General features: G+C 37.9%; 1 protein-coding gene across 2 annotated transcripts; it reads left to right on the top strand.

The window, feature by feature from the left end:
* Positions 1-2,482: 2,482 nt before the first annotated feature.
* LOC103033838 (hepatocyte growth factor) lies at positions 2,483-38,272 on the top strand. 2 transcript variants are annotated; one of them, XM_049483598.1, is made up of 19 exons: positions 2,483-2,675; positions 6,913-7,069; positions 8,517-8,629; positions 11,010-11,124; positions 13,611-13,753; positions 14,792-14,912; positions 17,149-17,267; positions 20,427-20,592; positions 21,668-21,801; positions 24,015-24,108; positions 27,588-27,724; positions 28,576-28,608; positions 28,869-28,974; positions 29,331-29,405; positions 30,272-30,421; positions 30,884-30,990; positions 31,076-31,218; positions 31,479-31,535; positions 38,165-38,272. In XM_049483598.1, exons 1-19 carry the CDS (start codon positions 2,627-2,629, stop codon positions 38,231-38,233), a joined length of 2,088 nt encoding a protein of 695 aa, XP_049339555.1. In that variant the 5' UTR covers positions 2,483-2,626; the 3' UTR covers positions 38,234-38,272. The 2 variants fall into 2 exon arrangements, with proteins under 2 accessions (XP_049339555.1, XP_007251001.2); XM_007250939.4 differs by lacking the exon at positions 38,165-38,272 and having other exon boundaries at positions 2,484-2,675; positions 31,479-35,856.
* Positions 38,273-62,697: the final 24,425 nt, after the last annotated feature.

Below are 62,697 nucleotides of genomic sequence, written 5' to 3'. Positions count from 1 at the left end.
CTGATTGCGATTATTTCGTCCAGAGGGATGAGCGGGATTACCTGCCGAGGAAAAGGCTCTTATAACAGGGGGAGCTGAACTCTGATCAGACCGGCTGTATTTTTCTTTGAATATAATAAAGTTTTCTTTATTTCTATTATTCATTTTGCTTATTGTGTTTTTATTATCACTGTGCTTATTATATTTTCACATCTGAAATAGTGGGTCTGGGTAAACTTAACACTTTCATTCGCAAATAAATAAGAAATGTATGAAGCATTTTATATTTTTGTTTTATGTAACTAAAGCTAAAATTAATTCAGTGTTGTTGAAAACGATGGCTTCCGAAGCCTCATTAATGTTCTGAATCATATTTTACCCACATGTAAATATTTTAGTAAAGTGGCCATTTCAAACCTGTTTAGATATGTGAAACAGGGTGTAGCAATTAACTAAGCTACATTAAATGTTCCTTGTATAATTACACACATTTAATATTCAATCTTCAATTTTTATTGTAACTGAAATTTACCTATGGGACATTCCAGGATTTTGGTACATTTCAGGGGTGGTCACTTCTGAAAATTTGATCTTCAATTTGATCATTTTTAGTCATATATTTATTAAATACAGGTAATAGACTATCAAAAAGTTTGATTCGTCAAGCTCAGGTATCAAAGCAGTTTTTTTTTATTAGATTATGCAATATATTTGGTAACTTACAGTAACAGGGTTGCGAGTAACAGGGTTGCAAATCTAGGCTAAGTTGTGGTTTACCCCAGGAACAGATGCTAACTGTAAAATTTAGCTATGTATACAAGATCAAGGACAAACATGGTTATATAAGTAATATTGACTCTCCTCATTATTAGTCTTACAATATGAGTAACAGGGTTGCGTTCACTGAGTGACACACACAACTTGGACAAACATATTTGGAAACAAAAACTTGAAAATTGTTAGAGCACTTACTCTTGGTCTTTGCCATGTGGGCAGAACATGTCCTTGTGATGTAACTTCCTTTGTGCCAGTAGACTTTAAATATTTTTAACTCTTTCTCTGCCAGGAAAATTCCTTATGGTAACAGGGTTGCGCGCATGTTGTGGGACACAACTTAATAGCTTAAAAACTGTAACATGCAATACAATGTAGACCAAAGAAGTTGTTTTCATAAGTAGAGGAGGTGCATATCAACAATATACAAGAGGCAGTCATTTATTTAGAGCTTATTTTAATTGTTACATTTGCCAAAGGAGTTGGTCATACAAGAGAAAACGGCCAATTTTGAGGTGGTCCAAACGTATTCGGTCTTTTGAATAATATCTAAGGAGCTTATTTTTCCACCATATTTTACAGTTTGTCTTATAACAAGTACATTTTTCACAAAAAATGGTAATTTAGATATTTTGGATATGTACATTTTAAATTTAAGTGGTGGGACAGGAAATGTACCAAAATCCTGGAATGTCCCCTAAATTAATCGATTTTGGATCGAATCGGGACCTTGTGAATCGGAATCGAATCAAACAGGGAAATCAGTGACGATACCCACCCCTAGTGATAGGGGAGTCCTAATGAGTGGGTTGGGTAATTGGCTGTGTAAATTGGTGAGAAAATGGGAAAACAAAATTGGAAAAATAAAATGCATTTTAAGAAGAACAAGTGTAATTAATCGCGTTCAGTCACAGAATAAATAATAATATTTTTTTTGTATATTATAATTACTATATTATATATTATATTATATTTCCCTAAACCCTTTACTCTATCACAGGAAGGAAGGTCAGCTTCTGGTAGTGAACAAATCTGGTAGTTGCTGCAATCCACTGACATGGACATTCCCCATGCAGCACGAGGTCGTCAGACAGTCAGTCAGCAGAACAATATTGCAGTGAACTGTTCCTGCGTGTTAAGTGAACTTCCCGCTCAGCTTCAGTTCAACAACCTCAGCATTAGCAGCAGCAGCACTGCTCCGGAAATTATTCATATCATAAACACAAGCTCTGCTCCTGGATGCCGAGGAACGGAGGTTATACACAGTGTATACGTATGGCTACTAGTTTTCCCACCCGTATACCGCACCAAAGCATAAAAAAGCCCTTACCTCGCGCTTGTGATTGGCTAAAAACTCACACTTACAGCCCACACTCACATTCGACCAATGACAGCAAGGGAGGCGCGAAACTATTGACCATTCATAGATCAGAAGTGCGGTGAGGGGGCGGGATTATCGAAAAACGGGTGGGGCCTGAGTCACTATACATGTGAGATGTGCTTGCCTACAAACTCACTCACTAAAAACGTTACACATATTTCTTTGCCCACCCGTTTACCGCTAAACTTTTTGCGATTGGCTAAAAACTCACACTCACCTCCAATCTACCAATCCTAGAACAGGGGACCCGATACTATTGGCCTTTCATTCCCTGGGAGGGAGGGGTTAGCAGAATACGGGTGGTTTTTTGAAAAACATAAGCCAGCGCGGCGCGCGCCAGATTTCCTTCAGTATTTAAACGGCTCTCAGTGCGCGAGGAGTAGCAGAGGGAGGCATTTGCTTATTAGCTTATTAGACGCGAATAAAGTCGTGTTTGGACGCTTTAATAGCTTATTTTCTGCGTTTTTGGAAGATATTAGACACTTTTTAACCATGTGGATTTACAAAATTCTGCTTTGTGTGGCTGTGCTGGTGTACTCAGGTAAGTTTTGACTTCTCGTCTGACTAACGGCTGTTTAGATAATGATGTGTTATCTCCAGTATGTAACTTAGCTTGGTTATTTAAGTTACTAGATTTTATACATTTTTTATTCATTTTGGGTACAAAATGTTAATTCTGTTCATGTAAAAATCACGTGTAATCCATTTAATTTCGACTTTATATTTTATTTGCCAAAAAACGTTAAAAATGTCCTGTCCTGTCCTCACCTGAAATGTAGCTAATTACAAGAGCTTAGCTAATATAACGTAAACTAAGCTAACTAACGTTACCATTTAATATCATGTATCTGATGGGTCCAATATAACAGCATAACTCAAGACCTGCTGTACATGTGTTTCAGCACAGCAGGGACACTGTTGGCTATAAAAACTCTGTGAATGATGGAGTCCATGTAACGTTACTCCATATGCTGGAACACTTGTTTTCAGATTAAATGGAGTTTCGTAAACAAGGGGGGGGGAAGTATTGTAGTGAAAGTGTTTTTTTTTCCTATTGCCAGAACATCTGGATGAATGAGTCACCAAGTTGGGAAGGAGAGTGAGAGAGAGAAAGAGGGACAGAAAGATAGAGTGAGAGAGAGAGAGAGAATGAAAGAGAGAAACAGAGAGAGAAAGAGAGTAAGCGAGAGAGGGACAGAAAGATTGACAGAGAGTGAGAGAGAGTGGGTGTGCAGAGAGAGTGTGTGTGTGTGTGTGTGTGTGTGAGAGAGAGAGAGAGAGAGAGAGAGAGAGAGATAGACGGGGAGAGAGATGGACAGCCAGAGAGAGAGAGAGATGGAGAGAGATGAGAGTGAGAAGAAGAGAGCGAGAGAGATGGAGAGAGAGAGGGAGAGAGATGCAGATATATCTAGGTTACAGCTGTGTGATTCTTAGCTAAGAAAGCAATAAGCTCTAAAACAACATTGACACCTTCCATAAAAACTCAAACTTGTGTAGTTTCTTTCTGATGGTAGATGCAGAAGCCCCCAACAATCCTAAAATGTCATCATGGGACCTACAGCAGCTCTTACTGTCACAGTAGATGTGAAAGTGTATCATCTATCATCAGAAAGAGGCCAAGCTAGTTTGATTATCTTGGTAGGTGTGAAAAAAACAAAAAACAAAACAAAAAGCAAACAATATTAGGTCAAGACCAAAGACTCCTCTGTCCAAAGCACATTGTTCTGGCCCTGGTGTTCTCTGGCAAAATGTGGACTTTCTAGTGATTTTAGCAATGTTGGGTGCATCGTGTGGTCTGCACTTGGGCTGAACTTTCTAGAATGTCCTGACATGGCCATGTTGGAATCCACATCGGCTTCTTCCTAAAGGCTTCAGATAGTTCTTTGGATCTGGCCATGAAGATACCACTCATTTCAAGAATCAAGATCAAGCTAAACTAAATGTCTGAGGTTTAAATAAGACAGGCTCCTCCAATAACCTATCTAACCATTTTTTAAACTAAAAAATATTGCTTTAGTTTTATGTGTTTAGTTACATTACATCTTATTACATCTGTCAATACAGTTAAAATAAAGATCAAATGTCTGTGTGTTCAAATATATTAAATAAAACATGATTGTAGCTCTTGTACCACTAAGGGGAGAAGGTGAACTTCTTGGGATGGTTTAATAGAGACGGCTTATTTCAGTTTACAAATATTTTGTTGGTTAATAAAACAATCCATGCTGGTAAAGGAAGCTCCAGCCATAGATCTGAATTTCAGGAGTTTTTTAAGTGGACAGAGGTTCAAGCTTGGTACCAGGGGAGCTACTGCTGTGAATGAGGATGCAGATGTGATTTTTTTCTCTTTCCTCCTTCTACTTGTTCTATGCTGCACTTAATATGCATGCCTGTTTTCTGGCTACAGGCTTGCTCTGCTTATCTCCCCTCTCTTCTTTCCATTAAGACCTTATACTGTGACCATATCCAATAGTTTTGGACAGTGAGATGGCAGCTCATTCATGCATGTTGAAGTTTGTCTATGGTTCAATATACGAGGAGTTTGGTTACTTGGCACGGTTCCGTTAAGGCCCTCACAATGAACCCACTCGGCCTGAGTCACCATGCTTAATCAGACAATGATGGATGTCCTTGCATCTTATTACACACTCTAGATTACTCTTACACACAGTGAAACACACTGAACTGGCTCATTTTCCACTCCACTACTCCACTGCTTCAGTGTTCATTTGTCTCATGGTGCTGATGCCAGATCTACTTAGTGAGTTAGTCTTACAGTCTGCTGGTTATACTCTACGTTAGGGCTCAAATTGGCCCAAATGATATTCCATTCATATTTATTATTTCTATCAAAGTTATACAAATCTGATATTGAAATTACCTAGGAATGCACCAGATATTTGCACAATCAAACACAGTTTAAGCTAAAAAAAAGGAAAAAAATAAGTTTCAGTGCAAAATAAGTGGAAAAAAACTATTAATTTATACAGAACAATTCTGTGCTCTGTTGGTACCAAAGTCGTTCTGTTTTTTTGAATACTTTGTTATCCTCCTTTCGCCCTGTTCTTCAATGATCAGGTCCTAACAGGACTGTCACACTATGGGTGAGAATCACAGGGCCCACGATAACGATATCACAATACCAAACTGAGATATGTCAGTATATCACTAGACAATTCTCTACTACACTTTATGGCATAAAATAGGAGGATAAAATACTCCTAATTGAACAAATACCAGCAATTACAGGTTTATTGGTGTCAGTTTTACCAGTTGTCAGAATTTGACAATCAAAATTCTTTAGTGCAGGATTTCAATTGATTGGCACAACCACTTAAAGTAATGAAGCAGTAATTTTAGTAAATCTAATATGTTTCAATAAAAATAATGACATTTGATGCAGTATATTGATACAATACAATCGAAACAATATGATATATCACAATATAGATATATAATCCCACCCCTTCACCACATAGCATGTATTAGGCTATTTGGGTGGTGGGTCACTCTTAACACTGTAGTGTCATTGGCATGGTGGTGGTGTTATCATGTGCTGTGCTCTTTATTGCGTGGAGTTTTTAAACACCTTAGTGCTGTTGCTGGACTGAGAACAGTCCATTAACAGTGTTTTGGGCAGTATTGTCCTCTAGGCATTATCTAGGCAGTATTGTCCTGATGAAGGACTCGAGGAAGTCCAACACAAACACTGCCACAACAGATGAGTTTCTGTTTCTGACTTTAGATCTACAAGGTGGAGCAGCTAGGTAAGAGTGTTTAATAGAGTGGACACTGATTGGACATTGTAAAAAAACCTCAGCACAACACACACTAACACACCATCACCATGCCTGTGTCACAGCAGTGCTGTGAATGGTCCACCACCTAAATAATACCTGCTCTGTTGTGATGTTCCTACATGATCAGTGGAACTGAAAAATAGATAGTGGATAGTGTGTGTAGAAACGAGGACAATAGTCATAATTATTTGCCTGATCAGTGTGAAAGCCAAAATATTAGATTAAAACTTAAACAAAATGTTTATAACGTCATTACATATTTTAGCTTTGGGATAATATGTAGAGGAAGACAAGAAGATAGAAGATAATTAAATTATGCAAATCAATGTTTATTTGCAATCAATGATGCCGCCCAAGCCCTACTCACTACCATCTCTAAATTTGACCTTATCCCAAAATAGTAACTTTACGGGATAAAGACTTTCTTACATTTCAGTGGAAGTCAGTGTAAAAATATAAAAGAAGTTATTTTGAATTTCTATTGGTCTATTCACCATGAAATTTCAATACAATGCAAAGAACAGCTTTTAGATGCACATGATTTCAAAATGTGAGGTTTTTGTGTGAGACTGGTTTTATGTTTTCTTTTAATAAAATATAATATACACTATATGTCTAAATGTTGGCTCTAATGAATGCATTCAGATACTTTTAATTGTGCCTGTTGCTGACAGATGTGCAAATAAAATCGCACAGCTTGTCTCACCTCTGAAAATATGTACTGTCAATGGAGTAGGACTCAGCAGATAAACAAGAGCCTATTGGCACGAATTCAATACTTTTTGTGTTGAGTTGTGCAGTTAAAAATGATGTGGTGTAGTGATAATCGAACATCCTGTCCACACAGATAATTTTTTTAATGCCCTGAATTTCAAAAGAAACCGGTAGTGAGCAGTTGTCCTAATACTTTTATCAGTATCTCAACCAATGTATTTTTGATGTTCGTAACAAAATCTTTTTTTTTTTTTTTAATGACAGAAAGTAAAAGACATGCTCTGCAGGACTACCAGAAGACCGATGGGGTTCGCCTGGTTGCACCACCTGACTCCTCCTTCATGACTAAAAGCAGGAAGATGAGTGTAGGAAAGTGTGCCCGCCGCTGCAGTCGCAACAGGAAACCATCCTTCACCTGCAGGTACTGAAGCCTATTAAGGTTACAATGCATGCAACCTGTCTGCATGTGTTCTGTTCTTTGGACATTTCCAGACTACCAGTTGACCTGAATAACACAGAATTAAACCCTTTGCTAGACAGCTATCATGCCAGCAATTCTGCATTATGAATCTCCTTTTTTGTGCTGTCTTTGATCTTCCAAGTCATTGTCAGGATCCTTTATACAAACGTCCACATCATCTTCCTATTCTGATAGTCTATTCTGCACTACTTATTCAAGTATTGTAGTGAATTCACACATACATTGTTCAAATGAGACAAAAAGTAGTTCATTTGAAACTAAAATTGGTGTGCCAAATGGGTAATTTTGTTCCATTTTGATTAATAACACGGTTACTAAAGAGAACTGCATAGTGCCTCTTTTATTTAAAAATGAAATGCAGCAATAACACCATCTTATATTTTTAAGTGAAAAATGCTGGGGCACCTTGGGAAATAGTGTCTGGTGAATTTGAAGTTTGTTATAATGTTTGCCCTGAGTAGCTTTAAGCATGTAAGCCTTAAAGGGGAAACTCTTTAGCTTATGTATTTAGAATTTTTTGATATGCCCCAGAAAATCAAGCCTAGTGGCATTCCTGTTTTTTTTCATAAAAAAAAAATATATGTATATTTATATATATATATATATATATATATATATATATATATATATATATATATATATATATATATCACGGTGAATTTAATCTTTAAATTGGCAGGAATCCCCAGTGAAGCATTGGATAGTGGAGAAATGTCTAGCCTGTGCCCTCAAGCATTTCGCTTTCCATAGTTCCTCAGGGTTTAAATAGCAGAGCACTGGCCTAAGGCACACTGCGCAGTGTGCTCAGAGGAAGCAGCTGGAAGCTACACTACAAGTGAAAATATGGATTCAGCAGATCAACTACTTCCTATTTCATGTTTTGACTAACAGCATTTTTGCACTTTGGAAGGAAGGGAAGCAACACCCATGCTTTTTAGTGACAAAGAGATTTGAGAGGATTTGTTGGCTTATGTCACCTGCATGTCTTTATTCTTTATTTTCTCTTTAGGACTGAAATCCATGCTGACTACTGTACAAACACTGACTTTACTATCCCACTGAATTTGCTGCTAATACATTTTTAATTTGCCTGCCAGGGTGCTGTGGTAATGATGGCCCACAGGTCACTTTGTTTTTCTCCTGAACCTTTATATACCATATGTTCAGTAAAGGCAGTAAGCTAATTCTAAAGCTACATTTCTGAAAGCTTTAAGTGGAAATGCCATCAATATACTGAGACAGACAGAATACTGTATGTAGCAGCTGTTGTCAGTAGCAAGTTGTCATTTCCTACTCTGATCTTTATCATAGTTTACCTATTATGTCATCCATTATGCCAAGATTGACTAAATTAAGTAACTAATTTGCACACAATCTTTCTCTCTAGAGCGTTCAGCTTTGATCAGAATGGCACAAAGTGTCATTTACTCTCCTATGATAACTTCACACGGGGAGTCCGCATAGAGAATGACTTCAACTTTGACCTCTACCAGAAAAAAGGTAAAAACATTACTTTAACCTGCACTTCTGATGCTTTCATTTCAATAACAGTGTTTGATTATAAAGGCATTCATCTGGATGTCTGGATCTGAATATAATAGAAAGACACCTATTTATCTGCTTATTATCTGCTCACAGTTTCTTTATGAAAGACTTACAATTATGGACTTACAGTTTACGTATCTTGCTATGATGATATTACCTACTGTCATTAGAAACCTCAGATATCATACTTAAAGTAAATGAATTAAATCTACTGTACAGTTAGGAGAGTTAGGACTTTCTGAGCTCCTTGGAATTTTCTGCATGTTTGCAGAAATCAGTAACAAATACTTACTGGAACATATGATGTTTAATAAACATTTGGAATTTCTAGATATTAACTGAACAAAGTTATAAAATGTTTCTATCAATAAAAACTTGTACAGCTTAATTTACTTGTAAAGTTAGATTTATTTTATTTGGACTGTATTATGCTAACATAAAAATGATGGAGTAAACATTAAGTACATAGAACTCTAATGTACAAGTGTAATAATTTATCCAATTGCTAATCTCATCAAAATGCTTCTGTAATTGCTGTCCAGTCTCGCTGTAAACCTACTTCAGTTAATCCTTCAGATCACATTACACCGCTCTTATTTGGTTAGTCTAAAATGTGGGAATTATTTGGTTTGTGCTGTTCTGTTGCTGATTTCCTTCTGAGTTTTGCATCAGTTTTAGATCATATGACCCAACCACTTTCGAAGTTGGATTACAGACAGATGTCCTGACATTTTGTTGAAGAATTTCCTGATAACATTTAGGAATACACTGGTACATTTAGGAATACACAGGCAGCAAGAGAGCTCCTGTGGTCTTGTACTTCCTCAATGTTTTTTTTAGTGTTGTTATGTAGTGTATGTTTTTTGCAAAAAGAATAGATTGCATTTACTAGAAAGTAAAATTTGTCCAGAGAAACCTCCATAATGAACAGAACTTTTGTGAACAATTAATCCGATATACTGTCTGATTTTGGCGTTTAATTTTTGACAATCTTTCATCAACACTAAATTTGTCCAGTACTTTTCTGATGGCAGACTCATTAACACAGATGGCATTTTGTGTAGCAGATGCTTATTTTGCCTTTGCACTACAAAATGGTTCAGTGTATTATTGAATAATAAAAAATATATATTATTTGTAAAGTATCAATAGTAAAACCACCTTCTGATTCTATGCCTAGTAATATCTTCTACAGGATTCATTTAGATTGTTTTGATCATCTTGATTTTATCCCTGATGATTTTTAAGCCTATATTTAGAAGAGGCAAATCATCCTTTTCTTGGCTCTGGTTTACTTGCTGGCTCTGTGGCTGAACTTCTGAAAGATGTGATCTCAGAGCTTGCAGAGTGATTACTGATGCCCTGTAAAACTCAAATAGATATCTACCAGGTTTAATATCTTGATCTGATGGCAACTCTAAATCTGAAAGTGTGACAAGTGTTGGGGCTGGAAGAAAAGTACAAAATGAACATGAATCTATTTTCTCATCCATATTCTTTCCTTTTTCCTGAGTGTTTATTTCTTATTTATTTAATAAACTAAATGGGATTACATTTATGTAAGTTAGTGGATTTTAGCAGTTTTATTAAGCTGAATGATTCATGTATAGTTAATGACAGGTGAAGGATACCACTGGCCAGGCAGTTCTTGCTGTTTGCTGTGATAAGTGTATCATGTCTGGATTGCTTGCTTGTAGTGGATGGCAGCTTCACTGGTTAGATATTGCAAATATGGGGTAAACCTTGCTGTTTGTTATCATATGTGTCTGTGGCATATATGTAGGTTACTCTGAAACCTAGAGAATCTTCATTCAGTTGCCGTGCAATGGTGTATTGGTCCTTTGCATTGATCTAATTATCCAATAGCTGATCCAGCTAAATTTGTTAAGATTAATATTGGATTGGTGCATCCCTAGAAAAGCACAGGTGTCAGACCTCATAGCATTAGGATAGGATGAGTCATCGCATTGCTCATCATTTTGTTAGCAAGGCCTTTAGGTGTTGAATTAGGTGTTAAACCCTACATAGAATGGATTATTTAATTCGTGGGATGTTTGTAATAATATAGAAATCCAACTTATTCCAAAGAGTTCCCTGTAGCTATATATAGCCATTGCTGACCTATATGTTCAGAGTTCATCTTTACAGTAAAAGGATGATGCATAAGAAGCCTGTGTCATGATCACATTGTGTCATATGCTGTGTCAGCATAGCTTGATTTTCCATAATGCACTATTTTTAAGTATATTTCTCTTAAGGTTACTGTAGAAAAAATGTAGAGTTAATTGTTCACATTGTGATTTAACTAATCATTTTTGATGTGTTGTCTTTGCAGACTTTGTAAAGGAGTGCATCATTGGCACTGGGCTGAATTACAAAGGGAAGATTTCGAAGACTGAGACAGGTGAAGAATGCCAGAAATGGGACTTGAACACCCCACATGAACACCAGTAAGATTCTCTAAGTTTTGCTTGTGCTATTTCATGTTGAAGGACAAATCAGTAGAAAATTCCCAATACATGTGCCCATCTATGAATGAGCTTTTTTATATATAAAAGTCCTCTTCTGCCTAGAACTTCTCTTTTTCATGGCCCAGTTTTTTGGGAATTGAATAGCAAATAAAATAAAATAACATTTACATTAAAACAGATGAATGTCACACCTCTCACCTCTCTGCTTTGATGATTTAATCTACCGATAAAATGTTTTCTGTGATTTATTTGGCATGCTATTAAAGCTGATTTCTTTGGCCTCTCTCGCTGTTTGGAACCTCCCTTGTCCAGCTCTGACAGTGAGCTCAGCTTTCTAGAACTCAGCTAATAATGCAATAGAGTCAGAGGTCAACATGCCTGTGAGTATCCGGCTAAAGGAACACATTGCATTTCTGCTCATGCTGCGTTAATAATGAACATGGTTGGAGTACAATAATGCCTATAAATAGCCAGTTGTGAATTGCTGCAGGTTTGTATACAGAAAAGCTCTAAAAATAACGGCACAGAAACTGTGTAGTGTTGGAAAAGATGTTGTGTTTACAAGGTCATTGTGGAGGGTCAGTGTAGCAGGACAAAGCTAAGATAAGATAGCTAATGTGAAGGACTTATTTGCCAAGAGTTCATTATAACTGCAAGGGTTCATTAGGGATGCTGTCAGTTTATTGCCTTGCTTTTAGTAGTGATAGAAAGAGAGAGAGTAGTGAGAACCTGTCTCTCTGCCAAAAGAGCTCAAGATCTCCTGACTTCTGAAAGCTGCCGACGCATGAAAAGAATATTACCTTGAACAGACCTTGAGTCTTTTTTAAGTCTTTTTCCCTCCCCTACAACTTATTATCTTTTCTAATGGACATTTGTACAGTAAATATTTGTATAGTCATGCATGGAATACTCCCCTCCACTTTAATGGGTCTTTTCCTGTGTGCTTCTGAACATACTAATGGGACTCATGGGCCATTACTAGGAATATAATGAATATGTGTATTCACCCTGAATCCTCCTGGTACTGATGTTTGATTTAGATGAATGCAGTGATACTAACAACATATTGTCCATGTATGAAGAATATCATACAAAGCCAAATTGAGTTACTAAGCTTAGCTCAATCTGATTGGTGTCTGACTTTTCTTTGAGAGGGTTGGACTTTTACCAGGATTTATTGGAAAACTCAGGTCTTAAAAGAGATTTTAAGCAATGCAGTTTTTTTTTACACATAATCAAATGTAGATAAATGAGCTGATATTGTGTCTATATTGCTGTGTGCTATTTAATAACATATTGTCACAGTTCTTCCACATGTGTAATGAGGTTTATCCCCTTTTACTCAAAGTCAAACAGAAGGTCAGAGGTATATTTCCAGTTTCAAGAGTTATGTGGCGTGTGAAAGATGTTCTGCGGTCAGAGAGTCTGTTACTTAAAAAAACCTCAAGGAATTCAAGAGGCTCTTGTCTCTTTTGATCTGAACCTGTGTCGTGGTTTTGTGATTTACTCTTTTGAGTGGGAGTGTGGAGAGGAGGATATGCCACAGGCAGTTTCACAATCTGCAGTGATCATCTGGCTTTCTGTTGGACAAAAGTATTGGGACACCTGCCCATTCATTGTTTTCTCTAAAAAATCAAGGGTATTAACAAAGAGTATCCTGCTTTTTTGAATTAACTATCTGAGGGTACTGTCCAGGGAAGGCTTTCTACTACATTTTAAAAGCATTTTGTATAAAAATTAATTGCATAGAGTGACAAGGGTGTTAGCAAGGTCAGGGGGGTGGGTATAGGGCTGGACAATATGACTAAAAACTCATATTTTGAAATGCTTCAGAGCAGTTGCAATATCCAATACGACATAATGAAAACTTAAAAAAATATATAATTGTAAAGTAGTAACATGCTGTATATTGAAATTGTAAATATCAAACTGTGTATCTGAGTAATCTATGTTTTTATATAAGAAACATAAGACAGTTGCCATCTTCATGGCATTTAAACCAAACAGTTTGAATGCAGTGAATGCAGTTTATAAAGCTGCCATCCTGCTCCTTTAATTGTGATGTTTGATGTTTCTGCTGCATAATTTGCACAGGATTGTACTTTGTTGGTCATCCCTTTGGAAACCAAACAACTGCAACACAAACACATTTTAAAGATTATAATGTGGCCTTTTTTATATCTAGCCTATGTCAAGAACTATGCATATTACCAAAATGTGCTCCTGGGAGTCCTATTATTTGCACACCTGTGTCAGCAATAGGTGCATTTTAAAGTAGCTGAAATACTTTATTAGAAGGGTTGTGCACAGGTATTTGTATGTGTATTTGAAAGTGCATGTGAATGACTTTATGAGAAGAGAATTTTTTTTTTATGTTAATAATAATTTTAATGTTATGTCCTGAATTTACAATTAAAAAGAATACATTCTTTAAGCTCACCCTGATTATTATCTTTTTCAAACAGTTTCTTACCTCGGCGACACAAGAAGAAGGACCTTCGAGACAATTTGTGTCGGAATCCAGACAACAGTACCACAGGACCGTGGTGTTTTACAAAGAATCCCAACATACGCTACCAAAACTGCAACATTCCCCAGTGCTCAGAGGGTAAGAAAGTGAGAGAATTCTCCTGTGTTTACTGATTTCTTTCTTTGAAGTGAAACAAACACTATGTTTAATTTCCATTCTCTATAGTACACTCATTAGTATCATCATTTTGAGAAAGCCTTGTTTTGGGGTACACTGGGAGAATTTCTCACCATGATATCATGTCCAGATAGGAGTCTTATTGCATGCATGTACTTTGCAGTTCACTTAATCAGGATATGGGAGAATGTGGACTGAGTATGCTGAGAGTGGATGTTGAGGGTTTTTCTTTTTCTTTTTTTCCTTTTTTTTGCTGGAGAGATAGCGATCAGGCAAACAGAGACAGGCTCTTGTCTATTCTCAGAGCGCTGTGGTAAAATACGACTGGGAGGAGGGTTTGTTAATGAATTAGTTTCCCATAATCCGAAACACACACAGAGGGATGTAAAATCAAGGTTTTATGAAAATGGCCAGCATAAACATCTGTTTCCAATATGCTGCTCCAGTCTTTATAGCAAAGAACAAGTCATAACAGGCTTTAGAGAGTGTACTGATACTTATGTGACCTCTTTCCATTGCGACGTCCAGTTCACTCCAACAGTGGGCCGTTATTACTAAGCTCCTGCACTAACCTTTGATCGTATGAAATGTGTTTGAGACCACGGTGTGACTCTGAAATCATATTGACAGCTTAATAGGTGGGATTTCAGGTTATTAAGGTAAGGTGTTACCTGATTTAGCATGTTATAAGAAGGCTGCAGTTTGAGACATAATGGCAATTTCAGTTACTAGTGAAATTGCTGAACGAGACAGATGTAAAAGATAAATTACAATTAACATCAACCTAAGCCACGATTAGGCAAAACGTGCATGTGCAATTGTGTGTTTAACATTCCATCATCGTCTCCTTTTTTTCCTTTGTCTATTTAATATGCTGGCCAGGTTAAAGTAAATTTCTCCTCCCTGAGCATGCTAATGTACCTCAGCTGTGTGTATAAGTATTCCTCAGGGTCTAGTCCTCCAGACTGAGATTCTTACCAGCCGTGTTCCTCTCAACAGTGGAATGTATGACGTGTAATGGAGAAAGCTACCGAGGACCCATGGACCACACGGAGAGTGGCAGAGAATGCCAGCGCTGGGACCTGGACGAACCTCACAAACACCTTTTCCACCCCAAAAGGTAGTAATGAATCTTTTGCCCTGGTATTTATTCTCATGAGAAAGCATCAATCACCAACACCAACCCTGCTGGGAATTGTGCAACCCTGCAAGAATGATTAGCACCGCTAATAAGCGGACAGCAGTCACACTGTGTCCACAATATGAGAAGACTCTGCTGATTAGGCAAACAGAAAGAACTGTATACACACTTCTCACACTATTATATAAATCTTCTGGGCACTTTATGTTTTTACAAATCGTTTAATTTAAGCCTCTCGCTAAATATTTGCATTAGCCATTATACTGTGTAAATCCTTCATAGCCAGGGTATTGTAAGATATGATGAGAGAACATTGAGGGCACAGTACCAAGACCCAAACAATGCTTAATCTGTGTTCGCCATAACAAGAGGAGGTATGTGAATGTTATACTTTACACATACAGTGGCAAAAGGGCAGAAGTGCAAATGTTTGGGCACCCCAGGTCTGTTATTTCTGATTGTGTGAATAGTTAAGTGAGTAGATAATGAACTAGTCTCTAAAAAAGCATATGGGTAAATAAAGCAACGTTCTTATTAACATTTCAAGAAAGATTAGATTACAGTACTGTACTGCACTGTTCAGCACCAAGCAAATGTTAAGTTTGGGAGCTGATCTCTCAGGTATCTTTTACCAAGGTCTCAGACCTTCATTAACTTGTTAGAATAATGGTTTGTTCATTGTCATTGTTTAGTCAGGTACATTATGGTGATGCACCCTTTTTTACAGCATGTCTCTGAATTCACAATGGACTACCTTAACCTGCAGGGGCAAGCTGAAGGTTTTACCTTAGCTCTGACAGTTGGTCACAAACTAAATCTCATTAAAAATCTGAGGATGAACCCTTAAAAAATCAGTGCATCCAAGAAGGCCCAAAATTCATACACAAATTTATGTCCTAATCACGAGAGAATTTAGTAAAATATGTGCATATATGATAAAAAAAAAAAAAAATTAGCATTTGTACAATGCGTGCTAAATATAGATGAACCCTCATGCATGTGTTTAAATTACTGAAACAATCCAGACAAGCAAAAATCTAATAATTTGAGCGATAATATAAAGAAAAAAGACTATAATATTTTACCTGAAACTATACCTTAAAATAAACCTAAATTAAACATACACATAAACCTCAACCAAAACTTAACCTCAACCTGAACCTAAACTTTTCTTACATCTTAACCTAAACTTAAACTTTCCTTACATCTTAAACTAAACGTTATAAAAGTTATTTTTAGTTAATTCCTTTTCAGAATCATAAACGCAGCTATAGACACTGTTTTCTTAATTCTTCTTTGAGTACATTGCCCAAATGTGCTTATTTGGCCGTGCTGACAGGGAACAAGAGCTGTAGTGCTAACTATACAGTGTGTAAGAGTATCCAGTGGATGGGTGATGCTTTTGTGAATTGTAAAACATGTACAAATATTTTCTTGCAAATGTTTTACATTTATTTGGGTACACATGTAGTTATACTGCTATAAATCATACACAGTGTTGTTAAGCCTTTAGCAGGGATACACAGGGGCAATAATCATCTTTGACATTTTGAGGAGTGTTATATTTGTTATTTGTGCGCTGCAGAGAAAATACATCTCCCCATTGCATGTTGTACACAGATTAAATATTGAGCAATAATTGCTGCTTAAACTAACATCAATGTCTTCAATGTTTTACATTATCTGCACACTAGCCTAATGTACTTCTTAACTTAGATCCAGGCAGTCTTGGGAAACAACAGTGGCATGGCATTAGAAAGAAATGTCAGTTTGTTTAGCTGCTCTCCCATAAGAGTTGCTAAACTCACAAGAACCGAGGCTCTTTAATCTCACAAAGAACTACTCGTACTACATTTACCTCATGAGGAATGGCATTTGCCAACAACTTTTGAAAACATTTGAAAAATCAATAAAACATATTCCCAGCACTTGCCAGTGTGGGAACTGTGTCATGTCCCTGTTTAGCATAAATCAGCAGAAAAGACGCTTTTGTGTGAACCTGCCAAAAGGCAAGTTTAGTCATGTTGTTTTAGACTTTTAAGGGTTCATCCAAGCAGTTCAGAGGGACCCCACTGACTTCAATAGTAGCTCTGAATGGGTTGCTCTTCTTGGCTGCAGGTTCTTGTTGGTTCTCTGTGTTGTAAATCAGCCTGGCTGTGTATGTGGGCCAGCAGGAGTGTGGTGTGTTGAGTTAGCTCTGCCCTTCCTCTGACAGGTATCCAGATAACGGCCTGAAGGATAACTACTGCAGAAACCCAGATGGGCGCCAGCGACCCTGGTGCTTCACCACTGACCCTGACGTTCCTTGGGAGTACTGCAGCATCAAACAGTGTGGTGAGTGTCTTTCTTTGTGTATGTGTAATAGGAGTTTTGTGTGATAGGCAGATCGAAAGAAGAAAGGAACCGAGGAAAAAAGAGGGAAAGAAGAAGCTTGTGAAATTTATAGCTTCCTCTTCTGGTAGCTCCCTTCTCATTTGGGACCCTCACAGGAATGTTGTTTGCAGCAGAGAGAGGAGTGAAGGGTTCACCCATAAAACTCTTCGTACTCCGCTACGCTTCCTGCCTCCTCGAGCTCGCTAACGTCTCCGAGTATTTGTTTTGCCTCATCAGCGCGGCGGTGCGTGGCCTTATCTGCATGAGAGCTGAGCGCTGTGGTTTGGATTGCTATGTAAAGCCTCCATCCACCCTAAAGGCATAACACGTGTGTGGGTCTCCCCCTCACACCACCACTGCATTCTCAGACAGGCTGTACATACAGCAGCCTCATCTCAGCGGCACTAACCTGTTATTATAATGACTCTCCTACACCCCTCCTTCTCCTCCTCCCACTGCTGCTGCTCGCTCTGCCGGGGGTTATTTTCATTAGCAGGACAACAACGTGGTGGTTCAGGGAGCAGCGATGCGGGAAGCTTTAATGGCTTTTTGAGATTTGCTTGAGTGTCAACACTGCAAACTCCTCTGAAATTAATGAACACATCTAATATTTCTCATTATGAGATTATTACAGCAATATTAATTAACTAGTTTCTAAATTATTTTACTTACTTATAAGGCAAGGCAAGACAACAAGGCATGACAACAATATTAACCATACTTGTGCTGGGCACAGCTGGAATGTGACCTCCACCTTTAACTCATGCCTGCACATATTATACTATACATACTATACATACACTAGTTAGCAGACACACCCACACAAACACACAAACTGCCCAACGGTGAGCACACGTGCCCACAGCGGTGAGCAGCCATCACTGTGGTGCCCGGGGAGCAGAGATGGTTAAGAACCTTCCTCAAGGACCCAACAATTGTAGGCCTTTGACTTTAGGAGACCTTGTCATTGAATTCACAACCTTGCTATTTATTACCCATTTTTCTTAACACAAAAGAAACACAGAAATCTATTTATTATTGCCACATAAATTTACTAAATTCAAGAAATAACAGATACACTATATGGACAAATGTACAAGGACACCTGCTCATTTATTGTTCTTCTGAAATAAAGCATTTAAAAAAGAATGCCTCTACTGTCCAGGGAATGCTTTCTGCTTGATACTAGATATATTAAATATATTTACATCACTGTGAGGAATTGATTGCATATAGCATTACGAGCTTTGGTGTTAGATGATTACCACCACATCCCATCCCCAACTCCCCCACATAATTTATCCTAATAAGATTAGGTTGGAGCACCATCATACTAATGATCACATTTTCACTGCTTCACAAATTATTGGCAATTGGTTAATTTTATTTGCTCCCTGTAAAAAAACTATCAGCACTAAAATATATGCCACTGGAATAAGACATATAGTTAAACAGGTATTTAAGTTAAACAGGTATATAATCAGGTATTAAAGTTAAAATAAGTAATTAATACTCAAATATTCTTACAGCAGCTTTAAATTGAGAACAAATCTGATATTTAGACTAGATTTAGAACAATTTAATTTGCTCAGATATATACTTGTTTCAGTGAACAACATTTGTATGCCAGAAAATAGCAGAACAAAATGTCCATATATCACAGAACTGTGAATCTGCCCTGCTTTTAAGCACTTATTTTTTTAGCACTGAAATCCCTGCACAGATATTACCCGTACACTGTATGTCAGCGCTGTTTGGATGTTGATGCACCAGGCCTGTATAAACGATCATCCCCTCTGTGTGAGTTTAGATGGCCTTGGTCCATTTGGAAATTGTGCGTCCTCTGTATATCATATTCCCTTTCTTAAGGCCAGAACACACTCTTAAAACCCTTAAAAACAACCCTGCTGCTCTGCAGTAAACACAGTAAAGCGTAAAGCACAAAGGATCCTATTGTTTCTACAGCTGTACCTTGCTACTAATGAGGATGAGGACTATACGCCACAGCCTGAGCATGCGGCACTCCAATTTAGCTAAACTGTGTTAGCATGGCATTACAAAGGTCTGTGTAATCGGAGTATACACAGGAGAATATACTGTTATTTTTTTATATAAAGTGACTTTTAATTTGACTTTAAGATAAGATAAGATAAGATACTTTTATTGTCATTGCACAGTGTACAACGAAATTTAGCAGCAATCCTTACGGTGCCTGAACAAAAATAAAATAATAACAGCTCTATGTACAGATACACAAAATGTACAGTGGATGTATGAAAATATAAACAATATAGTAACACGTTTACCCAATAATAAATAAATACAGAAAGTGCACAGTGCGTTATAAGTCCGGTTATTAAGGTTGTTAGTTTTTATTTTTCAGTTCCTTGGTAGTGGTCTGAGAGTGTGCGTGTGTTTTGCAGTGTTCAGTTCTCGTACAGTACAGGGGTAAAAACTGTTTTTCAGTCTGTTTGTCATGGAAGTGATTGACCTGAAGCGTTTTCCAGAGGGCAGCTGTTGGAAAAGATGATGTCCAGGGTGGGAGGAGTCTTTCAGGATGTTGGTTGCTCTGCTGAGACAGCGAGAGCTAAACAGGTCCTCCAGACTGGGTAGCGGGCAGCCGGTGATCTTCTGGGCCACGTTGATCACTCTCTGTAGTGCTCTCCTTTCTGCCACTGTGCAGCTACTGTACCAGGTTGAGATGCAGTAGGTTAGCACACTCACAATGGCACAGCGATAGTAAGACACCAGCAGCTTCTCTCGAATGTTGTTTTTCTTGAGAATTCTCAGGAAATAGAGTGATCTGATATATGAAGGAGAAAGTTGCAGATTTAAAGGGAATGTCTAAGAAAGATTGAATTACATTTTACCAGAAATCTGCTGTCTCCTGTTTTTATCAGTTGTACTAAGCAACTGCTTTGACTCACTGGGGAGGCATTGCTTTCCCTTAAGAAAAACAGAGCTGTTATTATTGCATTCTGAACTACCCTAGTTGTAGAGTGAGTGTGATGTGTGATTCACTATTTATCATGCTGACGGAGTGTTTGTGTTTATCTCTGTCTTTCTGTCTCTCGCTCTCACTCTCTTTCTCTTTCTCTCCATCCTTCTTCTCTTTTTCAGACTCTGACAACCAAAGCAACATTGAAACTACTACTACATGTTTCCGTGATAACGGAGCAGGATATCGAGGGACAGTGGCGGTGCCTCGTGAAGGTTTAACCTGTCAGAGATGGGATGCCCAGTTTCCTCATTCACACTCTTATATGCCTCAAAAGTACAGATGCAAGTAAGTGCTTAAATGTAAACATCTTAACCCTTTAACATCAACATCACGGAAAATTTATATTTATATTTATCAAATGTTTGAGATAACAGATGATAAATCATTACACTAACTATAAATACAAAATAAAAATAATAAAGTGAATGATGTATGAAATTGCATAATGAAAGCATCATCTAAACCTCCGAAATTGTAATTTGCTAAAAATTAAATCCCTACTATCAAAAATTCCACTAAAAACAATGCACATTTGTGAAGTGATCTTTGGATAAGAACTGTAAACACATATTAGTGAAAAACACAGCAACATACAGGGTTCCTACGGTCATAAAACCTGGAAACCTGGAATTTGAAAAAAGCAATTTCCAGGCCTGGATAAGTTTTGGAAAAATAAAAATACCCAGAAAGTTTTGGAAAAGTCATAGAAAATTTGGTCTACACATCTTTGTGTTTCCGTTTATCGATGGAGAATATATATCGGCTCAGAGTTAATTCAGTAATTTAGCCCTACACAGTGGAGCTCTCAGGATCTGACACACATTTTATTATTACAAATTGTGTGTCAGATTCATAATCAATTTCAATTATAGTTGATTTTGGTTGTATTTTCCATGTTTGCACTGTTTTAAAAATCGTATGATCATGAAAATTTGCCTTGAAGGCATGGAAAATCATGAAGAAATCATGGAAATGTATTGAATTTATAGAGATGGCACTATTATGTTAGTTCATTTCACCACCTTTTCAATAAGATATAGGGATTCAAATATAAAGCAGAGCAGAATTTAAAGGACTAAACAGAAATTGTCTAAAAGAGCATTAATTACATGTGAGGAGTAGATTTATGTGGTTCCCACAGTAACCGTTGAATTTAATTTAGCAGGTGTAGAATGTAGAAGTAATGTGGGATGTAAAAATGCAAGATTGTCAATTCCAGAGTTCCCACTCTAAATATGTGCTTATCTGTGGTCAGGACTGGGTCATGTTGTTAGTAAAATACAGAATTCTATAAAAACAGTTCTCATTCTCACATAATGTTATTTATGTGTGTGTGTGTGTGTGTGTTTTCACAATGCAGGGACCTTAGTGAGAACTTCTGCAGGAATCCTGATGGCCGTGATGCCCCGTGGTGCTTCACCACTGACCCAAACATCCCTTGGGCCTTTTGCAAGAACATCCCACGCTGTGGAGCCGCAGCGACTGAACCTGAGGGTGAGGTCCATTCACTTGGCATTCAGCATTCACATACTGTATCGACTGCTAGGCCTTGTGTATCTTAGGTTGTAAGTACAGTGCTTGTGTTATTGGAAAAAATAACCTCTCAGTCTCAGTCAGTCTCAGTATTTGAGCCCTTGTAGTTTTATGACTCCCACATTTCTAATAGGCTCGGCCAACTACTACTACAGATCTGCACTGCCTTACTGGGCCACTGAAACATACAGAGGTTTAATGGGTTCACTGTATGTCATTCCTCATTCCTCATGAGGTATAGCTCATCCAGCACTGGCTGCAGTCGGAGCCTCTTCTCTTTTGGGAAGGCTTTACATTAGATACTGGAATCCTGCTGTGAGGAACTAACAGAAGAACATATGTGTGTTCAGGTGCTGATGGTGGATGATTCATTATGGATTTATGCTTTATATTCCTGTAGCAAACACATAGAATGTGCAGCTGCCCCAAAGTATGTCATTGTATTAAGTTGGGGTGTGCTGATTCAATACTGACATCTAATCATATTGGTATCGGTCTGATACCAAAATCACTTATAGCCTACACTATCACATAAATGCTTAACCCTACATATGTCAAAACTACATGTGTTCAAACCTAAATGGCAGTGTGTTAAAATGCCTTGCTACTGGGTAAATACATGCCGGTATTCAAGCTCAGAATATGTGGTATCCATTGTGGTATCATCAACCTCAACTATCAGTGAGTATTTTAGCTTGTATTTTAGTATATTTAACCCACAGCTAACCCCCCTCAGTGCTGCTGAGACCAGCTACTGTCTGTTAGCATTGCGGATAACTAATCATATGCTTATTTTGGCTTTCTTACTTGGGTTCAGAGCAAGCCTCAGACAAGACATATACTGTATATTATATTAAACAACAAAACATACCTCAGCTAACCAGCACCATCAACCTGTTGTCAAGTATCAGCAAATAATCCAGCTCAGAAATGGCTAAAAAAAAAAAAAAATCATTTAAATAAATCTTATACACAGAGTAAAGCCAGTGGAAGGGGCCGAGTCATCCAGATCTGATGCAAGTTTAAAGTTGAGTCAGAGTCAGATTTTACTCACAGCATCAGTCGTGTCTCAAAGTCACAACTGATTACACAATCTGTTATATTACACAAAATACCAGCTCATATTGTGCTTGTCTACATGGCTATTTAAAATGTTCATTGTTTATTAAATATTTATATAATAACTAACCCATATTGGAGCATCCCTAGAGATTATACAGTATAAAATGCATTTGCACAACAGAACATATCTGCTAAACAATTATATCACAAGTATTTATGGATGTGTATTTCTTCAGAATAATATCATTTGCAGTGTAAAATACCAATATCTGAGAATTGCAAGGCTGCTGAGACAAATGTTTTGCATAAGTCTTGCATTGAAGTCTTCATGAACAACATAAGTAAACGTGTAAAAGATGTTGTTTTAGTATTGTGTAACAAAAACAAGGCATAAAGAACTGTATTCTCATCCGTGCTCTTAATCAGCCCCTTACTTGTTTTAAACTGCATAGCGATTGCTGCTCTCCAAGAATGTTGCACAGCCTCTGCTAACGATTCAAAGAAGGATTTTTCCATTTGATTTTTTTCTGTTTTGCATATCAGAACAACCTAAAATATTTATTGTTTGGATTTTTTGTTCTTTGTAATGTGAACTTTGATTTTCTTTGGTCTTACAAAAACTTAAGATCTATAGAATTTCTCTTTTATTGCATCAGTTAGAAAAAGATACCGCTATTGCTCCCTTTCTTCTACTTCTGCTTTTTGGCACTGGTTCTGACTGGTCCCTGTAGTCCGAGCTCCTTGAAAGCAGCAGTGCGGGAGACAGAGTGACTCAAACATTAATCACCATTGACAGCTCTCTGTGACTGGCAGGGCCCAGGGGAGCCTGCATAGGAGGACGTACAGAGGAGCTGATGCTGAAATCGATTTAGCTGCAGTTCTGATTGAGGCCACTGGGATAAGAGGCTCAGGGAGCACTGAGACACAGGAGCTGTGATGTGGTGTTGCTGTGAGCACCGTCAGCTTCTCGTAAACCTGACAAGCTTTTTGGTTGCATATGCAATAAAATATGAGTGGAAACATCAGCACATCTGCAGCGCATCTCTTACACTTTGTAATCTGTTCCCCTCTGACCATGTTCCTCTATTTTGTGCTGTCATGTGCTGTTCCAGAGTGTTACAAAGGCAGTGAAGAGACGTACAGAGGCAAGCAGATGAAGACTCGTTCAGGCATTCTCTGTGCACCATGGAGAGATCACAGTGAGAGGTGAGACCATGTCCAGAGATTTCAAAGAAACCGTTTGTTTTTTTAAATTGAAAGAAACAGTAGTTTTCCTCTAATTGAATTAATTGGATCAGTGTCCCAGCACGAACATGACTGCAAAGCATGTCTAATATATTAATTCTCAAAACAGAGTGGTCTGGTAGGTTTATTGAATGTATTTGCTCTACACATTTACATTATTTACTTGCTTTAAAAGTACTCTTCCCCATGCCCTGTGCAGTTAAACATTCTCACCAGGGTGGTCTCTAAATCCTCAAATCCCCAAAACTCTCAGACTGTTTCTTGAAAGTAGGGGTGTCCAAACTTTTTTCAACAGGGCCCGATAAAAATACACTCTCTTTATCCAAACACATTATTTATACTCTGTATTCAAAAACTCAACCATACATATGTTTCACCCAGTTTTCGTCTTTACATTTTTTTGCAATGACTGTCCACAGGCCACATTTGCCCCAAGGCCAGGCTTTGGTCATCCCTGCTTTAACCATACAGTAGAACTAATTTTATTCTGAGTAACCCTTAGAACTGGCCAAAGAAGTGAGATCATTTGGAGCGAATTATTAGTGATCTCACAATCTTTCAACTCTATCTACATGCAACAGGACAATAAACATTTACGCTCTTTCAGCAAATCTTTTAAGCCACTGACATTCACTTTGTTTCCATGGAAACAGAACTAGGTCCATTTCTTACACTTTATTCATTGCAGCATCTCAAGGACAGCCTCATAATGCCTCTCTGCTGCTTAGGAGATGAATGATCTATTTGCTTCTTTGGTTCAAGGGTACAGCTCAGTAATAAAATTAATGGGGCAGCCAAGATGGCATATGGCATATGCTCTGTATTAGACTTACTATATGATCATGCACTTTTGCCTTGAGCATATCATTGAAATGATACTGATTAAAATATCAGTTATACTGATTGCTGAAGTGTGGATTTTTTAAAAACTATAGACACACCATATGGTATTTTTTAGGAATGGCACAGTACCAATTTTTGTTCATGTCCAGATCTAATACTCTTTAGTTTTACTAATACTCTTTATAACTCTAGTGTTTTTTGATATTTAACTTGCCTAAACTTACTATACTAAAATACTATTGAAACTATTAATTAAAAGTGCATATATATAACAGTCATAGAAGGCAGATGTTATGTGTGATGCTACTTTTTTATGCTTATAAAGACTATAAGTAGTGCAGAAACTACATAAACTAGAGTGTATTTGAGCTAAAGAGTTTTTGTATTACTTTAAATTATGTGGATGAAGGTTCTTTACAATACTTGACAATAGTCAAAGCTTAACAAAGAGTTAAAGGTTGAACTATGTTAATATTGTTGTTTATTTGTTATTTACTTGTTATTTCCCAATTTATGGAAATAGAATTATTATATTTAAAAAATGATCTACAGACATTTCTTGTCAAGTAAACTGCATTTATTAACTGCGTTTTTCTTTGATACAAGCTGCTTGATTTTCACAGCTGAGTTATCCTCAATTGTTTTTAAGGGAACAATACCTTAAACTCCCTAATTGATTTGTGTATGATTACAGCTGCATTTCACATGAAATACAGTAATTTAAAATAAGTTACGCTATACCTACATCATATAAACAGATGTTTTATATTTTTGAGATTTTCTTTTTTTTTGAAAAACCTTTTGATGTATTTAGGGTGGCATCCGTTTGTGTGTGTGTTTCCTGATATCAGTGATATCCCAGTTGTCCGCAATGACCTGAAATGTGTGGCGTTAAATAACTTCCCTGTTTTATAAACAAGTCACAGGTCAAAGTTCACGCTCCTCCATCTCCACAGAAACCCACCGGGGCAGTGAAACAAAGCGCGGGGGTCTCCGGATTGTCGGGGTGTATTTGTCTTGCTTGAGAAAATAAGCCCCTTGCAGATTTTTGAGGAAGAAAAACACATTTTAGTGGAGGACCCTGGTTTTAGAGAGCTCTAATTGATGTTAAAGTGTGGCAGTTGGAGTGACTTAATTCCCCAAGAATTACACACTGTCTACCCCAGCTGGAGCAGCGTGCTTTACCACTGACCTCTGACCTCCCTACACCCACTCCCCGCACAGAACTCTCACCACGAACACATCAAAGCTGATCAGGTTCTCTGTTTGGCTTACACCCCAAAAGACATCACGGTCAGGTCAGGGGTCGCTCACAGGAAAGGCTGGGGCTGAAATGTGGTAGGTTCATTATTTATTATAGAGACTGGTTGAAAATTGGATTGAAGTGTTCAGTCTATCAGGTTTATTTCTATATTTTTAGCAGAGTTTGAGTTACTTTGCACATATGGAATTCCTGTTGGAAATTTGTAGTGTTTTGACAGTGGTGTTCCCTGAATGTGGAAGATTTCTGGCTGTTAATGTGGGAGAGCTGAGTGTAAAAGGGTCAGGTCATGATTAACGCCAAAGCCAAATATTTCTCCATTCCTCCAGAGAGGAACAACTGCACAGCTAGACAGCACAGGGCTTGTGTTAACAGAGAGTTAAACCAGAATTAGGGAATCCTTTACATAAACATCCTGATTAGACAACTTATCAAATTAGTTTTGTTTCTCAGTAGTACCTACAAACACATGTCACATTCTCACTGACTCCCATGAGCTCTCCTTATAACAGTCTAGTTTTATTAATAGTTATCATCCAACATCTGGCCTGGAAAATCAATAAATCATTGTTTAATGATCTTAAATCAGATGAGCTGATGATGCACCTGAACACACCCACATACTGACAGGTCACATCTAGGAGAAAACAAGCTGTGTTCTTCAAACTAGTGTGTTCTTCAAACTACAATCAGGAGTTCTAACAGTAAAACCTCTTTTATTGCTGAGATAAAATAAGTTAAATATTGTTCTTAGGCTGTTAAAACTATACAGGGAAGCAAAATCTACATTTAGACTGAAATATAGCGTCTAGCAGCAGAAGAAATATTAAAATAAAATAAAAAATCAATATCTTATACATTAACATTTAATTTAATTTCAATTATTTAAAAAAAAATATTTATGAGAACACCCTGTTTCAAATAAACTCCCAGCAATATATTTTATAAAAAATGAAATGTAGCCTTCTTTACCTTAGAGATCTTTTAAAATATTAGTGATATATACCTAAATTAAAAGTATACATGACTCCTCTATGGTCACAATTTTCAGACAGCTTTCAGTGTATGTGAACACACAGCCACATCTCATTATGTAGTTATCTGATTGGTTTAAATTTGCAGGAAGTATGTACTTATAAAAACTTACAAACACTTTATTTGTGTAAGATATCAAATAAGATAATACACCATTATTCTGTTTTCTCCTGCAAGTGATTCTGGAGTTTGTATTGTGTGATAAATGTGCAGTGATTTATGTAATTATGTAAGCGCATGCCATCTTATCATTTCTCTATTATGTCATTATACTAACATGTTCTAAAATTTCTATTATCAGGAATAAGCGAGAGGTGGTGACACTGAGTGAAGAACTGGAAGGGAATTTCTGCAGGAATCCAGACAAGGACAAGCATGGGCCATGGTGCTACACCAACAGCTCCCTCGTCCCCTGGGATTACTGCACAGTCAAGCTCTGTAAGTTATGCATACATACATAAATGCAAAGCTGTATCCACCCAACAGCTGTCCCATAGCCTTTGGGTAGATATTAGCACCTAGAATTGTTTGACTTTTGACTGTTACGTTCATACACACAATATCAAATGTGTGAGAAGTTTGTTTGAAGAGATTAAAGTGATAACACATGGGCCTCTTTAATTTGATAAAAGTTGGCGTTATTATGTTAACCCTGCCTCCCTGTGTTTTGATAGTGGTTACTTTTTTTAAGTTATATAACTTTAATACCTTTTCTTGTTGTTGTTTGTTTAAACATTAAATTCCCACAATTAAATAAAATTAATGCACCTGGGGAGTCATTAACCCCTTGGTCACTCACATGCACTGCACATTTAACATTGAAAGTCTCAGCACTTGCATAGTGAGGTTACACACTGCATTTTGCAGTTACACACACCCGTCCACCCATCTACATACTTTCCACAAAGTCTTAGTTTAATTAAAGAGAGTCCTCCTAGTTTTGGATGTCCGCACCTCCTCTGTCTCTGTCTCTCTCCCATACACACACATACACACACACACACACACACGCACACACACACACACACACACATTACAACCTGAGTTGATGTGGGTGCTTCACAATCATAGATCATGCTCGCTGAATGCGAAACCTAAGCAGTCCCACATGCTGTCCCAGACCCAGTTAATACAAAGGACCTCACACACATTTTCACAGACTGAGACTACACTACAACCTGGGAATATGCTTATTGTTTTAGTTGGCTGCTGATTAATAATGAAATCTGAGGTGTAGGTGTGGACGTATAATAATTTGTTCATATAAATGTTCCTTACATGTTTTGCAGGTGACCCCTTACCGAATGCTCTTCCACAAAAAGGTAAATACACCTAAAAATACTTGCACATTGTGTTTGATTGACATTATTTTTCATCTATTGTGTTTATTTGTATGTTTGTTCACATATATAACAGTATGTTAGCCAGTCATGCAATGACCCAATGACCAATGCTTTAATAAATGTGACTCTGTAAGAAAAAAGTATATATTCACAAAATATGAATAATTACATTCTCGTCGTCTTTAGAAGGGTATAATTGCCTTGCTAAAAAAAAGGACTTTGTTTTTGTCGCTCTGTAGCTGAGGTCTCTCAAGCCTCCTGTTTTGTTCATAAGCAAGTGAGGATAGTGGGTGGAGGCCCAGTACCGATTAAAGAGGGCAGCTGGATGGTCAGCATACAGAAAGGGTGAGTATCTTGACAATAACTCCATGAAGTTTATTTTTTAATTATTCAGACGTTTATAGCCGGTCGCAGTAAATATTATGGGAATAAATATATTCTAATGATACTCTTGGCTGCACTTTGCAGGACCTTTTTCTAAATCTTGTTTTTACACAGTGTGCCATTTGTATTTGTAGCATGGCAACATACCGATGTGAATTCCCTGGAAATTCCCTGCTGAAAATGCTTAGTGATCTATGTTGTATTATATGTGAGATGCCTGTAAACGTCTGCCTGCCGCCTGCTGTTTTATAACGTGCGAAAACCACGTTTGCCATGTATGAACGGCTCCCGGCCTCATGTCCCGCTGATCTTTTCAGGGCCACTCACTGGTGCGGAGGCTCTCTGGTCCGTGAGGAGTGGGTGCTGACAGACAGAGAGTGCTTCTCCTCATGGTAATTATCTGCAGCCTGTTACACAAGCCCATCATGTCCTGTGTTTGACCTCTAGATTCTCAGGGCAAAAGGGCTCCCTCTCCAGATCTCTCATCATTTGTCTTACATATCTGACTGAACAAATCAAAGCCACTGATGCTTTGGGACCAAAGATATTAAACCACCACCATATATGTAGATTCTCGCCGAATGCCAGTGTAAGAAGATACAAGCCAGTGAATCACTGAGGGAGTTGTGCTTGATTTGTTGAGATATTTGTACGTATTTCTTATCCAAACACAGATCTAATTTACAGTACTTTCATAATGACAGATCTAAAAAAAAAAAAAAAAGATACTGCTGAACTACTTTGCTATGTTTAACTACTTTGCTATGTTTTAAGCTCTTTTAAGTTATAGTTGCAATGCACTGACATGCCAAAAGTGATGGGACAGAAATTAGCATCATGTCCCATGATCTTTTTCCATGTCCCATTAATGCTTAAGAATATTGTGCTCACTGGGTTTGAATGTAAATTGTCATTGTCACATTCGTCAGTGAATTCTCCCGATATTGCATTTGTCAGTGCATTTCAAGCTAGACACTGTGGGTGGTAATACCTTCTATGACGTATTTTTGGTTCACACATGACACTTTGGATCGAAGCAATGTTAAATTCCAGCAAAAATTGTCCCAATATCAAGCCTTATCATATAGTTATTCCCAAGCTAGAGGTAATAATTCATGGTGAATGTACATACTGATACATGAATGGCTTGTCAGTGTATCTTCCATACCTGTATTTAAAGAATTATACACACTAAAACATGTTCAAATAAGCCAATACTCTTCAGTAATGGTGGACATTGTTATTTTCTCTTTCTCAGTGTTCCCGACCTATCAGAGTATAGAGTGTGGCTCGGCTCTGCACACCTGAATGAGTCCGGTGAGAATATCTGGAACAGACAGGAAAGGAGAATTGCTCACGTCGTCTGTGGCCCAGAGGGTTCAGGACTCGCCCTGCTGCAACTGGCACAGTAAGACTTCTTGACAAATAATCTGGGAATTTCTTTAAAACGTCCTATGGTAATCTTCTGGTGGTGTAATAATTTTTGAAGTAGTATCACTAAATAATTGATTTATATTTGACATATTTATTAAAATTGGCTAAATAAATGTTTTACGTGCATTGTCAAAGAAGTACAAAAAGAAAAAATAGTTGCTATTTGGAAGGTAGATAAGGATTACCAGGAACATTAAATAATTACAAATGTAGACTGATGTTATCATGCAAAATTGCACCCCAAACCGTGACACCAGTCCTTTTGGATGTGTCTTCTTCATCAAGACAAAAGTAGGACTCATCACTAAAGATGACCTTCTGCCATTCTGAGTCACTCCATGACAGATGGTAGATTCCTTCTGGTGCAGTGGTTGATGATGCAATTACTAAATAGGTGAAAACTGTGTTTTCATTGCATCTTGTCTATGTCTTTCAGAGCTGCTCTCATAACTGAACACGTGAGGATCATCCAGCTCCCCGTAGCTGGCTGCAGAATTCAGGAGGGCATTGTGTGTTCTACATATGGCTGGGGAGAAACTAAAGGTGACAATTAGTGATTATTGTGTGAACATAGCTCATAATAATAACTTAAAAATAATAATCGAATTATTTTAACCAAATCTTTTAGATACTGGACATGAAGGCACGTTAAAGAGTGTTCATCTGCCCATTGTCAGCAACGAGCGTTGTGAGCAGCTGCATCGAGGAAGTCTTCAGATCACAAATGCTAAAGTATGTGCTGGTGGAAAGAGAGACGAAGGAGTGTGTGAGGTAAGGTTATATTCACATATCCACCAAATGTTTGTAAATACTGTATGTTCAGATGTTTGTCTAGTGCTTGATGAAAATAGCTGACAATAGAATAGCATCCTGTAGTGCAGATTAATATGCATTTCCTTTCCTGAAAAGTCAAGACAAAACCAGTATAGAAATAATGAGTGTCCAATACAGTGTATATGAACAAAATATTTAACATGTTAATTGGACTGTTAATTGTTAATTACACTGCATATCTTTTATACTTCCAACAGAAAGACTACGGTGGCCCACTGGTGTGTCAAGAAAAGGGAAGTAAAGTCATAGTGGGAGTAAGTATCCACGGGAGAGGATGTGCTCGACACAATCGACCAGGCATCTTTGTCAACGTAGCCCACTATACTGGCTGGATTCATAAAGTGTTCAAAACCTACCCCTACTCAGACTTTAATTACTGAAGCAGACTGTTGGATGACCTAAAACTGGACTATTTAGAGGAACCAAACCAAACATCTTAAACAAAACCAACAAAACTGACCTGACCCACAAAGTTTTAATAAGGAAAAACCTGGCTAACATATGGATTGATTGATTTAGAACTATTCCAGCCTGGGAATGCTTCACATAGGCATTACTGGAGCTCTACACAAAGAAAACAATGGAGAAACAACTTGAGTCTCTAAAGGCTTGTTTATAATATAAGCAAAGAGCAAGAAGGACTACTGGTGAGTACTGCCAGATCCTGCACCTAAGGACGCTAGCAATACCTGAACTCTTACCAAAAACCTCAGCTTCTGGAGGAGAATATTGTTGGCTCTATCCACAAATAATCAAACATATTCTCTTTTCTTCCCGTTATCGGCTTACTCATGGCCCATCATACTAAAAGCTGGACCAAGAAAATGAGGATTTATGGACTGAGGAATTGACCTGAGCTAGAATCTGAAAGATGGATTCATACCTAGACCTTCATACTCGGAACTACTTCTCAGAAAATACTAACACATGTACAGTATATTTAAACTAAACCCTTATGGAGGTAACCAATTAAGTCCTTCTTAGGGCTCAGCTTTATTATAAAATAGGAATAAAAAATACCCCACAGTATTAGCTGTATTACAGAATGGTGTGTGTGTATATAGTATACATGTAGAATATCTTGTGGATAGTATAGTTAGTACAGAGTATTCATAGAAGGCTTTTAATGTTAATGCTCCTGATAATACTTGAATACACACACGTACAACAATGTACAACACTGTCTGTTCTAATGGCACTTCCTCATTTCAGGTATCAGAAGGTTTTTGAAGGCTTTGCAGGCAGGTGTTTTATTTCTTGACCAGAGAGCAGTGTTGTTTGTGTGTTTCCCAATCCACACAATGTTTTTTTTGTCATCTTTTCTTCTTCTTTTTTTTTTCTTCGTTTTTGTTTTTGTTTCAGAAGCCATAGAAGGATGAGGTGTTGTAAATAGTGCAGTCATTTGAGTGTTACAAACACTACTGATGCTTGGGTAGGTCTTATAGACCTTTTAAGTAGAGGCTTTAAGATGTTTTTCCTTCATCTTCAGTGTTGTTCTGTTGTTCGTTCTCGACCAAAACTAGACAAAACCACTATATTTGCCACTATAAAGAATAAAAGACAACCTGAAATGAAATAGAGAGGGTGTAAACATACAAAGTAAATGCAAAGTATGCTTTAAGTGTACACCGACTGATTGGTGCATTAAAACCGCCTTTTTGTTTTTACGTTCACTGGCCATCTTATCAGCTCCACTAAGCATATATGAACACTTTGTAGTTGCGTAGACTGTAACTATATTTCATATGTTTCTCTGCATAAAACCTCAATTTCCCCCTGTTTTTTAATTATACAGAGCAGGTATTGTTCGGGTTGTGACTCATTCTCAGCATAGTGTGTGTGTGTTGTGCTGTTACGAGTGAATCAGATACAGCAGTGCTGCTGGAGTTTTTAAACACCTCACTGCTGGATTGAAAATGATGAAGAACTAGAGGATAACCAACACACACTGTGCAGCAACAGAGGAGTGAACACAGTGTTTAAAAACTCCAGCAGCACTGCTGTGTCTCCACTCTTACCAGCACAACACGCACTAACACCTCAAACACCACCACCCAAATAATGAGACTGATATAGTGTGCAGAAAAACAGAACTACAGGACTACAGTGTGTAATTATAGAAGTGCTTAGTATTCCTATATGGTTAGTGAAGTTAAGTGTAGGAAAAAGAAGGTGGTTTTAATGAAGTAACCATGTGGTGTATGATATACTTTTGAACGTGATGTAAGGGACTTTGTGTATATGTGTGTATGTAAGTGTGTGTATGTATGTATGTGTGTAAAATGTAGTTAATGTTGCTCAGTGATGTTCGTTATGTTCAAATTTCCACTGGCAGGTTGTTGCAGCTCTGCAGGACAGAGGGAGAGAGAGTGTGAGAGTGTGTGTGTGTGTGTGTGTTTATGTAGAACAAATACCTGTTACTTTTTCTTCTACAGGCCCAGAAGAAGCAGGTCTAGTTAGGGAAAGATTCATTTGAATGTTTTAGATCCAGGATAAGTTGTAAGACAAATCCCCATCCATCAGAGTAATATCTCCTGTGTGGTCGTGGTCGTGGATTACTCTGAATATACGAGTTTCTCATTCCTGACCTCTTACTCTGGACGGCCTCCAAAAACAATCGACTTGGGAAATTACCTCCAAAACTATGTCAGCTAAAACAAATACCGCACTGAAAGATGGCTCCTAAGTGTTTGCATTCTGAGCACTCCTGACGCTCATTACGTGAGTTTAATTTGTACGTACGTCCTCTGGCACGGGCCTCAGAGTTAAACAATCCCTGAAAAAGGATTAGTAATCAGTAAATGCTGATAAATTACAATACAAATACAACAAATAAAAACATTCTAAATTGTAATAAGCTTTTCTTCCAGATGTATGTTTAAGGACATTTTTATTGGTCCGTTTATCAAGAAATTGTGATACATTGCATAGATTCAAATTATGTCATTAAGCACATAAAACATAAAATGTCTGGAGACAGCAACACTGAACAGCACTGTTAAACTGAAAACTGATAATATTATAGGCATGCACAAAGATTTTGGATTCATAGATGTGTAGATTTTGCCAATATGTTTTAGTTTTTTGACAAATTAAATCTAGCAGTTGTTCTTTCATGATACTTTATAAATGTTGAAAATTTCATAAAATGCTCAATGACTTAGTTCCTTAGATTTCATGATATGGGTTGAGTGTTGAGAGTGGCAGCAGTGTGTGGGTGAGCATTGTCCTACTGGAATCGTTCACCACGTGTGCATTCAGAAAAGGCCACTGGTTGCAGGACCCCATTAAAATGCCTGTTATAAAAACCAGAGGTGATCTGGCATACAACCTTTGTATTAAAACCTTGTCAAAACCTTTTATTCAAATGTTTAGTTTTGCTTTTTTTAGTCACTTTTTGACAGTTTAAATTTGGCAGTTGTTCTAATATAGTATAAATAAAAAAATGGTCCAAAATAATTCAAATTAAATTATTTTACATTGACTTTCTTTTGAAATTCAAAGTGTTTTTATTTTTTTCCTGTGAAAATGCTGTTAAAGAGATTTTTGCCTGACAGCGACGATTTGTTGATGTGTTTCAAAATAACAGTGAAATATGTTGTGTGTTTCAATAAGAATTAGATACTTAGGTGACAATGGGTTACTGTGCCTTTGTATCCCATTGCAAATAATATGTCAATTTTTAATATGGCAATTTATATCTGGCAGTTTTGTTTTGTGAACATGTATGAAAAAAAAAATTATTTTGTTAATTTAACTTTATTTGAACCCCATTACAAATAATCTGTCACACAAATGTTTTTCATTTGTTGAAAAAATGTGAGTCTGTCTGTTGATCTCTGCATTGTATCACAATTACATAATTGTCAATAGATGGAAATATTTGGAAAATTGATTTTTTTTCCCCATTGATTCCATTGAAACTTAGCAACATAACACTGTATCTAATCTAATTATATGTAGCTCTGGCAGGATACATTTACATGAAGAATGTAGGCCTACATTTCCCATATCGGTGCTCCCTAGATATAGCACTGTGATCAGTGCTGTATAGTGTTTTAGGAATCAGATAAGAAAAGCAAAGACAGGAAGTGCTTGGCTTTGGAGATTAAGGTGGTTAATTCCATACTATCAGTAAATCACAGAGCTAAAGATTGTAAGATATATCCTCCGAAACAGCTGAGCTTAGGTGTGTACAGGTAGTATTATCAGATTAATCTACACACAGCCATCCAATTCATCTTTGAACTGTTTTTTTAACAGTTTTATCACAACCTTTGTGTAAATGCTCTTTGTTTTGTGGGTGTGAATGTGTGACACTCACTTACTGAATGTACAGTGCTGCTATCTATTACAGAGAGGTTGTAAATGTTGTCTATGTACAGTGTTTGTTTTTATTTTCTTCACTCATTCATATTCAGTATATTATTCACCTGTATTGTACGGTCATGTTGAATTACACTGATGGCTGTATTTATCCGCTCCCCCTGTGACTGTGTTCATTAGAATTCCTCTACGTGCCTTTACTCCAGATTGTTATTTTACCATGTCTGAAATAAAAATAAAATAAGCCTCGCTGTGCGTTTCTGCCAGGCTGAATTCATGAGAACTGTATATTTTGCCACACGGGTGGCAGAGTGAAGGTGGTCTGTCTGCGTTATATGGGTTTATTTCTACAGTCTCCCAGTTTCTCTCTTTCCCTGGAGTCTTTCTGCTTGTTTCCCCAGAAGAGACGCTCGCTATCAGGAGAGACGTGTGTGTGACAAATTACGTTATGTCTCCCTCTTCTGGTGATTTCTTCTTTTTTACTCTAGTGCATCCTCTTTACTTTTGTCATTTTAGATGCATGATGACCATAATCTTCTTAGAGGATCTTCTTAAAGGACAATTTAAAAAGTACACTATATGAACAAAAACGTACTGGCACACCTTAACATTACACCTACATTTCCTTTTATGGATGCCCCTTTAGAAGTCTCAGTCTTGAAGCTGTAAATGGTGTCAAATCGAATTTGATGGCATTCCAGTCAAATATTCTAATAATTGTACACTATTTCAAAACAATTCATTTTTAAAAGTTATCTAAAGACTTTGGAATTTACCTTTTCTCCAACCAACCAAAATATGTCCCACTTTTTAAGTCCCAGTTTATCATTGTTAGCAATTCCAGCTTTTAACATTTTAACACTTCTCAATAACTCACAGCTAATGATGGAATATCAAGGAGCAGACATTTCACCAGCTTACTTGTTTTAGTGGTGGCATCCTAACTACATTTTAACAGTGTAACTTAGTAAGCTTTTTAGATGAGCCCCCATTTTTCCCATAATGTTTGTAAAGGCAGACTGCATGGCTAGATGGATGATTTTATACAAGTTTGGCAATGAGACTGAAAAAAAATCCTGAATTCACTGATTAAGATTGAAATAAGAGACATGTGTCCTATTACTGTCCCAATGTCCATATGTTGTTGCTTCTCCTTATTTTGTATACAGAAGGAAAATTTGGAGACTGAACTCCAACAGAGCTTAGTATTTAAACTACATCACACTGGCAGTGTAAAAAAAAACTTTAAAAAATTGTCCTGTGTGGTCTTCATATTTGTTTTGTATGTTTTTTTGTACTATTGACATGACCTAATCAGTAGAGATACTGTTGAACTACTGAACATCTAGCTTTGATTCTAGTAATACTGCTTTTTGATTAAACGCTTAGGTAAGTAGATTGGGCACTAGTGTCCAGAACACTGTAACAACACGATGTCCTTTTCAATCTTTGAGCAAAACATAATTGCATTATTGTTTGTGCAAGTTAGTTTATGATTGTTTGAAATAGTGGAATACAGGAATCACAAGCTTACAGTAAAGCCAGTAAACGTAATATTGATATTTTGTGATTTTTGCCATTTTGTTATTGTGAAAGTAGTCTTCATTTTGTTTTTGTATGGTATTAAAAAGTATTACATTTAATTTCCCCATGCCTGCAGATACCCTGTATAATGTGTGTCACACAGTCTCTGTGACTATTGAAGAGCAGGGTTGCACTCTAAGGGTGCATACATGAAATTGCTTTTGGAAACATACCAGACTATGGAATTTGGTGCAACATCCCTGAATTCGGAAGCTTTTAGCTCAAACCTGTCAAGTACACTGGATAGATCGGTCCAATTTAAAATGTTGTTTTTGTCCACATCCAAGTGGGATTTCTGTGTTTACAACTGTCCAAACAAATCACACTGTGTGAAAATGAACCAGGTCGGATTTCACACCTTGTCTAAGACATCCAGATGTGAAAACAACCTAAAATAGCCCAAAGCAAACATAAAACACTTATTCTGCTTAAAATGTTGAAAAGGATGTATGATCTTTATCTTACACTCACTTTTCTATTCCCAGTGAGAGTTACTGTATTTTCACTAGTTACTTTTAGCACTAGGAGGGTGAATACAGTGTTTTTCAATCCTGGTACTGGTGTCCCCCTGCCCATTTCATTTTATATAGTATTGCCAGCTTTAACATACACACTACAGCCCTTGCAGTTAAAAGAGCTGATTAGTTCCATCAGGTGTATTAAGAAGATTAAAAGCCATAAGCCAGACTCTTACAGGGCAAGGCGTTTGAGGAATGAGAGCTAGAACCAGGAATAAAAAACACACTTTGTGCTAAAACATGCTAACGTAATCTGCTGTCAGTGCCAACAGAGGAGCAGACTGCTGTCACAGCTGTTTACTACCTCACGAAAAAAGGTGTGACAGAAATATAAAACAGAATTTTTAATTCTAATTCAATTACAACTTCTCCTTAATTTGAAAGGCCAATTACCCAATCCACTCATTAGGAGTCTGCCTATCACTATTAATGCTCCACCTTCTCTTTCCCGACAGATGATGCAGATGATGCAGCATCACTGGGTAACCAGGACTTTTGTAGGAAGTGCAGCAGACCAGCTCTGATACATCAGCAAACAGGTGCCTGTGCAGACGACTATCACACTGGTAGTCAGGTGAGGAGAGAGTGCCTAAACCTGGCAAAACCCCTATGAGCTTTGAGTTTTGCATCTCGTAATTCACATGTAACCGTGAGGCTCAAAACAGTGTCCTCAGATTCCTATTTCCATACGCATTGCCATTTGTCCTGCTTCCAATCCCTCAACTTCATCTGGGACTGCTGACTTGGTGATTATGTTTACTGATTATGTAGATGCCCCCTCCCCATGACAGGTGCCATTGGAACCAGATAATCAATGCTATTTGATTCACTTCACCTGTCTATTGCTGTCCACCTTTCTGCTTCACCATTTGTGAAGGTAATTCATTTTCTTTCAAGGCCAATTTCAATGCCAATAAGAGGTGAAATTTGCTTCTCTCTCTCTACAGTGAGTAGATATAGTAATGTAGATATTTCTTTCAGTGGTGGCTAACAGTTTGGAGCAGTAGATGTTTTCCTCCTTCCCCTTTCTTTCCTTCGCTTTACTACTCCCCTGATGGATAAAAACTACTTTGCTGTGTGTGTGTGTGTGTGTGTGTGCTGGAATTGACTTAACTCTAGAGGGAGGCAGGCAGTGGTAGGAGAAGCTTGGTAATTTTTTTTTTCATTGGTCTTTAAGAGGCCTGGCCCTGTGGGGAGTCTGTTGGTCTATCGTCGGTCGGACAACGAAAGGCCTGTTTTCATTCGCTGCTTCTTCTGTGCTTATTCTCTTGTGCATTTTGCATGCTCCCTGTGTTGTCAGCACTTGTGCAGCCAAGAGTTAATGAGTTTAATTGTTTGATGTTTATCTTTGGATAAAGAAGAGCTTTAGCGATAATCCAATCCACCAATAACATAATCGGCGTGGTGCGCATCAGTCTTGCTGGACTGTACATCTAAGCACGGTGCGTTGTGAGGTAGGCTATTTGGACTGGGGTTACCAGCCAATTTCTTCAGAACCAAAGAAGATTAGCTTGTGATCCCAGAGGCTCGATGTTGAGGAGAAACAGTCTCAGTGTGTTATATAGCGGGAGGCTATTTTGTGGGTTATTTTGGGGTGCTGAATGCACCGTTTCCTGAAAGCTACAGCCGACAGCTCCCAGGGGCTGAATAAAAACCACTTTTAAAAAGCGCTGACCTGTTTCTCCAGCGTGTTTGCTCATAAAGTAGAGGTGTTAAGCTGTGCTTTTATGGTGGGTTGAGTGAGAGAAGAGGCTGATTTTGCGCGAGCGTGGCCGCCGTCTCTTTTGGGGGCTGGTATGGATTAAAGTCCTGGTCCGTTCCTCTGTGTTCAGCACATCCCCACTGTGTGGTGGAGTGGCTGGAGGGTTTTAGTGGCCTTTAGGGCCAGACGATGCGGCGAGCATGGCCAAGCTAATTAGCTGAGCTGTGCCATGGAAGACATGTTGGGATCTGGTGGCCAGTAAAGGAGTAAAGCCATGCTTGTGCCACTGGGTGGTGCTACTGGTACAGCGACCAGAAGGTCTGGAAGAGAGAGTCTTCTGAGTCTAGTGCAGGGAGAAGGTCTGAATGATCAGTCTCCCTCTCTTTTTCACTCTCTCTGTCTCTCTCTCTCTCTCTCTCTCGCTCTTCCCGTCCTCTGCCTGGAGCCGTAAACGTATCTAATCAGTGGTGGATGGGAGTGATGAACCTACTTTCATCTTTCTCTTCACCGCTCAGTCATGAAGCTGTGCAGCTTGTTTTTTTTGGGGGGCCGAGCATGCCGTGCTGGCACTGGCTGCGTTTTAATCAGTGGGTTGAGCAAAGGGAACTGCAGGCAGTGAGGAGGGCACTGCAGAAGAAGCAGCAGTAGCAGCAGCAGCATTAAAGCAGAGGGAGGACAGATGTGTTAAATACAGGATACTGAGCCTAACAGGAAGAGAGATATCGCTAGCAACAGCTCTTTAAACTGAAGGCAAGTAGTTAGTTAACCTGAGAGCCCACCAACATGTGGCAACCATCTGCATCAACCTTCCTGCATGCATTACATTTTACTTTGATTTCTACAATAAAGCGAAAAGATACTAGCCATTTTTTATGGGTGGATGCCGTGATTTGGCAACAAGAAGCAAGCAGCATAAGACGAATTCTGAGAACGAAACAGAGATTTTTGACACAGTGAATCGACATTTAAAACCGACTGGCTCTAAGAATTCTTCTGACCAATCACAGACACTAGAGTCCCAGTTTCCCAAGCACTGCCCTCTTAAATTTTGGTATTGTTCTCAACACTGTGATTTTAAACAAGAAATAGAAGCAAATAACTGCTGATTCGTATTTTCCTGTGTGTTATGATTATAATCTCTGCTTATATCAAGGGAAAATTCTAAGAAAAATGAAACGTGGAAAAAGTAAAGGATGGCTTAATAGTGAGCGTACTAGATTAGCCAGCATGCTAACCAGCCAAGTCTATACACACAATATTGGCCCGCAAGCATGAAACATCTGGGCCGTGAAAGATAATAATAATAAAAAAAAAAATGCTTCTCTGGCAAGCTTTTATTTATATTCCTCCCCTCTCTCTGTCGCGCTCAGCGTGACTTTAGTTTCCATCCGCTCTCGTTTTTCTGCCCATTCTTGCGCTAACTATCTCCTTATAAGGGCATTTTTTCACGGGTGTGTCCTAATTCAATAGCCAGGGCAGTGGCTGTATTGCAGTGTTTATTTATTATTTTTTTTTCCTTTCTTCTTGGGTTTACCAGCTTTAAATTCAACTGTTCTTCAATTAAGTTCAACTATCCTCTGGACTGGAGAGCTATTAGTCTGTAGCACTCCATCCCATTACTTTTAATTTTTCAAAACAGAGTTTTTTTTTTGTGGCCCGCCACGTAATGGCTTGGAAAATATCTAGCCAGTGGTCAAACTTAACTGCCGACCCCTGGTGTACGCCTCTAGTGCCCGCAAACACACCTAGAAGAGACAAAATTTGGGCGACACAAGCAATGCCATCTGCCAGTGTTAATGCAGGGTTAGGTAACATACTAAAGGAGTTGTGCCAAAGAGAGAAAAGGTGAGAAAGAAAGGAGGTGTGATTTTACAGTCAGAAATGTTAAAAGACCAGAGCTTTGGTCAGTAATCGCGACCATGTGTGAAAAGCAATGAAAAGGAAACATTATGAACATCATCGTCATCATCGCTGACAGTTAATTCCTTCATAATCGCCAACTCTAAGATCATTATCATTGCCATCACCATTGAAGCTGAATTGGGCACTCCTGGTCTATATAATGTTCCAGCAGTACTTTAGAAAAGGTGGATGGAGGGATTTTATTGCAAGCTAACAAAGAGTTGCTGGCCAAATGCTTTTAGATTATGGATAATCAATCTGTTTTTCATATGTCCACTGTGCTACTGAAGGTTCATAATATTCCATTTTAAATTTTTGTTAAAATCATCCCTTTGTGTCTATTGAACACATTTTTAGAACAATTTAAAGGACCGTTATGTAATATATTTAAGGTACTAACTAAGTTGAAACACTGGCATCTCTTGAAAGCAGTGCTTCAGCCAGTGTGTTCTTCTTTGAATTAATTGTTCATTATGGAGTGAATCTCACCCATTGCCCATTCTCAAGTCCTATTTCCACACCACGGGTGGCCAACAATGGAATTCGATAGCCGGCAAACATAATGTGCTGCAGCCTTAGATCCCAGAAGAGCTACAAGACAGGCTCTGGGTTGGTCACTGAACTTTATCTATAGAGTGCTAACATCAGTTAGTAAGCACTGGCTCTTATGTAATTTCAACTTTTGAGTGCTTTGAATTCATAGTCAATGATCTGCATACACCTGGAGCTAAGGCTAAGGCAGTGAGGAGCTATTTAAGACTGGTAAAGTGATACAGACTAGCGCTGGCTAACATAGTCATGCTACAAACATGCCAGCTAACATTAACTGCTATCAGTCACAATAGAGAAGCAGACTGACCAGGTCTGTGTACAACCTTAGTAACAACCAGCATGACAGAAATATACAACATATACCAATATAAACATGATTCTATAACTCTATATTCAATCATTTATGTTTGTATGTTTGTATGTTCAGTGTTCTCTACCTGGCAACCCTCATGAGCTTCGAGTCTTAAGAAGGAAGGGTGGGGCATAAAAAAAAACTCTCTTTAGTGCTTTGCACTACAGTAGGCATTTTACCCTGCAGTATCCATTTATTCTCATTAAAGGAACATATTGTTGCTTTAATGAAAATAGCTGCTGTGTGTTTATTGTTAGTCATTTTTTAGAACCACTGTTCCTTGTGCAATGCACCTGCTGTTTTCAGAAGGCATTATGCATGCAGTCCCAGATATTCATTATCTGTTTCTGATTGGATGACAAATGCCTGATGCCAGAAAGAGTGCTGATATGAGAAAATATTCAGTGTATTCTGCTGTTACGCAACAGATTCACAACGCTAACAATGGGCTTCGTAATTAGTTCACGATAAGATCAAACTGTGTTCCAGTGGAGAAAATACAAATGGCACTATACTGCAAATGAACGCACACACATTGACAAGGAAATGGCACTAAAAAAAAATGGTGAGACGGTTACCCCTTCAGATCTCCCACCTGCCACTGTTGATTACTTGTACCACACAACCAAGAAAACAAAAAACTTAATAAGAAAGTTTAACATAGCCAGATATGCCAGATATATTGTCCTTTTGTTTTCTTTTTATTTCCAATTAACAGAGTCAAAAGCCCTATCTGGATGGGATTTTATTCCCGTCCACCGGGTCCACCAGTAATATTTTAGTCACCTCACGCTTAATAAAATAGCTATTTTTCCACTGATACACACTGGCGTCCATTCCAAAGAAGATCCAAGTGAACTCAACAGCGAGTGGAAATGGAGGAGCTACTGAACGTGATGTCATGTGACCGAGAAAGCCTAAAAACTCACTGGTCCTCCTGTTTTTTCAATTGCAATCCAGATGCAAGAGTTTTATCACTGAGTAGAAGTGTGAACAAATTTTCACAAACATCCCCCTGAGAAACTAAACCCATCCGGATATGGCTAAACCTGAGTATGAACACCAGACAGCGAACTGTAAGGAAACATGCACTGAATTTTACTGAAAGTGAAATGCACCCAAATCGTATGCAAGTCCTTTAAATGCGCAAATGGAACTTTAATTGGAATATTATCACTGTAAATCAAGAACAGACGCTTGGTTTTAGTAGTACTTTCCTTTGGTAGTTGGAGTAAAAAGCTGTTGGCTAACTGACACTCAGCAGCAGCAGATTTATCGTGGTCTTTATTACTCATATTCTGCCTGCAAACACATGGCAGCAGCGTTTGGCAGTGAACACATTCATTTGAGACAGGAATATGTAAATAGCAGCTTACAGATAATTGGTCTATTCTAATAAGGATTTAGGCTACATCACAATTGAACCCGTGTCTTGAAGCTCTTGTAAACCAGGTCATGATTATTATTTTTTTTACAATTAAATGCAGGAAAGCAGTGCATTGCTCTCACTTTTGACACTATATGTATGATTCATGTGTTTTTCTGCATTTGTTTCTTTATGGACATACTTCACTGGTAACTCTTTACTTGGATTGTCCAATAGATGGCCCTGTTGATGCTCAACTAACATTCAACTAACAATCAACTGATGTCTAACAAATGCAACTTTTGAATGTAAATGACTCAAAATAGAATCAACCCCTTCACATAACCTTAGAATAATGTATTTTTACATTTTTGTTCAATTGCATTTCATATACATGCAGTTGAATGTAAATTGAATGTCAGTCGAGCAATAATGAAGCCATCAATGGACCATCCAAGAAAAAAGTTTCATCCTTCATTTAATGCACTTTTACAAAATAGCAATACTTACAGTCAGATCTTGCATATTGCTAATGCTGGAATTTTTTTATTTATTTTTATTTTTTTTGTTGTTGTTGCTGCTATTGTTGTTCTTTTAAAATATATGCTGCTACCACCACCAGGCTTTATAGTTAACACAGTAGTTGAATCTTTTATATTGACTTTTACAGTCTCTTCTGGGACAAACAGACAGACTTAACAGACTTAAAAGACAGATTCTAAAATATACTAAGATGTTTTGAAGCACATTACTTTACTTTACTTTAGTTCCCTTCATGCATAAAAAGCTCTGGACAAAATTAAGAGACCACTTTAGTTTACGAATCATTTTCTTTGATGTTGCTATGTATAGGTATAGGTTTGAGTAAAATGAGCATTGTTGTTTTATTCTATAAACTACAGACAACATTTCTCCCAAATTCCAAATAGAAATATTGTCATTTAGAGCATTTATTTGCAGAAAATGAGAAATGACTAAAATAGCAAAAAAGATGCAGAGCTTTCAGACCTCAAGAAATACAAAGAAAACAAGTTCATATTCATAAAGTTTTAAGAGTTCAAAAATCAATAATTGGTGGAATAACCCTGGTTCTAAATCACAGTTTTCATGCACCTTGGCATGTTTTCCTCCACCAGTCTTACACACTGCTTTTGCATACCTTTTTTTTCAATTTGGTAAAATAAAACAAGCTCATCATTTTAGGTGGTCTTTTCCGGAGCTGTATATTAGATATGATTTGCATATGATCTACAACTTTTCACAGTCCACTGTCTTAAAGTAGACTCTCACACAGTATGATCTCACACAATATGAGAGTGTGTAATTTAAGACTTGTTTTTAGCCTTTAGAATTAATTCATTGTTTTTTTCCTCAGAAATCTGTCCTGTTACCCATCAATACTGAAGTGCCATCTCTAGTGTTTAATGTATTTACCTTTTAGGCATGTGCTTTATTGCAGTCATCCTAAATTGTAGCCTTCAGCAAGTGTCCATTTGAAACCAGGTCTATTGATCTACTGATTCTTGGAACGTTCCGGGGGACACAGCTGTGGTGTGGCCATTTATATTGACACAGAGTAGATCATGAGGACTTCTGACAAGTCTAAACATGTGGCACAGAGAATGTCTGACACATCGTAGAGCATCTGGCTTCCATTAGCTTTCGCCCCTGTTTTCTGATATTGCTTCTTTTGTTTCTGGCATTTTTTTATAATTTTGCAAGAACTACACTATGGAGCAGTTTAGTTTCAACAACAGGGATTAAGCTTTGTCTTAGACTACACTGCATTTTGAATAAAACAAATCCATTGACAAGAACACAAGGTTAATCCCTGTCAGGGAAACTAAACATTTATATAATTTTTTTTGTGGGCACCCTTTCTAATGAATTAATTGTTAGTTAGTTCGGTTTATTGTCCCTCACAGGGGAAATTTGGTTTGCAGCATAAACAACTGAGCAATACACACAACATTTACACATACAACATGAACACAAAATAATTGCACAATCCCACATGAAACTGTACTGTACCCCAACCCCCAGGATTAATGAATAAAATAGAATCAAGTCAAATCAAACATGTCATTGTACAGAAAAGTAGTTTTTGAGTTCAACAGGCTAATGGCTGTGGAAGTAAAGAAGACCCTACTTCGTTTAGTCCTGCCAGCCTGTGCTCTAAACCTCCTGCCAGACGGAAGCATTTCAAACTCCACTAGCAGGGGATGGTCTGGACAGGACAATATAGCTTCAGCTTTCCTCAGAGTCTGCTTTTGATAGAGCTCACAGAGCTGAATCTGTTGTGCTCCAGTAATTTTACCGGCTATCTTAACCAAGCTATTTAGTCTATTTCTATTCATCATGCTCAGATTGCCATACCAGGCCACAATACAGAAGGTTAAGATAGATTCAATAAAACTCCGGTAAAAAAGTGTCATCATATAAGTACATACATTAAAAGAATTCATTTTCCTTAGGAAAAACAAACGCTGTTGAACCTTCTTAACAATAAAATCTGCATTTCTATCAAAACACAATTTGTCATCTATAAACATACCAAGATATTTATAGCTTCCTACCAATTCAATTTCGCAGCCTTTAATTAAGATTTTCTTGGGGCTATGTTGGGCTTTTCTAAAATCAATAGCCATGTCCTTTGTTTTCTTTACATTCAGGTGTAAGTTAGACTGTTCACACCATGTCACAAAGTCCTGAACAATAGCCCCATGATCATTCTCCTGGCTCCCTAGAAGACTTACGATTACTGTGTCATCCGCAAACTTTAAAATGTGTCTATTCTCATATTTACTCTGACACTCATTGGTGTACATAATATAGAGGAGAGGAGACAGACAGCATCCTTGAGGAGAACCTGTTGAAGAACGCAGCCGTTTTGAAAAAACATCATTGACCTTTACACATTGTGACCTACAGGTTAAGAAATCTAATATCCAGCCAACAATATTTTGATCCAAATTAAAAAAGGACGTTAATTTCCGTGCTAAGATATGAGGCTGAATTGTATTAAAAGCTGAAGAGAAGTCAATAAATAAAAGTCTTGCATGAGATCCAGGTACCTCAAGGTGTTTATACAGAAGGTTAAGTAGTGTTAAGGAGGCATCTTCTACACCTCTACCAGCCCTGTATGCAAACTGTAGGGGATCTAACTTATCCTCGACCTGTGCCAAAATTTCATTCTTAACCAGCTTTTCAAAACATTTCATGATTAAAGAGGTCAATGCAATTGGTCTAAAATCATTAAGTACTTTTGGAGTGTTAATTTTTGCTAATGGGACGATTATAGAGTGTTTCCAGGTATCTGGGACCTTTTGCAAGCGCAAAGACTGCGAAAAAATGTAATGAAATATACCACACAATTGGTCTGCACATGTTTTTAGCAACCTTCCACACACCTTGTCTGGGCCAGGGCTTTTCCTAACATTTACTTGCTGGAAAACTTTTCTGACATGTGCCACATTGAGGCCCACTGCCTTGCTGGACCTTGTCCTTTCCATTGCAGTACTTATCTCAGAAATAAAATCATTGGTGTCAAATCGTGTATAAAAATCATTCAGTGCATCTGCTAGACCAATATCAGAATTAAAACCTTCCAGTGTCACTGCCCTCACTTTTGTCTCATTTTGTCCAATGATTTTTTTCATCCCCTGCCAGGCTGTCTTCAAATTGTTACCAGAGAGCTCCCCCTCAATCTTACTCTTATATCTCAACTTATCTTTCTTCATTTGTGATCTTACTGCATTTTTTAATTCCCTTACTTCATCTATCCTTCCTTCTCTGAATGCCTCTTTCTTCCTATTTAAAAGAACCTTTGAGTCACGAGAAATCCATGGCTTATTATTAGGGAATACCCTTACTTCCTTAGTAGGGATTATACAGTTCGTACAGAAGGTAACATAATCACAAACCACATCAGTGAGTTCATTAATGCAGTCCGTAGACTCCTGAAAGGCAGTCCAATCTGTACAATCGAAACATCCTTGCAAGGTTAAAATACTGTCCTCAGTCCAGACCTGAACACACCTTTTTTGCATCTTCTCCCTCCTCAGCACAGATTTGTACTTAGGGAGAAGATATACTGTGTTATGGTCAGAAGACCCCAACGGTGGATAAGCAATCGATTTAAAAGCGTCTTTGATAGATCCATAACAGAGGTCCAAGATTTTGTTTTGACGGGTACAACAGGTTACATACTGATAGAAGCTACTCATTGTCTTCTTTAGACTACAGTGATTAAAATCCCCTAAGATTATATTTGGAGCGTCAGGAGATATTGACTGTAGTCTGTGAAGAACTCTGGCCATATTTTCAGTTGCAATCTGGACATTAGCTTGAGGATGTATATAAACAACGCTAACAAATATCTGTGGGAATTCCCTAGGCAGATATAGGGGTCTTAACGACACAGAAAGCAGTTCAATATCAGGTGAACAAAGCCGCTCCCGTACTGTAATGTTACTACACCATCTGCGGTTCACGTACAAACATACTCCACCTCCCCGCGCCTTCCCTGTTACCTCACTGTCCCGATCCATTCGTACAGGAGCTCCAAATCCATTTATATCCAAGGATGCATCCGAGTCGGAAGAGGTGAGCCAGGTCTCTGTGAATGCCATCAGACATGCATTCTTGTACTCGGAGAGATGACTAACGTTAGCTTGCAATTCATCCAACTTATTCCTTAACGACTGAACATTCGCAAAAATTACAGTGGGTAAGGGCAAGCGTTTTTTCCGCTGTAATGTTTTCACGCGTTGGCGCACGCCGCCCTTCCTTCCCCGCTTCCTAATCGGCCTAGAAGGCCCACGGTGTGATCTCTGATCCTGAAGATCCTTAAGGGCAGCGTGAATGTCCGTCTGGTTCCTCACAGTTGAAGGAGATGTTTTTTCAGAGGCTGAGGTGTCCAGATGAGTATCCACCGTAACTTTAGCCCATTGTAATCCAATAAGAAACTCCCTCGTGTACTTCAGTCTGTTTGTTTGGGGTTGAGCATGATTGCAGAGAAATAGATTAATAAAAGCTGCCACAAATACTAGATAAAAGAACTCCATCGTGTGCAGCCCAGTCAGATTACGCTAGGCGTGTTTATAAAACAAACAAGACCATTTAAAAAACAAAACAATACATAAAACACGAGACAAGACACTGCACAGACATCAGCTGCCGGTCGCCGAGAGAACAGCGCCCCCTATCTCTATTTGATCTACTTAAATTTGATCTACTTAAATTTGCACCTACTGCTAACACAGATGTACAAATGAACATAGATACACAGCTTGCAATGTTGACAGAAAAGTTTGCCAATAGAATAAAACAGTCTGGAACAGAAAAATATGAAACTATTGGCATCACCATTCCAAATGTCAGATGTGGGTTACACAGAAGTATAAAGCCCCTCTGGAATGATGCTCCATTACTCCAATACTTTTAAGAAAGGGATGGATGGGGAGTTGGTGATGAGGTGGGGTGGTGATTATCCAACATTCTTGCTTAAACAAAATAGAATAAATCCTTCTGTGGACACTAAAGACTGAAGAAGTAACAATCTGTAATGGTTGGGCGCTGGTAGATACAGGGGAAGAAATGCTAGAGTTGGATGTCAAAACTCCAACTCCCAGAATCCCGGGAGGTGAGTTATTAGTATCGGACCAGCTGCACCTGTGCAGCACTCTATATAAACCCTAGTCAAACCAGCCTTCTCTGTCGCACCTTTGTAGTGGGATGACTGGTAACATTAGGTAGAGGAGAAGAAAAGAAAAAGAAAAAAAAATCAATGTTGTTGTTTCCTTTGCTCTGTTTCCTGCCTTTTTTTTTTACACCTCTTCTGAGGTCTTTTTTATTCCACCCATTCTCCAGTCTCCTTTGTGGAGAATTATTTAGGTTGCATAAGCATTTTGTTTTTTTTTACACCACTATTTCAGAACTATTAATGGAAGTGACAAATGCTGTAAAAAAATAGACCATATCCATATATTCATACCTGAAGTTTATTCATATTTTACAGTCTGCTATGTACTTTAATCTAACACCTACCATAATACTTCTGATTTCAGAAGAAACAAACAAACAAATAAGAAACAGGCATTCCAGTACTTGTGTCCATATCGTGTCTATATCCAGAGGGTAAACTAACTCCTCATTGTTCGTCTGAGAAGATGATGAAATTCTATTGACCGAAATGTTGAAAACATCCACATCCCCGTTTCCATCGACCTTCGGCTAATCAATGTATGTTGAGCGAAATCGCTCCAACCAGAGACCACCGGGCCAGGCGGGCACGGCTGTCAGTCAGAGCCTGGTCGTCATGGAGACAAGAGGGCCAGGTGGCAGGTGTCCTGAGGTCATCTCGCAGCAAATCAGAGCTTAATGATGTGTGAATGAGAATGACCAACTCATCACTCCGTTGCCACTGAGAAAGAGAGAGAGAGAGAGAGATGGGAGAGTGGGAGATGGCTCCAGTCATCAACATGTGGGGGTTAGCAATGGGCCATAGAATTTAATGTTCCAGCAAAATATAGGCAACTTGAGTCATGTGTCCTTTTAAAGAGCAGTTGGAGGCATGTTTTCCAGTGATGAGGGGAGGGGAGGGCAGGGCTGGGCAGAGAGAAAGTCTGCAGTGATGAATCGGGATGTAAAGCAGTTGCAGCGTTCATTTATCTGAGCCAGGTTATCAACGGAGATAACCTGCAGAGGGGAAAATAACAGCAATGGCAGCGGCGAAATCGGCCTATGAAATGATAAATGAATATTTTGTCACACACAAAGGTGATATTTTTCAAACCACGGTTGCTCTCGTTCTTATCTCTCAGCACTAATAATGCTGTCAGAGGGCTTTAGTGAGGGGAACTGCTGATCCTGGAAAAGCTGAGGAACACAGATGTACAGCAAGACAGTGTAATTACAAAGGAAACATCCTTGCGCTGAGACTGTCAGCACACATTAAAGCTATCTGTGACAACAGAGAGGAATATATATATAGAAAAATTGCTTGGCTATGGATAGAGTGCGCATATTAAACAGTTAAGCTGACATAATGCACTCGCATGCCTGAAATGTATAGTTGCATGCAGGCCAACTTTAAACTTCTATTTAAGACATTGATGCTTAATCAAGATACAGCTCCGGAAAAAAAAAAAAAACAAGAGACCACTTAAAATGAATTGAAAACCTCTGGAATATAATCAAGAGGAAGATGGGTGATCACAAGCCATTAAAACAAGCTGAACTGCTTGAATGTTGGCACCAGGAGTGGCATAAAGTTATCCAAAATCAGTGTGTTAGACTGGTGGAGGAGAACATGCCAATATTCATAAAAAACTGTAATTAAAAACCAAGGTTATGGTTGTTATAACTTGTTTTCTTTGCATTATTTGAGGTCTGAAAACTATATTAAAAATATTCAGAAACTGAGTGGTCTCTTATTTTTTTCCAGAGCTATAAATCCAAATGAACTGCACAGTGTTGAAATGCAATAAGGTTGTCCTCTGCATCTATATAAAGCTTGTATTTAAATATAAAGGGGTTTCCAATGACTATTTAAGGGACTGTTTATCAAATGTTAATTTTGGTGGAAGAGTGGAGAGACACACAGTCCAAGCTGCTCGAGGTCTAGTGTCTAGTTGTTTCGTTTCACTGTGTACTCTGTATATAGCTGAAATGACAATAAAAACCACTTTGACTTTGACCTTTGACTAACATTTAACATTTACGTATGAGGTAGGCATGGACGTAAGTGCAGAATATAATTATATTTCATTAAATAAACAAATGAAACAAACTAACACACAAACAACCAAACATGTTAAACCAAATTTACACTGAATACAAAACTAAAGAAGAAAACCGGAACCTAACAAACAGCATAAGACAAGAAACAAACCTAAAAAGACTACGGACGGCAGGCAGACAAACAAAAGACTAGACAAGGAAGACTTGAAACAAAGGGGCTTATATACACGAGGAGGGAACAGGAAACTGGAGGGGGCGGGGTTACAAAAAGCAGAAGCACAACACAACAGAAGCACATTGCTGGGAAACACATGACAGGTAAACAGAGGGCAGGAGCACAAGGGACCAAAATTTTTACAAAAGCATAAACATAACAGTCAGACTTTAAAAAGTTATATTTTAGGGGCCAAATCAAGAGATTAAAATAAAAAAGTTAAAAACTCTGGAATTGAAGATTCTGAACTCCGACACCTCGAGACTCTTATTACATAAATCCCTCTCGCGTCATGCAGCATAACATCCCTGACCTCACTGAGCTGACTCTGAGATCTCAGACAGGCCTGGTCTGTTCACTAACAGCTAAAACACAAACTCCAAAGTCAGTGACCTCCTCTTCCTCTTCCTCCTTGTTTTACACTTCCTCCTCTTGTTTCCCCCCAACGCTGACCCTCCTCTCTCGGCTCAACGGCCAACACTTACTTCCTCAACAGTAATTATGGTAAGAGTCGTACAGCAGTGCACGCTGCCACACTAACCTTCCTGCCTGGCAGGGGAAAGGGCTCGCGGGCACGCTGACCTCAGATACTACGGCAGCCAGCGAGGCCAGGGTGCGGCGCGGCAGAATTCCCGCCCGGGCCGCGAGCGAGACGCTAACGAGGTCTGACAGCGCCGGGGTCAGCTCTGAGGCCCGGCCGTCATACTGCGGCAAACCTAATGCAACCTGAACACTATGGGAACTGGAGACTAGTGTCCTCTCTCTCTCACTCTCCGGCTGCACCATCGTCTCCATGTCCTTTACGACACGTGGACAGTCTGTTTACTCATGGATGTCAGCGTGCGTTGAGTATTCTTTGTGTATAGAATGCATGCAGCTGTTGTCTGAGTGCATCACTCTGTACGACGTGGCCGTGATTGCGAGTGTTTGTGGGCTGCTGAGGAGCCGGTTGATTCTCTAGTCATTGACCTAATGTGGCAGCATGGATGGCTGGAAGCATTTTGGGATTCCACCAGTGGATCCATTCTTCACTCTACTCTACATTAGTTTCCTCTTCCTGCCTTATAGTCACTGCTCTGTACTGCTAAACCTCATCAGAAGTTTTAATGTGATAATTTGACAAAATAATTGTAATTTTGACTAAATAAAATCTAATCACTAAGAGCGTATTCACATCAGCACTATTTGGTCCGGTTAAAACTAACTCTGGTCCGTTTATAACTTTAGTGCGGTTCGATTGAACAGGTGTGAAAACAGTATTCGCGCTCGGGTGCGGATCAAAAGATCCGGACCGAGACCACCTAGAGGAGGTGGTCTCGGTCCGGTCCCAAACAAACTTTGGAGCAGTTTGCTTGTGGTGAGAAAGTAATCCGGTCTCTCTCCGACCTAGCTATTAAATATACTTCATTAATTTTACTTAAACTGACGCAGATAAGACGCAGTTTAAACTGATATATTAGCCAGATAATGCTAATTACCACAGCTATGAACAAAAGCTGTGTCTACGCACGCACAGTCTGTGCTTATAGCCGCGTGACTTGGTTCACTATGTGTACATCTGAGCTGCACATCCAAAAACTATGTTTGAAAGCACAGCGTTTCAGCATTCAGTGTTAAAGCACAGATATTTGCGCTATATATATATAGCTTGAGCTGCACTATTTTCTTAATTCTTCTTTAAGTACAGAGCATTTAGGCTTTATTTATGTGGAAAACTTCATCACCAGTGGATTGAAGCTTTTTGTGAACTTTATTCTGCTTTTTAGATCTTATTGGTTGTTTGACCTTTGGCCTTCACAAATCTAAGGTCAGGGAAAGTGGGTAAATACTGTATAATCAAACAGTTCACCTCTAGCACTGCACAATACTAATGCAAATAGTAAAATCAGTCACATTGTGATGTTAAAGAATTTAATATAAATAAATGCTAATATATACTTTAAAATATACTTTTATGCTGTCTATTCATTATTTTTTCACTTTGTTTGACCGTGGCAGGGAACTATTTCTCTGCTTTGTGTCAAAGGCATGTGGGAAAATGAAAATCGTTCCTACTTCAGACACACTGTTCAACATGCAATCAAGGTTATGACAGAACTGTTGAGTTTTTCATTCCCCTGCAGATGTGCTGGCCTTCACATTTTTAACCACACTGAACATTTTCTCCTTGCTTTACAATGTGTCAGTAAAATTCTCTCTCCAGCACTTTACAGCTGCAGCATAAAACCAATGCTCCATGTGTTCATTCAGTTTATTACAGTGTGAGCTGAAGTATTCACATACTAACGGGTTCTGTAGAACACAAAGGGTTTTTTTTTCATAACAGTTTATTATAGTGGGATGTTTGTTAACACTTGATATGAAATAATCTTGTATTATGAATACATAATATGTATTGTTTTATGCATTACATAATGCCTTATAATGGCTGTCACTTACATGCATTTTATGTATTTATGCCAAAATACTGTCTATAACACATTATAAAGGATATATAACATCTTATAACAAACGTAGCCGATGATGCATTATATCAATTCATAACTCATATTAAACATAACTATAAATTGTTTTTTATAAACATGCCTTTTTTATAAACATGCCTTGCAAGCATGAAGGAAACTTGACTGAGCTACATAATGTCTAATAGAGCAGCATACATGAAACAAAATGACAAAGCACACTTAACTTGAAATACTTTCATAAAAGTGTAATTTAAGAAATTAAAGTTCTATGTTATACAGCATTATAACATGTAATACAAAGAATACCAGACCTGTGTTATAGTGCATTACAACACCAGTATGTACAATGTTCTTATAAACAGATACAAAGGTATTATAAGGCATTATATAACATGTGTTTATGAAGTCACATACTTGTACTTAATAACATGTTATTTATCCCACCATAGGACCTTGTGAGTTTTAAACAAGGGTACGACAATCATTATAAGGTATGAAGTATACCATATATAGTAATACAATGTGTGTATAAATGTGTTTCTAATGCATTATAAATACAGGATTCATAGCAAGTTCTACCAATAGCCTTATTTGAGTAATGTTCGAATCCATATTATTGCATGAACTACTCAACTAAGTTAAGAAAAAATATATACTTTTTTAAGAAATGAAGGTCAATTAATCTGAAAAACTTCCAGAGCTTTGAATGTAACCCCATGTGCAGTCGCAAAGACCATCAAAAGTGTTATGATGAAACTGGCTCTCATCTGGCTCATCCCATGGAAGGAGGATGGTCAAAGGATAAGTTCATCACAGTTACCAGCCTCAGAAACAAAAAATTAACAGCTTCACCCCAGATAAGAGCCACCTAAATTCCTTATGTGTTCCTTATGTGCCTGGATGACTTCAGTATTCGTTTACAGTGTAGGAAAAAAAGTTAAATAACAAATTAAAAAATGAGAATGAGAAGGTGTGTCCAAACTTTTGACTGGTACTGTATAACATAACAAAAACCCAGCTCATTGTATGATATGATCATGGGTTATAATGCATAATAAACATGGCTATAAGGTGTTATGCCCTTTTCATACATGTTTCATACATGTTTATGAAGCCTTATGAATGTGGACTTAATATACATATATTGTGTTTTAAATGTAATAATAGATATAATAGAGCATCTTATAGACATATCATTAATAAAAACTGTTACCCAGTTGGTCCATAGATACCTATATATAACTGTTGCTTTCATGAAAAAAAAAAAAAAAAAACTCTTAAACAAGCATTTTTTAAGGGCATAGTTTTTTAAGTTAATGGAGTCACTGTAAGTTCAGGGTACACTCCTCAGGTTCAGGATCTCATCCCACCCAGGTCTTTCTTTTTAACTAAATAAAGTTGCAGACTGTGCTTCTGGAGTCTTATTTATTTAATTATTTACACATAACATTAGTTAATTATTTACTGCTATGAATAAATAATAATCATCATTTTAGTCATTTCCAGTTTCAGTAGCTCTGACTCCCTCAGCACACTACCAGGCTACCAGTGCAGGGAGGGTGAAGGTTAGCGTTTGCTTCTTCTGAGTCATGAAAATCTACCTCCACCACATCTCCTCAAACTGCTGATAATGCAAAACACCACTGGACAGCTGAACACGCTTGAAGGAGAACACTATGTGCCAGTTCTGTTACATCAGATGACAAACAGGGACATTCGCACTGTTTTCACACTATAAGGTCCACTTAAAATCCTTTCATTTTTCCAAAAATCAACAGTGTGCTTTATAATCTGGTGCACCTTATGCATGAATTTTACCAGTCAGGTTGTAAGGAGCAGCAACACCACTCTGTTGAAGTACAGTGTTATAAAGGAGTTTCAGTAAAGTTTCTCCAGCACTGAGACTGGAGCAGTATTGACTGCACTAAGCAGTAGCTCTTTTGCCATTCAAAGTTGAGTATACACTGCAAAAAAATCCACTGGCAAAAACTAGATTAAATCTATTTATAAAGGCTTAAATTGAGCAAAAAAAATATTTTATTTTGTAGCTTAAATTTCTACACAAGTATCAGAATAACTTGACTGGTGACTTTTTTGTGTTTATTTTGAATTCAAATGACTTAAAATAAGGTGAACATTCTAAGTAAGATTTTACAAGATAATTATTTCTAAAACCATCTTACATTTACAATGCTTAGTAAGACTAGATATTCTTATCAGAGCAAGAAATAAGATCTTGTTTTTTGCAGTGTATTATTGGCCAGTAGACTGCTGCTAACCCTGGCTAGAACAGTATTAGCATTTAGCTGCTAACTGCATTGAGTACTAGCTCTTTTGCCATTCAAAGTTGAGTATACTATTGTCCTGTAGCCTGCTGCTCACCGCGGCTAGCACTTCCGAAGCACTATTAGCATTATCCGCTACCTATGCTAAACACTAACTCTTTTGCCATTCAAAGTTGAGTATATTATTGGCCCGTTGCCTGCTGCTAACTCCATCTAGCACTTTTGGAGCAGCATTAGCATTACCTGATAACCGTGTTAAGCGCTAGCTCTTTCATTATTCAGAGGTGATCAAGATATATCAGACTGTAGTCTGCGTGTTTACCATGTTAAAATAAGGGATGAACCGTTAGCTAATATTGCCCTAGCTTACCAAAACACTAAGGGTTCCTCAGCGAATCACAGGTCGTGCAGCATTTACCGCTAACACTAGCTAGCACTAGTGGTTAGCTGCTAATGCTATTGTTGCTGCACCCAGCCTTAGTAGAAAAAACAGACCAGAAAAAAGACCAGAAAGTCGTTTATTGATAGTGCGCCTTATAATCCGGTGCAAAAAGTACTGTAAATTGGTTCCAGGCATCTTATCAAGGAGTTGTAGAGTTTCCTTATGTTGTCCTGTGACAATTCAACCCATGTAGCTTGAATATGCATGAATTTTCTGCAGATTGTGCAGTAGGGGGTCTATGGATGTGGGTGTCTATGGCATAGTATATGCTCTTCTTCAAGGCAAACGCTTAAGATGGGAGCAGCATGTGGACGAACTTTGTCCTGTTGGAATAGCACAACAAAATATGCATTTAGCAAAAATCTGCAAACATTTTTATTAGTGTGTGTGTGTGTGTGTTTATGATTAATTAATTTGCATCAGCAGAAGACAAATTTGTTCAAATAGCTGAAATTACCTTACATACTAATTTTTTTTTTTTTGTTGCCGAAAACAAGAATGTATGCTATTTTGTTTTTTTTTTAAGCTATGGAATCTGAATCATTGGTGAGCATTTCCATTGCTTGGCAGTGCTTCTAGCCCTCTTGTGAATGACTGTTATGTCAGTAAACCTATGGCTGCAGTCCTACTCCTCCTCCCGCTGCCTTTGTCTCCAGCAGGGCCGCAGACATCCACAATCCAGATGCAAATGGCTCAGATATGTAATGCGCTTATCGAGAGGGGAAAGAAAGGCTTAAGCCTCCTCGTTCACCGCAGCTCCAGTGGTGGCAGCCAACGATGCTGTTCGACAAGCGTAATGACAGATCTCTGAAAATGTGACTTGTTATTTGTTATTGTTACTAGCTTATGAAGATGAGCGTTCTTGGGGCATTGAGGCGTTCTGTAACTGAAATTTCTCACACAGAAAATGAGATTGGCTGATTGGAGATTAGGGTGAGGCCTGGGGCTGTGTTCAGAGTATTGATGCGAAAGTAAAACATGGCTAAATTTGTGGAAATACTTACACTGATGAGCCAGACCATTAAAACCACCTGCAAGCCCCTTAACAGTCCAGAATTTTTGTACATTGTGTGCCTAACATTACACCCCTAAATCTTGAGGATTTCTATTCAAGCATTAAATAAAAAGGGTTAATGTTTGATAAGAAACGTTGCTGAAAAGCATAACTGTAATTGTATTAAAAAAATACGGTACCACTTTAAAATAAGACTACCTTTATAAAGGGTTTATAAATGGCTTACAATTAGTTTATAAATGATTACTAATTAGGTTATACATGCCTTAAAATATTTAATAATCAGTTATAACACATACATAGAAAGGGCAACAATACAGATGGCTGTGGGTTCACTATCTGGCAAACAACAGGTCATTGTTGCCCTTTCTACGTATGTGCTATAACTGATTATTAATGATTTTTAAGGCATTTACAACCTAATTAGTAACCATTAATAAACTAATTGTAAACCATTTATAAAGTCTTATTTTAAAGTGGTACCAAAAATACTGAAAAATAGTCTATTAAATCTACAAGTGTCAAAATATAATGAATAAAATCATAAAATTGGCTCTTTCCTGAGCCAACAGTTCATGTCCTCCAAACCTTTAGTTTCATTGTGTTTGTCTAGTTTTTACGTCTATTTTCAAACCTGCAGAATTTGGGTTGATTCCTGTTACTGATCTGAAATTATTATTAAGTGGAGTAGAGAGAAAACAGTCACAAGTTTTCTGTAGGAGATTTCAAAGGCCTTAAATATTCAGAATGTAAATAAGTTATAAGGGTTTTGTATCACCTAAACCTGTAGCCCGTATACGTGTCAAGACATGTTAATAGGTTAATAATAATGTGTTTGCCCCCTTGTGCTGCTAAAACAAATCTGAAAAGAAAATGCATGAGCTCCACAAGACCTCTGAAGGTTTCCTCTTGTATTTGGCACCTAAATCTAAACCTAAACCATGATTGTCAATGAGCCTTGAGCACCCATGACCCAGTAACAGCATGACCTGTTCACTAGCTGCCCTTTCTTGGAATATTTTTGTATGTAGGTACTCACCATTGTAGTTTAGGAACTCTCACAAGACCTGCTTCATGTTTTGTAGATGTTCTAACCCAGCTCTCCAGCCATCAAAGTTGGTTTCTGGTTCCTGTCGAAGTGTCTCAAATTCTAATGCTTGTTTTTTTTTCCTGTTTCTCATTGCTATGTTCTGACTGGTTCCTCACAGTGAACCCGATTTAATATGGTCCATAGGAGCTCCTGCAGCACTGTTCATGAATTATTATGGTTGTGTATTGTGAAACCGGATATTGTTATCTGACTGTTATTTTCTTCTTGACTTTTTTTGCCAGATTTTGCCACATAACTCATTCCAATCGTGATTCAAGGTATCATCATTCATCAACTCCAAGTCCAGATTTCTCTAATTTCTTTTTTTTTTTTACAGTTTTGTTATTTAATGCACGGTTCTGATCTAAATGATGCTAAATTTTAAATTTGTGTCTGTTAAAAAAAAAGAAAAGCATGGGGAGTAAAAGCTCATTTAGAGCTGCACTCATTTACTTATAGTTGTATTTTCATCCTTTTTAAATCCCTATTACTGCATTATTTTCACCCCTACTACATTTTAACCTCCCCTTTGTTCAACAACCACCACACTGCATATTCTCACTCCTTCAGTGCCCATTCCCAAGCTATAATCCTTAACCCTTAAAAATTAAAGCAACTGTCCTCAATATTTCTTTCTATCAAATTGAAATCAGTATAGTATTATAACCTGGGAGAGACAAAATCATTGTTCTGACACAAACATTGTGTCACACTTCCTGGATCTATTTTTTCTACTATGGACTGCACTACCCAGAATCCCACTCCCTCTCATACCACAGTCACATGCCCCTCTTCGACGAATCATGGACAGCTCACACGCTATTTGTCACCTGACTTTTAATCCCCTGCAGCTGTGACTGATTGCCCATTGCGAAGTATTGCCAAAACTTTTATTAAACATACCTAGCATTTAGTTTTGTGTTTCACTTTTGTATTTTTGACCCTTTTTTCTGTTTTTGCATTTTCCCCTTTGCTGTGATTACTGTATTTTTGCAGATTTTTGACCCTTTGCCTGATTTTTTGACCATGTCTCTGTCTGGTCTCTATGTGCTTGTTTTTGCTTTGTCTGTTTTTGACCTTGCCTGGCTTTTTTGACAACTCTTTTTTGGATTACCCATCTGCCAATGTCTAGTTTGTCCTGAGATTGTGACATATCATTGCATCATATCTTAGATATTTTTTCTAAATCTGCTCATTCTGAGTGGTATGTTTGTTGGTTTGTTGGTTGCAACCACTCTCTCATTTTTAACAGTATTTCATAAATTGAAATCAAATAAAAAATAACAAAACAATATATTGGAATGCACAACATTTAACGCTCAATTGATGTACATTAACCTGCATGAAAACATACTCTTCCACATACTACTTGCAAATTTTACACATTCTCACCAGAAAGGTCTGTTGCTTTAGTAAAAATAAAGTTTCACATTTCTTTTTTATTCATATTTACTGTGACTATCATATTAAAACGCCTTTTTACTGTATTTTTCCTGTACGTTTGCAGGGTTGATAAGCCAGTGCACTCTGGATGCTGTTTTTGATTGAGTTCTCAGAAAGTTCTGAGTGCAGGAAGTGGCAGTGAAGTTAAATTACCTCTGAGCTCGTTTCCCATCTCTCCATCACACCTTCAGCTTCCTGCAAGAACGGGGGAGATGGTCTTAGTCACCACATCCATTTCTACTGCAGTGAAAGACTTCAAATGTACTTGCAGCAACTCACCCACAATCACATTACATCCTATTTGTCATCAGTATCTGAGCACTCAAGCTGTGCTCTCAGCGTCACTTCCTTAATAAAATTCAGCTCTAATGTCTATGTGCAGTAGATGCAGTTTTCAGTAACTGAAGTAAAGTGATCCTCTTGTGGTCAGTGGGAGTTTTAGGTTACTGGAGTCATTGGGCTTTTTGACTGTTACTCTATGCACTACTGCACAGTGCTATTTGGGAAATGCTCTTGGTGATTTGGAGGTATTTAACAGTTTGCCTCATTAAACTGTTTTTAAGTTTGTAATAAAAAGCATTGTGTCCATCGGCACGGCCCCAAGAACTCTGTCCAGACAGGATGACCTGCAGAAGACTTTAGAAAATGACCGGTTCTTTTGCGAACTTTGATCAGAGCACGACTCAAAGATTCACCCGTGACAGTCTGGCGACTGCAAGAGTCCTAAAAAAACTCTTCAGACTGAGAAACTTCACACTGATGTAAGACCCTTGACAGTCTGCATCACATTTTCACAGCTTTCGCTGCTCTGCTTGCTACTACTTGGAATTACAGGGCTGCATTCAAGGATTTTACTCTTGCCTTGCAAGCAATACCTTCAAAAGCAAGTTTATATATAGGCCTACATTTACAATTTTTGATTGGAAACATAGGCCTATATATAACAATCAAGCAGGAGTCCCAGATCCAGACAGCTTCTGTCTGTGAAGCAAATAAATGTTATATTTTGCTAAACTTTCACATGTAAACCTTATGTCCATAATCAATAGCATGAACTAAAGACTAAAAACAGTAGTAATGCTAATGCTAGCAGTGTTTTATCACAACTATGTATAAACATCACCTCAACTGGCTCTGAATAAAGTAGAAAAAGACTGCACACAGTAAGGAGGCTATCATCTTTTTATTTTGTTAGCTAGCTTTGTAGCTTTAACTACATATATAAGCTAGCTCGATCATTTAAATCACCTCACTGCTATTAACCACAGTAGTGGTCCAGCGGGGCTCCAAGTATTCCAGCTATCTACAATCTGAATCCCAGTCTTGCAGCTTGCCATCAGCTGCCAGAGCCCTGAGAGAGCACAACTGGTCTTGCTTTCTCTGGGTGGGTAGATGACACTCTTTCCCTCAAATGGGTGATGTCGCTCAGCACAAGGCTGCGTCTGTGAGGCTGATGTATCAGAACTGAGTCGCTGCGCTTTTCTCCGGGTACGCTGTGATGCTACTCAGCAATGCTGCATCACCAGTAGCAGCTGAATGGGAGAAGCAATTGGCCCAGCTATATTGGGGGAAAAATGAATAAACAACCACAGCTTTTAGAAATAGTTTTATATCAAAAACAGTGTGTGTTGCTGTACTGTAGTGAGTATAGTGTGACTTAATCATAATAGTTATGTTCATGTTTGTTTTTTTTCCATTTGTAGTGTTTCTAATTGCTGCACTAGTCAGCCTAGTAATTGGTAAGTTAACGCCAAGCTAACTGCTTGCAACCACAGCAGTTCTGCACCAACTTGGTTAGTAATTGTGCATCACTTGTTATTAAATATGATTTTGTATACTTTATGTTTTTGATTATTCTTTACTATAAGGGTATCAACAAACAGTACTTACAACAGAATTCCCATGACTGATTTGACACTACTTAAGTCATTAATAATTATTACAATATTTTTTTTAAAATAATACATCAATGTATTATTATTCACAGTTCTTAAATATTCAAATTAAATAATGCTTAATAATGCCTTAACTAATGCCAATTAATCATTAGTTGAGACATTTATTTTGAATAATATTTTAGCTAAGAATGGTTGTAGGGTTAGCTACAGTAACATGTATACATAGTATGCTAACATTAATTGACTGACGTGTAAAGTGTGACAGATTATATTAGGAACAGATTCCATTTCTGTTTCTGGAACTCACTACTGTTACTGGCACTCATTCCTGTTACTTTTTATGTTTTGAAAAAGTGTGTATTTTAACTTAAATATTATGAATTTATTATGAACAAAAATATTTTTAAAGCATGGATAGGATTTGGAGTCACACAACAATGCAAAAAAATAATCAAATCTCTGAAGGATTTTAATAATTATACTCCATGGTAAAGTTTATAGTTAGAGAGTAGGGACAGG

This window comes from Astyanax mexicanus, chromosome 9 (assembly GCF_023375975.1).
Source record: "Astyanax mexicanus isolate ESR-SI-001 chromosome 9, AstMex3_surface, whole genome shotgun sequence".
In the NCBI taxonomy this organism is placed as follows: domain Eukaryota; kingdom Metazoa; phylum Chordata; class Actinopteri; order Characiformes; family Acestrorhamphidae; genus Astyanax; species Astyanax mexicanus.
The sequence above is the reverse complement of the archived record's forward strand: the minus strand, read 5'-3'. Positions and strand labels throughout refer to the sequence as shown.

What these genes read in the sequence shown, in the direction of transcription:
- LOC103033838 (XM_007250939.4), top strand. Translation starts at nt 2,627, where the DNA reads ATGTGGATTTACAAAATTCTGCTTTGTGTGGCTGTGCTGGTGTACTCA. An exon ending in TTACTGCACAGTCAAGCTCT is followed by an intron (nt 27,725 to 28,575) that starts GTAAGTTATGCA and finishes CATGTTTTGCAG; the next exon opens with GTGACCCCTTACCGAATGCT. An exon ending in TGGCTGGGGAGAAACTAAAG is followed by an intron (nt 30,991 to 31,075) that starts GTGACAATTAGT and finishes CAAATCTTTTAG; the next exon opens with ATACTGGACATGAAGGCACG.